This window comes from Chenopodium quinoa, unplaced genomic scaffold, assembly GCF_001683475.1.
Source record: "Chenopodium quinoa cultivar QQ74 unplaced genomic scaffold, ASM168347v1, whole genome shotgun sequence".
Lineage (NCBI taxonomy): Eukaryota > Viridiplantae > Streptophyta > Magnoliopsida > Caryophyllales > Amaranthaceae > Chenopodium > Chenopodium quinoa.
Window position 1 is genome coordinate 2354411 of NW_018745523.1, and position 72089 is coordinate 2426499.

The 72089-nt window shown below is 31.8% G+C and overlaps 6 protein-coding genes and 1 non-coding gene across 8 annotated transcripts; 4 read left to right on the plus strand and 3 right to left on the minus strand.

The window, feature by feature from the left end:
* The first annotated feature begins 587 nt into the window (after window positions 1–587).
* Window positions 588–1076, plus strand: LOC110715465. The gene has a single exon (XM_021894046.1). The coding sequence runs from the start codon at window positions 588–590 to the stop codon at window positions 1074–1076; it is 489 nt and encodes a 162-aa protein (XP_021749738.1).
* A 13295-nt stretch (window positions 1077–14371) lies between these two features.
* LOC110715466 lies at window positions 14372–15013 on the plus strand. The gene has a single exon (XM_021894047.1). The coding sequence runs from the start codon at window positions 14372–14374 to the stop codon at window positions 15011–15013; it is 642 nt and encodes a 213-aa protein (XP_021749739.1).
* A 5182-nt stretch (window positions 15014–20195) lies between these two features.
* Window positions 20196–20279, minus strand: TRNAL-CAA. The gene has a single exon. It is a non-coding gene; the product is annotated as a tRNA-Leu (tRNA).
* A 13862-nt stretch (window positions 20280–34141) lies between these two features.
* Window positions 34142–40613, plus strand: LOC110715493 (casein kinase 1-like protein HD16). 2 transcript variants are annotated; one of them, XM_021894072.1, is made up of 16 exons: window positions 34142–35415; window positions 36043–36171; window positions 36252–36325; window positions 36419–36488; window positions 36583–36638; window positions 36724–36795; window positions 37300–37394; window positions 37498–37561; window positions 37702–37831; window positions 37904–38122; window positions 38214–38359; window positions 38763–38937; window positions 39436–39526; window positions 39640–39797; window positions 39894–40082; window positions 40165–40613. In XM_021894072.1, exons 1-16 carry the CDS (start codon window positions 35347–35349, stop codon window positions 40222–40224), a joined length of 1797 nt encoding a protein of 598 aa, XP_021749764.1. In that variant the 5' UTR covers window positions 34142–35346; the 3' UTR covers window positions 40225–40613. The 2 variants fall into 2 exon arrangements, with proteins under 2 accessions (XP_021749764.1, XP_021749766.1); XM_021894074.1 differs by having other exon boundaries at window positions 36419–36471.
* A 376-nt stretch (window positions 40614–40989) lies between these two features.
* Window positions 40990–48931, minus strand: LOC110715514 (protein SAWADEE HOMEODOMAIN HOMOLOG 1-like). The gene is made up of 9 exons (XM_021894094.1): window positions 48661–48931; window positions 45994–46079; window positions 45826–45871; window positions 45605–45710; window positions 45402–45465; window positions 43620–43671; window positions 41997–42140; window positions 41334–41453; window positions 40990–41245 (listed from the first exon to the last, which is right to left on the minus strand). The coding sequence occupies exons 1-9, from the start codon at window positions 48724–48726 to the stop codon at window positions 41204–41206; spliced, it is 726 nt and encodes a 241-aa protein (XP_021749786.1). The 5' UTR covers window positions 48727–48931; the 3' UTR covers window positions 40990–41203.
* Window positions 48932–50439: 1508 nt separating this feature from the next.
* LOC110715586 (uncharacterized endoplasmic reticulum membrane protein YGL010W-like) lies at window positions 50440–53234 on the plus strand. Its single transcript, XM_021894175.1, has 4 exons — window positions 50440–50947; window positions 52579–52641; window positions 52731–52802; window positions 52926–53234. Exons 1-4 carry the CDS (start codon window positions 50648–50650, stop codon window positions 53040–53042), a joined length of 552 nt encoding a protein of 183 aa, XP_021749867.1. The 5' UTR covers window positions 50440–50647; the 3' UTR covers window positions 53043–53234.
* Window positions 53235–54146: 912 nt separating this feature from the next.
* Window positions 54147–57081, minus strand: LOC110715411 (1-aminocyclopropane-1-carboxylate oxidase-like). Its single transcript, XM_021893993.1, has 3 exons — window positions 56366–57081; window positions 54921–55272; window positions 54147–54428 (listed from the first exon to the last, which is right to left on the minus strand). The coding sequence occupies exons 1-3, from the start codon at window positions 56920–56922 to the stop codon at window positions 54180–54182; spliced, it is 1158 nt and encodes a 385-aa protein (XP_021749685.1). The 5' UTR covers window positions 56923–57081; the 3' UTR covers window positions 54147–54179.
* Window positions 57082–72089: the final 15008 nt, after the last annotated feature.

The following is a 72089-nucleotide window of genomic DNA, read 5'->3' on the forward strand; positions in this document are numbered from 1 at the left end:
TTTACTTATGTATAAATTACCAATTGAAGACGCTTAAATCTCCTACTAATATAATGGAGTACAACACTCAATAAAACAAAATTTGAAAGTGATTGTAAACTTTTTAGAGAACTAAGTTGATAACAATATTCAATCATAAATTTAATTTGGGAGGGCAAACCACCATTTTTTTTAAATTCCCTTTTAAAAGTAGGAGTGACCACTTAAAAAATTTAAACCGCAATTGATTTTAAAAAATAAAAAAAAAAAAACTATTCCTCTACTTTAACCCTTTACGTAGCTTCATCTACTTCTACTCCCTATAAATACACCCACTTCTCTTTCTATTTTACCATATTCTTTAAACACTTTAATAATCATTCCTCTCACAAATACACTTGTTCTCTCTTTTTTCTCAATCAAAAATCTCTCAATCTCACAAATCAAACATCAAAATCCAATCTCAAATTAAACCCAAGTTAAAAAAGATGGAGCAAAATCTACCAATAATCACAAAAAAGCTATGGAATAAGGTAAAAATAGCCTTTTTCATGCTTAAAAAAGGTATCACCACCAAGAAGAAATTTCTCCTAGACATAAATTTAATGATGAAACGAGGCAAAATCGCTAGTAAACTTGCCATTAAAAACATTTTATTCCATCACTACCACCATCACCACCACCGCGACACCTTCCCCTCTAGGGACGGCGTATTTGAACCATCCCACCTTCAATCTAGCCCTACCGACTACTCTCAAGAGTCCGACGTTAGCTGCACCAACACCCCCTTGAACCCCAACCACAACCTCGCCAACAATAAAAAAGGCGGTCAATATCAACACCATCGTAACAACAGCTTCTATTACACACCCCTAAGGACTTTTGATGGTACGGATAGTTTTGAAGCTATTTACAAGGTGCTAGAGGCCGTGTCACCTCTACCTAGCAAAGAAAAACGCGGTGTCCGACAGCTAAGGATTACGGATTCACCATTTCCTTTGCAAAGTGAGGAGGGTTATGATCGTCGTGTGGATCAAGCTGCCGAGGATTTCATTAAGAGGTTCTACTCCCGGATTGAAAAGCAAGTTTACGATTAATTAACATAACAATGTTGTACGAGTATTTGGATGAATATGGCTCTTCTACTTCAATTAATATGTTGCCGAACTCTATGGTTGAACTATTAGTTGTTGTATAGTACATGGAAGTTGTACTAATAATAGATGCAAAATTGCACAAATGTAGATTTAGATGTGTTAATGTCCAAGTTTTTTATATAGGGCACGAGATATTCTAGATCTTTGGAGTAAGCTAGCTAAATTATTATTATGTCATTTTTTTTTTCTTGTAATTATGGCATATATGTATAATATTGATAAAATAATGTTTTCTAATAGAAAATGAGGTTTTTTTTTTTTTGGAATTTACTTAGTTTATTGATAAATTGCACACAATCAAATAAATTTACTTAGGACATAAGATTGAGTTAAAAAATTATTGATTATTGTAATGAAATAAATCATCCTAAAAAAAAAAAAAAAAAAAAAAAAAAAAAAAAAAAAAAAAAAAAATCACCTTTCACTACCAAGTTAGTTAAGGGCCAAAAGCATCAAACATGAAAAAGACACCATGGACCACAAGCACTAGCCAATATTTTAATCATTGTACATCTTTTATGCTTTATTGCTTTATGCATGAATTCAAATTAACTACTCCATTCTATTGTGAAATAATTGACACATTTAAAGTTAGCACATATGACAATTTACTAGTCTAATTTGACCTTAAATATATACTTGTATCATTAATATAATCGTGAAAAAAATTAAACACATTGATATTATTATGAAACTTTATGTTAATACATATTTAACAATATATTTCATATAAAATTTATTTTTTATACGCTACTAAAAAGGGCTATCGATGTTAAATATATGAATAAAGAAAAAAGGCTAACATGTCATTATTTAGGAACCAAAAGAGTATAACCTTATTTGAAAATTTATTTAATGCTATTTATTTATTGGATCTTGTGTGATTTTTCTCATATAAAAATATATAATAATAAAAATAATTTTTTAAAGGAAAAATTGATTCTAATAATCCCACATTTGGTCAGTTCGCTATTAATAATCCCACCTTTAGATTATTATTTAATAATCTCACCTTTATAGGTGATCTTCTTGTATTGGTCCTTAACCTGTTGGTGACCGGTTTTGAAAGGTTAGGATGCCACGTGTTATTGTTTAATTGGTTGAAAAATAAAAAAAAAACTGAAAAAAAAAAAACAAAACTGAAAAATGAAAAAAACGAAACCCACCACCTATCCCCACCCACCCCCACCGTGAACCCTAACCATAGCCTAGCCCCACCTTAAACCGGTCGGCCGCCACCATAAACCCCCGAAAACGGCCGGCCGGAACCCCCCATTACCGAGTCCACCCCCGATTACCAAAATCAACCCCTCGAATACCACCCTTGAAACAACCATAACCACTACAACCACCATCCTATTAACCCCACCCAGCCACCGAAACCCCCCTCTAACCGCCTAAAACACCCTCTAACCTTCAACAACCACCGAAAAGCCCTTAAATCTTACCCTAATTCAACCTCAAGCCATCCCTTGAAATTGATTCATTGAATTTTTTTTTATTCATTGAAGTTAAGGGTTCATTTCGATGGTTTTCGTGGGTGTGGGGGTTGGAATCGAGTCGGTTTTTGCTAGGTAAGGGTGGGAATGGAGGTTTCGGCGGTGGATATGGGGTTCGGCGATGGAGGAGAGGACGCCGGAGGTTGGGGTTAGGGTGGTCGTTGGGGTTGGCTGGATTTTAAAATTAGGCTTTCTTTTTTTTTTGACCAATTATTTTTTTTTTTTTACAGGAATTTTTTTGACCAATTATTAAGTGACATGTGTCACTCAAATTAAAATTAAAAAATTATTTACCTAAAGTTCAGGTTACCGGTCATAAGGGACCAATAGAAGAAGATCCCCTATAGGGTGGGATTATTAGATAATAATCTAAACGTGGGATTATTAACAGCAAATCGGTTAAAGGTGGGATTATTAGAAGTAATTTTTCCTTTTTTAAAAATAAATCTCATTTTGATATATAATAATGTACATGTAAATTACTCCATGTTCTATGATTGATTGTTGTTTTACTTCCTCCTTATTTTTTAGTTGCATCACTTTTGTAATTGCGGACTTCTAAACAATATATGGAGTACATAAAGATACAGAGAAAGATTAAAGAGAGTCCATGTGATAAGAGAGAAATAAAGAGAATAACAAATTTTTATATGTGGCTGGTCACACCATGTGGATGGGGTTTTTCGAGTTCTCCGATTAAGGGTTACTAGAGTTTTTTTGGTATGTTGTTACTTGAGGGGTTACTCGGTCAGGGGTTACTTGAAGGTTTACTCGGTCAAGGGTAACTCGAGTCATTCAGTCAGGGGTTACTCGAGTTATTCGGTCAAAGAGTTACTTATACTGAGTAACCCCGGCCACACAGAAAAATCCTCCAAAGAAAATTTATTACTCCGTAACTAAAAGAGTAAGTGATGCATCTAAATTAAAACTTCTAATTTTAAAAAGTGATGCATTTAATAAAAACGGATGAAATACATAATAAAATAAAATAAAATAAATAATTAGAGGGGGACCAAGAAGGTGCAACTAGCTCCGATTTCCTATCAAAATTAAAGCAATTGAATCTGCATATATAGCTTTGTTTTGAATACACTTTTATGTTGGAAAGTGATAGTAGCTTAACAATCACAATGCACACTGTACTTGAAATAGTACTACTACATACTCGTATTAGTCGTATAGTTCTAATTCTTTATTATTACCATAGTAAGAGAATCATACCACATAAGTACAAAGGTACATATTCAACGAACATATTCAAGGTATTAGTAAGAAAGAACATGGAAGGATCCTTTCTCGATCTTCTTCAATGTTAAGGGTCTATGTTGTTCACAATATTATTTAAACACATTTCAAACAAAGTACAACAAGATACAAAGTTAATTTAAGTCCTTACATACTAGTATACTTCTTCCATTCTATTAATATTGCAACAATGGACTTTTTGCACTATTTATAACTCTTGTTTGACCATATAATATAATTTATATGTTAAGCAAAATATAGGCATGTGGGATCTTGTTGAATTCATCTCATAAAATACTTTCTTAATATCAACTTTTTATAATTTTTACTCTTACACAATTATAAATTTTTAGCATATAAAATGTGATTTGGGATGCGTAATTTCCTCCTTGTTGCAATATTAACAGAATGGATGAAGTATTATTTAACAGCTATAATTAGTCCTAATAGGATAAGTTAGACTAAGATTAAATGGGTTAAGTTTTTTTTTTTTTTTGAATAAAGATTGTTTCAAAAAAAATAGAGTTAGAATAAGATTAAACGGGTTAAGTTTTTTTTTTTTTTTTTTTAATAAAGAAAGTTTCAAAAAAAAAAAGTTATACAAAATCTAGAAAGAGATTAAATCTAATACTCGTAAATGCATGACAATTGAATCAATAAAAACATCATTTCAGCAAAGCTACGATCGTTGTTTCAAATTGTACATTCTTCATACCCTCTTTCATATCTCTGTGATTTACAGGCTTCTTCGACAAGGAGGTCTATTGAACTGTAGTAGACGTGAAGAAAATATTCATCTGATGATTAATCTGAGTGTAATCAAATGATTAACCTCTTTTTCAATCTCGCACAAATCTTTACCTATGAAATAACTTGTCATATAATAAACTCAAAAAACAAAAACAAAATTGGAACAGAACCCACCATAGGGGCACTTACTACACTCAAACTTACTATCGAAGTACTTAATACCTTCAAAGATTGTAGATTTATTGAATTCAATAACAAAAACATACATAAATTAAAGGGAAAGGGTTGGAAATAGCCAAATTTGCGGAGAAATTTGACTATTTCCGACCTATGAAACACTTTTTTTAAGAGCCCTAGAGATTAAGAAAAAAAATAGAGAGGAGACGACTAGGGTTTTTGTAACCTATAAATATTACTAGCAAGAGATAATAGGTTAAGTTTAAGTTCAACTTAGTGAAAAGCAATGGAATAATGTTATGCAGCTCCAACACATCCCTTAGATACTAATCTATCTACTTTTAATTTAATAATAAAAATTAGAGAAAAATTCAAAAGGGTTGGGTCAAAATCGATTCCTAGATATCCTAAAATCGAGAGGGAAGCTCTAACCACTTTATCTATCCCTACTCTCAAAGAAAAACTTATATTGACTACCTAGAGCCAAGGGGTGATTTAACTTATCCAAAATAAATATTAAAAGTAGGCAAAATCTAATTAATTAAAGGACATTTTGTGAGAAACTACCTAATAAAGCCTAAATTTTGTGAGAAACTACCTAATAAAAAAAATGTTGTAAGAAACTACCTAATAAAAGATAAATGTTGTAATATACTACCTTTGACCGAAATTCCACAGTTGACTTAATTTTAGGATGTTGATCCACCTTAGAACACCTCCAAAACCACCGTTAGGGTTATTTTTGAGGTGATTGGAGGATATTTCGAGTTGGTGAGGGTAGATTAGTGCTTTGGGATAGTGGTTTTTAGGGTTAGAGGTGGTGGTTTTGGGGTTGAAAGGTGCTTTAGATGTGGTGGAGACAATTTCAAGCAAGTTGTGTTAATTTTGGGAATGAAAGCGGTGGTTTTGGTAGTGTTTTGAGGCCGATCAACGGTGAAAATTCGGTATAGGTAGTATTTTACAACATTTTACCTTTACTTATGTAGTTTTTTACATCATTTTACCTTTATTAGGTAGTTTATTACAACATTTTTTTTATCAGGTAGTTTCTTGCAAAATATGGACTTTATTAGGTATTTTTTGACAAAAAACCCTTTATTAAACAACTAGTGTGTAGCATGGGTGTTGCACTTGATTGCCACTTTAATTAAACCTTGTGATTATTTATATTTAATATTTATGAGGATATATTGCCAATAACTACCATTTAAACGACTATTTTTCTCATAACAACAATCTTTTGAATTTTAAAAAAAATCACAAAACACAAAACTGTAAGAAGCCTTACCACATATTATTTTCCAACAAGAATCTCCGATTCAGGGAGCAAACTTTTATAAAATTTCAATCAATTACGATAGAGAAAACAAGGAAATTTGGTAGCTGAACACAATTATTACAGGTATATTGTCTTTAATATCGCATTGTAGTTGATTTAATTTCTCAATTGAATCCTAAATTAGTGTTTATGGTCAAAAAGTTAATTTATGGATTTATAAGGGAAAATACAAGTTAATCTGCCAAATAAACGAATTTTTGTTAATCTGATGGCATTTTTGTAAATATATTGAAAAAGCAGGGTCATTTATTCAGTACTTTTGGTGAGCTGTCTCATTACTCTTTGCTTTTTACTTTTACTGTTTGCTGAGAAAATTACACATGTACCCCTCAACTAATACATGAAAAGGCGCATATACCCCTCCACTGGTACTTGAAAAGACAATTATACCCCCATATAAACAAAATTTGTTTATCTGGGGAATTAACTGGGTATCTCTCGTTTTATAATTTTGGTGGATTTGGGGCAATTGAAGCTAAGTATATTACCAAATTTAGGGTAAATGTAGAGTAATGTTGTCATTTAATATGGATTTTGGAGGGAAATTTTAAAAAATAGGCCCCCTAAAATGGAGATTTTTGTCATGTAGTAGTGCTATCCAAAGTATCTGTTTTTTATTGTAGTTTTTTTTTAAAAAAAATATGGTAAAGTAGTTGTTTTTAAAAGTGATCATTTAAAAGGTAATTGTTGTCAAAATTATACTTCATCCATTTCTTTTTAATTGACACGTTTCTTTAGTCACGTTTGTCAATGCACAAATTAAATCATTAACATCTTTAACTACCGGCAACCAAAATTTATAAAAAATTGATATTTTGAAAATATACATTGTGACGAATCTAACAAGGTTCCAGTTGACTATATTTTTCCCAAAAGGGGGTGTGTAAATAGTGTTAAAGTCAAAACGTGTCAACTAATTAAAAACGGATGTAGTAATAATAATTTTAATATCATAAAACTTAGAATTTGAAATAAAAAAAATAAAAAATAAAAAAAAATAAACTGTTACTAATATTTATAATATCATAAAACTTAGTATTTTCCAAATTAAAAAAAAAAAAAAAAAAAAAAAAAAAAAAAAAACATTTTTCCAACACTACTATAAGTTATCTCAAAACCCATCAAATAGATAGCAAAAAAGCAAAGCTTTGTATCTCTTCTTGCTACCACACACCTCAATCTAATCCAACGGTCTACTTCACCAATAATTTTAATTTTTTTTGACACACACCAATAATTTTAATTATTTCTTCAAAGTTGGTACATTATTATGGTGGGAACCCTAAAAACTAAAGTATCAAAGTGCACATTTTCCATCATAATTCTTATATATGTGACAGTATATTCATGATTGAAGTATATTATACAACATTGCTATCCATATATCAATCAAACTTCAAAAGCAAGAGCATATATTTATCAATCATATACGTTACTAGATATTGTATGTATCTTTACATAACTTATCATTTACTCTCTTAGGATTCGTCAATAAATAAAAGCAATTGCTCAACTTTTTATGATTAAATTGCCACTTGTCAAAATCGTAGCTCAAAAAAATACTCAACTTTGATGGATTTTGATGGGTTAAATGCTTAAGGATTAAGAACACCACGAATCCACGAAGCTTAAAGTTTGTATATGATCGAGAACCAGAAATAGTAGCTTTATACGTGCATGTAGCTATGTACACTACTTTTAAAAGATATACTTAATTCATATATCTCAATAATATCATCACTTAATTTTAGTACGCCATAGAATTTATAATTTTTTAAGAATGTTCCTCAAACCTTACTTCGTCCTAGACACCTTTTTTTTAAAAAAGGGTTTTTTTACATTATAACCCTATAAATTTCCGTTTTCTACAATGTACCCCTTTTTGAAAAATCTACATTGTAACCTCAAAATACATTTAGCTTCTATACAGTAACCTTGTCGTTAACAAATTCCGTTAGTGGGACCCACTCACCACATAATAATTTTTTTTATCGATTTGCGTGTTGAAAATGGTTCCGTTAAAGGTTTTGGGGGTTATTTTGGTTCTAAAGGGACCATATGGAGCTCAGATTTAGCAAAAAAATAACACAAATGCCTCGTATGGCATATTAAGAAATGTCTCAAAATGCGTGTTTATGTATTTAATACGCAAAACGAGCATTTGCGTCATTTTTTTGTCAAATCTGAGCTCAATTTGGACCCTTAAGTGGTGAGTGGGCCCAACTAACGGAATTTGTTAACGGCAATATAACGGCAAGGTTACCGTATAGAAGCTAAATGTATTTTGAGATTACAATGTAGATTTCTCAAAAAGGGGGGCACAGGACCAAAATAACCCCAAAAACCTTAAAAGAAACCATTTTCAACACGCAAATCGATAAAAAAATATTATTAAGTGGTGAGTGGGCCCCACTAACGGAATTTGTTAACAGCAATATAACGACAAGGTTACCGTATAGAAGCTAAATGTATTTTGAGGTTGCAATGTAGATTTCTCAAAAAAGGGGGCACATCGTAGAAAACGGAAAGTTAGAGGGTTATAATATAGAAAAACCCTTAAAAAAAGTTGATTATATGGCAAGGAATTTAACCTAGTACCGTTATCTAATATGAACTATATATCTAACTTAACACCTAATTATACACTTTAAAATCAAAATGTATGGCCTTAGCTCGCTACTTGTGAAATCTAGCTAATGAGACTTGGCAAATGGGTCATTCGGGTCGGGTATGAGTCGGGTTATTTCGAGTCGGGTCAAGTTCGGGTCAAAAATTTATCGGATCGGGTTAGTTCGGGTTTTGAGTTGATTTCGGGTCAACTGATAATCGGGTCGAGTTTCCGACAACATTTCGGATCAAGTTAGGGTCGAGTCAGTTCGGGTCGGGTCAATTTTCAGGTCGGGTCGGTTCGGGCCGGGTCAATCTTCGGGTCCAATTTTCGAGTCAACTTTGGGTCGGGTCATATTCAGGTCGATGCATTGGGTTAAATTCAACTTTGTATATATATTTATATATTTTTTGACGAGAAACTCATTATATTTATTAAGGCTACTTTTTTCATGGAATACAGTAATTGTTTGACTTTAGACTACTTTGTAATTTCATTTGGTATTGAACATTATGTTATGTAAGCATTATTATTGTACTATTTTTTTTCTAGACTTGTGAGAATTGTGACTTTTATTTCAAGCTTTAGGGTCTATTCTCTTCAAATTATTTTCAGTTCAGTTCCAATAAATTAAATTCAGTTTTACACATTACAAATTAATAACTTATAGAGATAAAAGGCCGAAGAAATCGAGAAAAGTAATGCTCAAATTACTTACAGTGTTACACATTACAAATTAATAAAAAAAAATTAAGTCAGTTTATTGATTGCAATTTTTTTCTATTTCGGTTTACTCAGGTTAAGTCTTTAGCTTAAATAGATTATGGTCATTTAAGGTATAAAATAATTTTGGTTCAGGTCACTTTAGGTTTCGAGTCTATTTGGGTCAATTAATTCAAGTTAAAGGTCGGGTCACTTTGGGTATCGGGTCACCGTTTTCGGGTCATGGGTCGAGTTTTGGTTCGAGTCACTTTAGGTTTCGAGTCTATTTGGGTCGATTAATTCAAGTTAAAGGTTGGGTCACTTTGGGTATCGGGTCAACTTCGGGTCACCGTTTTCGGGTCATGGGTCGAGTCATTCGTTCGGTTCATCGGGTCTGGGTCAGGATTGCCAGGTCTATATATATACACATATATATGTGTGTGTGTGTATATATATATATATATATATATATATATATATATATATATATATATATATACGTACTCGTATGTTCTAAATTTTAAATATGATGTTCCAAAATTTTAACTTCTATGTTCTAAATTTTAAAACGTGTGTTTTAAGATTTTCAATTATATCTTCCAAATTTTAAAGCGTATGTTCTATTTTTTTACTCGTATGTTCTAAATTCTTTACTCACACTTTCTATATTCTATATTAATTTGTTCTAAATTTTTATTCACATGTTCATAATCTTAAATCAGATGTCTAAATTTTACTCATATGTTTAAAATTTCATAAAGCAAATTTTATAAATTTTTAATCACTTGTTCTAATTCTTAAATCAGATGTTCTAAACATATTACTCACATAAATGTTCTAAATTATTACTCATATGTTCAAAATTTTAATTTAAGTCACATGTTCTAAATTTTAGCTCGCATGTTCTAAATTTTAACTCACATGTTCTAAAATTTTACTCACATGTTCTAAATTTTAAATCAGTTCTCATATAAGTATGAATTCTCACATATGGACCTATTCTCACCGGATCCCTCCCCTATATATATATATATATATATATATATATATATATATATATAAATTAAGATGTGTAATTATTGAAAGAAAATGTTATTTGGGATGTCGGAGATGTATCAAGGTGTATTTAATATAATAATCGTCATATTATATACTCCCTCTGTTTTTAAATACTTGTTCCACTTTTCTTTTTCAATCGTTTTTAAATACTTGCTACATTTCCTTATTTGAAAAGCTTTTACAATTTTTAGTTAATTTCTCTCAAGAAGTGAACCCAACAATATTAATTACATATTCTCTTTCCTTCAATTCTCTCCACTACTTTTGATTTTTACGTACAAATTTTTATTCATTTACCAACCCCACTACTTTCATATTTTATTACTTTCTCCAATTTCTCCTAAAACTTCGCGCATGGAGAAATGAAGCAAGTATTTAAAAACGGATGGATTACATGGACATATATATATGTGTCATGATGCCACGTGTACACAGTACACATAAAGAGTAGCCATACAACATGCATGAAAGTAATCCTCATAATATAATTAGTGCTTAGTTCCTTAGCTTGGGTACCTAGATTACATTTTAAATAAAATTAAATGTATAACCTTAGCTTGACTTTAAGTTTGTCATGTATATTACTAGTAAATTTCTTGAATTTTATATAAATGTTTCCCAAAATTATTTCATTGAAAAGAACAATTATATATACATAGCATATATCAACTCTTTTGCAAGGAATAGCTTTCTAGAAAAGGGCTTCTTCCTAAACAGAAATAAATAAATAAAAAGGTGCCAACAGCTCATAGAAACTACTCATAAACTATACAACGTAACCAACTTAAGTAACATTGATCATCTAAAGGCAAGTTTTCTTTGGCATACATTAACAATTTTAAATTGACCAATTTAACTTAAAATATACTAATTAATTTACTTTTGTTTAAACTATAGATGAAGATTGAATACTATTCTTTGATTGTGCTACTGCCATATATAGTAAGTGAGAGTCCCTGAGAGATAAGCAAAGTAATGTAGTTGTAAGCTTTATTCTAGAAACGAGTTAATTTAATAACTTTTGTAAATATTGTAAATTTGTAATCCATCTGCTCCCTTATCTTGTGAGCTGGCTAACAAAAATGAAGTGTATGAATTGCCAACTTATTTTTTATGTATAGTACAACTATCATTTGACATGCTTTTTTATGTACACAATCTATAAGTAAGCTAAATACGAAGTATTTTGTGGAGATGGTAAGGAACTCATCTCTTAAGGTCACAAGTTCAAGGTCTAATCTTACCACCTACATGGCTACATGCATATGCTTAAGAGTATAGGGTGTCTCTTTATCTTTAATTGTCATCCATAAATGGCATGTTCCACCATCTATCTGTAGCTGAGAACTAAGAAATACTCTCGATATAACTTTAAACATTCAAATTGCTCCAAATTAATTGAGCATTCGCATTTAGAGCCAACAAAACAAATCCAATTCGGATTACATACCCGTACCGAAATACCCAACCATCACCCGATTTGCTCCTAAAACCCGAAGTGACCCAACTTGAAGTGAAGTTCACCCCCATTTGACCTAACCCAAAAGTTAACCAAACCTTACTTGAACTTACCCGACCCAATTTTTAATCCCAATTGATGCCTTTTTAAAAGAAAATGGGAGAGTATACAAGTTGTAGGACTAATAATTCAAACTCATATCAACATTCATAAAAGTAAATGCTCATTCAATTCCAAAGTATTTCTGTTGGACTTAATGATTTTGATGATGACGCAACCTCACTTACTTACAAACTAATAAGTGCTTGATTGTTTAAGTGTGTGTTCAGTTGCAAAGACCAGGAGAATTAAGTATCTTGTAAAAATACCATGAGGAACAACAAGGCCAGAAGCAGAGCTATCCATTAAGAAGAGTTCCTTACAGGAACTGGTGCTTCAGAAATGAAGACTTGAGAAGAGAAGGTTCCCCTCAGGGAACAGAAGTTTCAGAGAAGAGAAGTTCCTCCCAAGGAACAAGAAGCCTCGGAGTAGAAGCTTCATCAGAGAACATGAAGACTAAATATATTTTTATATTTTATGATTTGTGTAAGTATAAGAAGTTAATTACACCCGAAAATTATGTGTGGAATTGGTCTTAGGAAAAAATATGGTGCATGCTAGAAATTAGGAAATTGGTTAAGTGGTTAAATTGAATATCTTTTCTTAACTAAAAAGATTTTATTTATTTTCTGATTTTCGAAAATATCTTGTGCAAAAAGATTTTATTTATTTTCTTATTTTTGAAAATATCTTTTGAAAAATAAAATCACCATGTTTCCCTTATCTTGCGGCCTACTCTCCCATGTTCTTCTTCAGTCATGGTTTTGCACATTGAGGAGTTCATGGTTCCTTAATTTAAGGGACATGATCTTCTTAGTGGGTATGAGTAGTGGCGTAATGAAATTGCTGCACAAAGAGGATTTTCCAAGACGTTGTTGATCTATAAATAGCTATTGATTTCTGTTGGAAAAACTCACCCTTGCTCACATAAGTTTTCAAGCTTTAAATCGAGTTAAGAGTCCAATTCCACACAAGTTTATTAGAGTGTTCTTAATGTTCTTATACTAGAGTTTTTATTTATCTTTCGAGTTGTAATTTGGGGAATGGAAAAGTTTGAGTGAACTTTTGTGTATGAGAAAGAGAAGAGAAAGAGAAAAGAGAAGAGAGAAAGAGAAGAGAAGAGTAACAAGTTGGGTGACTTGTTCCTCGGGGTTTCAGGTTCGTAGAGGAACTTGAGTTTGAGTCTTTAGTTTGTAATAGGACCATTTGCCCTATTCTAGTGAAGATTCTTTTCCCAAAATCCCAAGTGGTCGTGGTTTTTTCTCCTTGTTAGGGCCAAGAAGATTAACACGTAAAAATCTCTCTTGCATTTTTTAGTTCCCTTAGTTAATCTTTCTGTTCCTTTAGCTTATTAATCTTAATTCCGCAAAAAGTTTGGCTAAAGTCTCATACTACAATTCAACCCCCCCTTCTTGTAGTATTCATTGAAACAACAATTTCCCCCAATTTAAATTTTGCACTATTTACATACATTATTTTGACCTCAATTTATCCTTTATACTTAAGATTAAATATAGGCATGTGAACACTTATTTGAATCGTCTAAATGTATAGTTTTCTAATATCTACTTTATATAAATATACTTTTTGATAATTAAAATTGTCATGATTATAATATTGCACTGACACAAAATGTGTAATTATTTACGAAGTACTACCTTCGTTAAATATTATGTGCAACTTTGGAATATTTTCACAAATAATACCTCAAAGTTGCATATAACAATTAACGGATGTATTTTGGAACGATCAAGTAGTTCTTTCCTTAATCTTAATGGGCCATCTTTCTCCTTACGTTAACATTGGGCTTCCTTACCGTACCCAACCCAACTAGCTAGGAAATCTAACAACTTTATTACTATCTCTTAGAGTGTGTACCACACGCATCTATTTCAACACCAATAATTTAATGTAACAAGTCCAAATTATACAATAAATTCAACAAAGTAAGAAATAGAAAAGCAAGCAAACTTGAAATTTCATGCGCACACCCACTCTCATCTAAAGTAAATGCACTACAATATATTTTCTAATATTATATTACCAACTATAACTTTACTAACTCTTTCAAATCAACCTTTTTTTTCTTCCTTTTTATTTGTCAATATTTTTTCTTCCTTTATTGGGCTATATATAGGACTCACCTCATTTCCTTTCAATTCTCATAACAAAATCAAAGCCTTGTCTTCTCAATTATATTTTTCTCTCCTCAAAAAAAAAAAAAACACTCTCTTGCTCTTTACATTCACACAAAAAAAAATACAAAAACAAAACAATTACATACCTTAAAGCTTAAAAATGGAGCCAAATATTTCAAATTTATCAAAGAAATTATGGAAAATAGTGAAGGTGGCTATCTTCATGATAAAGAAAGGTTTATGCATAAAGAAATTACTCATGGATCTCAACTTGATGATGAAGCGCGGTAAGCTTGCTAGTAAAAACCTTGCAAACCTAATGCTCCACCACCACCATCACCACCACGACGATGACTACATCTCCAAAGTCGGGTTAGCTACACCCAACAACAACCCTAACGACGACACCACTTGTGTGTACGAGTTTAGTTGTAGTGACACCCCTTTATACCGCCATTACTTCACCAACAAGTTAAAGAAAATCAATCGTCACCAAAATAAAAATGTAAAAAATCCCTTATACATGCCTTCTCCTTATTATCAAGAAGATGGTGAAAATGTTAACCTAGAGGATGTTAGCAACATGGTCGATATGATGTTACACAATGAACAAGTTTCGGTCCCTTCACCGGGTTTTACTAGTCGTCTAGGGTTTGGACGTAGCCCTAGGGTCCGGCAGCTAAGGGTAACGGATTCACCGTTTCCGGTGCATAATTCGGAGGAGGACAAGCATGTGGATCAGGCTGCTGAGGCTTTTATCACCAAGTTCTATTCTCAGCTCAAGCAACAAAAATACAATTAAAAATATTTGTTCCAAGGTTTTTTTTTTTAATTATATAAGTTGTAATAAAAAGGTAAAGCTTATTAAGCTACGTTTTTGTAGGAAGTGTTACAATAGTTTAAATTAGGGTTTTATTTTTTTATTAAGACAAAATGATAAATATACTATGTATTTAATGGAAAATGTATGACATTGTTTACAATAATAAAAGTATTATTATTAAATGTAACGTTGCACGAGCAATATTATTCCTTAGTGCATAAGTTTTGAGAATTATTTATATGATTTGAATTATTATTATATTATAAGTTGTGGCTATAGTTTGTACTAGTTGCCTAGTTGGTACAGTAGTACTTTCAATTCCTCCTAATTTTCTTTTAATTTAGGCATATTTTGATTTTTGGTAGCTAGATATTCTATTTCGATACTAATACGGCTATATACTTTTATTTTGTGCCTTTGAAAAATTAAGTATAAAGTGATATATATTTAAATATGGTTGGCTATGTTATTTGCTCCTTCAATTTGGGAAAGGTCTCAATCGAGACTTTCAACTTGTGCTTTGCGAAACATGGAATCTAATAGAGAGTTCTAGTAAAAGGCTCAAGTTCCCATGTTAATTGACAACTAACAAGATTTATAGAGTATATTCAACATACTCTTATATATTTAGGCCAAATACATGGGAACCTTTGAAAGAATATCTCCAAAGTACTGTTCCGGCGAATACTATATTAACTTTTTATAATTTTAAAAACAAATTATAAAAGAGAGTGCTCATTAGTCAAATCAATGCGAGTAACATAGGATTGAATTAAAGGGTATCAAAATGTAAGTGATTTATTTCATAAAATTTCTTGGATCGTAAGTAGTAATAGTGTATTTAAGTAATACTCTGTATACACGGGATAAGTCGTTAGGTCTTATCTGGACAATAGACAAATATCATCCAAATTTATGCAAACTACCCAATGGAATGACTGATTTTCAACATGCTATAATTTAAGTACAACTTATCATCACATACATTAATTATTTTATATTCAATTCATTTGACATTTAGGTTACAAAATGCCACAGTTTTTCTTAACTATAATGAGTAATAACACCAAACACCTAAACTGTAACCCCCTTACCTAAAAACAGATAAGCATAGCTAAGTTAATTAACAAATTAAAGCAAATAGAAATGGAGTAACAATCATAATATATATTCAAAGTTGTTATAATAATTAAATGCCCTTAGGACTTATCTAAAAACTGATAAAATATGGATTAGAGGGATTTAATTAAGCAATATTGCTTTAATTAAGATGACTAAGCTAATTATTTTTATACTTACAAATAACACAATAGTACTTGTAAAGTTGAATTTATAAATTTGTTGGGTGCAGAGCGTACTTGTAAAGTTAAGCATAGCATAATTAATCTACTAATTTGGTAGTAAAAATATATAATGTTGCTGTCATTGTTATTATTAGTAATAACAAATAAGATTTTAGAAATAAAGTTGGATTATTAAGGATTTGGTTTGCTATAAATATACATTAGAAAGTAGAATACTCTGACGACATAACATAATGTAACATAATTCCATTATGTTATGTATGCTAGTAGGCTAGTAAAGTACAATACAAGTTGTACTACTTGATTATTCTCAATTTATTAATCTTTCAACTTTCTAACCCGAGTCCTTTCTATTGAACTTCATATTAGGTGGAAACAATGGAGTTTTCTAGAGAAAACCCATATCAGGAAGTACCTTTTGGCCTTTTGCATATACAACATTACAACTATACAAGTACTCCATATTACGTACTATCTTCGCTCTTAAATGATGGCTACCTGGCAAACGGGTCATTCGGGCCAGATTCGGGTCGGATCAGGTTGATTCGGGTTTCGGGTCAAATTCGGGTCTGTACTTTGGGTCAAGTTCGGGTCGTATCTATTCGGGTTCGGGTCATTTTTCAGGTCATCTTTCAGGTTACGGGGCAGGTGTAATCCCCCGTATTTTTAAATATTTTATAAATGAAAATTTATTTTATTTATAATATTTATTTGTTATTTTTCATAATTTAATTTTAAAAGTTTCAAATTATTAATCTGGGTCGAAATTTATTTGAACAAATTATTTTATGCACCTTTATTCTACAATTTATGTCCAATCACACAAGCCTAACCCATTTGTTTACTTAATCGAACCATTATTTTTATGAGGCCCAATCTTTCTTTTTACCCTACAATAATTCTCTCCTATAAATACCCCATGAATCTCCAAAAATTTCCCACACAAAAAGGTTAGTCTTATTTTCATCCTCCTTTGTTTCATTATTTTGCTTAATGTTAATTTAATTGTTTTGAGTTTTGATTTTAGTATAAAAATTATATTTTTAGTATCAAACTATATTTTAATGGTATAAAGATTATAAATTTCAGATTATATTTATGTTATAAATTTCATATTTTATGAATTATAAACCTACGGTTTCAATTTATTGAAAATCATGATTTTAGGGTTTTTATGAACAATTGATTTAGGGCTTTTATAGTAATGATGTTTTGAAATTTTGGTGATTATAACTACTGATTAGTTTAACTTAATTCCAGTTTATTTTGAAAACGTAGATTCGTGTTTTAATTTTTAGATTTTCGTTCGTTAATATTAATCCCGTTTTAATCCCGATCAGATTCTGAACTCATCCGATTTTGATGAAAAAGTAGTGTTTTCCATGTGGAAACAACGTTTTAAGAAAGAATCATTACCTTTGGTAGTGTGTACCACCCTCTCGTGGCCAAATTCAGCCTCTAAATATGATTTTCGGGCAGTTTTTTATTTTAACGAAGTTTTTTATACTTAAAATATTATCCTTGAGTTTGATTAATAAAATTAATTATGTTTAAAGTTAATTAAGCATAAATATATGTTTTTATTGAAGTTTTAAGTGTTGGAAATAGTTTCTAAGTATTACTTTTGATGTTTTATAAAGAGGGTTTAATCACCCATTAAAAAGGGAGATTTTTAAGGGTTTTTATATAATTTTCAGATTTTTATTAGACTTTGAACTTGCTGTAATTTCATGTATAAGAGTGTATTTTAAGGTTTTTATGAAGAAAATTTAAAGAACTATATATAAGCCTTTAATTTTAACTAAAGGGAAGGTTTTAAAGTGTTGTTTGATTTGGATTTTGAAGGTTTTAAAGTAAGTTAGTATTGCTGTAAATTTGATTGATTGGGTATTGATTGAGATGTTATTATTTGGCTTAGGAGAGGAGTTTATTGAAGGTGATTTCTAGTTAGTAAAGTGGCATACCAATTCGTTTGCTCAAGGTACGTACAAGTTACGAAACCTTTCTTTTAGGTGCATGCTTAAGGACGACGGATCGAGAACTTAGTATCATGTATAGGGATGATTGAGTTAAATTGTTTGGTTATACATTGTGAATTTCGTATGACGTGCACTATTTTATATTGCAAGTATTATTTGTGCTCTAATTATGCAAGGTGCGCTTAGAGGCAAAGGCATATGATTGGTGTAATGATTAATTTATTACTCGTTCATGATTATGCAAGCAGGATGAGTAAAGGGAGAATTTAAGTCTTCTAAGACGAGGTTAAGGTTTTGGGGTGCCTTATGCACTCAAGGTGTTTATACACCGAGGTAGTAAAGGAATAAATAATAAATGTTGCTTGCCACTAATAAATCAAGAATTGAAATTGAAAAGTTGTTTTACTTGATTGAATTGATATTGTATTGATTGTATTGTTATGCATATGAGTCATCACCAAGTCTAAACCTGTAAATCACGTAAAGTGCAAGATGGATGAGCAATAAAACTCTAGATTGGTGCACTTCTAGAGTAATGACAATCAGGGTTTGGGGTACGTACATGGGGTATTAGCCGTGTACTTTTCTCGAGGCCGTCTGATCTACGAGTCTCTTATTTAAAATATTTTTCAAAACTAGGAATTAGGTGAGATCTCAAACTAACTACGGTCACGGAGTCGCGCTTGTGGTCGTTGGATGTTTATTGATGTTTCCGAAAGGAGGCATGGGGTTTTTCTTTTATTGATGTTCCAAATGGAGCATGGGTTGGACAACCTTGTCTATTGCGTAATCCAATAAATAAAAATAATGATTTACCTATTATTAATTAATGGAGTCTTAGTAATATAAATAGTTGAGTCGTGTCTTGAGTCTATAATTTAATGATGCATGATGATTGATTACTAGTAGCATGTTATGGATTTCTTAATTTATTTCGCAGCTTGTATGTACTCGGCTTTGCTGATGCGTGCTTTGTGTGTCTTTCTTTGGTCATGCCTTCACCTTTCAATGACCCTGTGACGATCCAATTTTTACACTTGTAATATTGGGGAGCAGAATTACCACAGGTTCTTACATATGCAGCATTCATCAGGGTTGTGGGATCTTGAGTAGAGAGTTGGTTGTTTGCATTTTATTTCTTTTGCAAGTTTGAATTTATTTTAATTTGATTTTATTCGACACTATTTCTTTTGGGTTTGAAATTATTTGAACACTGAATTTAATCACTTACTACTTTTATTGGGTTTTGAATAAGGGTCTTAATGGTTTCAAGTTGTATGACTTAATTTGGTTTCATTCGTTGGTTTTGAAACTTATTTATAACTGATTTAGTTTTTCCGCTGCTATTTTCTGATAAAGCCTTAACATTTGAACACGTGGCGGTAGCACGCCAGTAATTCTCTTGAATATTGTTCAGGGTCCTCACAGGTTTAAAGAGAGAATTATTGGGGTGTTACAACAGGTCGGGATTACCAGGTCTAGCTATCATAATCCATAACAAACTTTTGTGCATTTTAAGTAACTTAAAATTATTTTGGTTATTAACTTAATTTTAAAAAAAGGCAAAAGCTAACGAACACCCCAGGGACGTTGGATAACCTAGGTAAAGTAGAAGGATAAAATTAAAAAATTAACATTAATTACACTAATCAACGAGTGATTTTGTCATGTTTTTCCAATTTAATACCACTTTAAATAATATTTTAAATGTTTATCAAACACCCCGAGAACGTTACGGCTAACATCTTACTTATTCTTACAGTAATTTGTAACTTATACGAGTATCAAACTGTTCTTTGAAACTTTATCTTACCTATTCTTATTTGTATATATATATATAAAAAAAATATATATATATATATATAAATGTACTAAAATTGTCAGAAGTGGGATTTGAACCCACGCCCTCTTTCGAAGACCAGAACTTGAGTCTGACGCCTTAGACCACTCGGCCATCCTGACTGTTGTGTTGTTTTGTTGTACAAAATTTATTTATAACAAACACAAGTGCTACTTATTTAGACTTAAAAGATTTGTTGTCTCCTAGTGTGCTTTATTAATGGGACCTTCCCTTTAAAAGGTTATAGGAAGCTCCAAAATTGATAGATCAAACTAGATTATACAAAAGTTTTTGTAGCACAACGATTGCAATTGCACGGGCAATTTTTAACTTCTCTAAATTTTACCTTTCGTAACTTTAAAAATTATAATATTTCCAGAGAGTTAGTTGAGAGCGAATACAAGTTACAAAACTTTTACTTAATTCAATGGTGTTATGTTATCACCATAACCTGAATATATACGTATGTACCATCAATTTTATGAAATCATTTACAACAGATATATAACGGTTATTGTATGTGTAGTAAAATAATGTAGGATCTATTGTTGTACATATAACGGTATAAGATATTTTGTGTAGTAAATACGTATAAGATATTTTGTGTAGTAAAATACTAAAATGTATGATCTATTCAAGCATTACCCAAACAATGTGATTATTTCTAAATAACTTTTAGCAAAATCTTTAAAACAAAATTATATTCATCCTTTCTGTTATTTATAGTCAGAATTCATAGCTTAGAGAAGTAGTTGCCACAATAATAGCTATAAAGGTTGCCTTTAACCAAGGTTGGAGAAAGGAAAGTGATATTAAAAAGGGTTTTTTTTTTTTTTTTTTTTTTTTCCGAGATGTCATTTTAATTCGACACTTAAGAACGCTGTTTAGTAAAGTGGTCAGTAGATGTAACAAAGTTGAATCAACTTAAATTAAGCGCATCACTCTTATGTAATGAACATGTGGTTAGATGGAAGTTCCCCTTGGTCTTCAGATAAAAGTGGTCAATACATATAACGAAGTTGAATCAGCTTATAGAATGTTCTCTTCAGCTTAATTTCAGTTCATTTCAGTTTAATTCAGCTCTAATCAGTTCAGTTTATAATTTCCTTCTCTCATAAAATATTCATTTCAGTTCAATTCAGTTCAACTCCAATAAGTTCAATTCTATTCAGTAAATCAAAACAGACCCTAAATGCATCACTCTTACATAATATGACGTTTGGTTAGATGGAAGCTCCCCTTGGTCTCCATTCTCCAATGTAATCATATTGGACTTGACCTCCACATATATTGTGAATAATGAATTACTAATAAAAGGGCTAACTTTTCTTTGTCATTTACAAAGAATCTTTAGCAACGTTCCTAAATCCAGACCAAAAGCTCACCAATGCCGCACTTAAAGCACCCACAGAAATAGAGTAGTTTCACACTTTTGCTAGCTGGTAAACATACCAAAATAACAATTATAAATTTTATAACTTTGAGAAAAAGCAAGTTCTAGTTTAGTAGAAATTTTGAACTTTTGACAAATTAGAGAGAAGAGAAAATAATTGGAATAGAATTGCTTGAGTTTCCCATTGATCTTGGCACACAATATATAATAGTTACAATCTTCCTAACCTAGAACATAAGATATCCTAGAATCTTAGGAAATTAACTATAATACAAAAGATAATCTTTCCCAAATAATATCTTCCCAAATATAAGATATGATATATTCCAATACGCCCCTCAAGTTGGAGCATGCGGATTCGAAATGCCCAACTTGGAAAGAAGATAATCAAATTGAGACTTGCCAAGAGCTTTTGTAAAGATATCCGCTAATTGTTCCTTTGTAGAAACATGTGACGGAACATGTGACGAAGAAATTAGACCTTCATTAATAGCATCCGAATAAAGTGACAATCTACCTCAATGTGCTTTGTTCGTTCATGGAAAACTGGATTCTGTGCGATGTGAAAAGCAGACTGACTATCGCAGAATAATTTGATCGCCTTCGGATGTTGTACACCCATACTTAATAACAAGGCCTTAAGCCATTTGAGCTCACACGTGGCACCTGACATGCACCTATACTCGGCTTCAGAAGAAGAGAAAGAAACTGTCGGTTGCTTTTTCATTTTCCATGAGATCGGAGATTTTCCAAGAAACACCAGCCATCTAGTGAGAGAACGCCGAGTCAAAGGACATGCAACCCAATCAGAGTCACACCACCCCTCCAAAGTCAAGTCACTCGCAGAACTCAAGAGAATACCCTGCCTAGAGTGCCTTTTAAATATCGCACCACTCTCAAAGCAACATCCCAATGCTCAGTACGAGGGGCCTGCATAAATTGGGACAATATATGTACGGAATACGCAAGATCAGGTCGTGTGACAACCAAATATATTAGTCGCCCTACGAGCCTCCGATACGACTCAGGATCTGGTAGAAAATCACCAGTAGCCAAACCCAATCTGTGATTCTGCTCCATCGGAAAGCCACTAGGCTTAGCACCCAACAATCCTACTTCAGAAATTATATCCAACGTATATTTATGTTGACATAGAAACAAACCTGCAGAGCTACGAACAACTCCAATGCCTAAAAAATATTTCAAAGGACCAAGGTCCTTCATCTTGAAACAATAACTGAGATAGGCTTTAAAAACAGTAAGCGCAGCGGAATCATTCCCAGAAATAATGAGATCATCAACATAAACTAAGACATTAATTTGAACATTAGCCTTAGTGAATGTAAATAAAGAATAATCAGAGTAAGATTGATTAAAGTCGTACTGTTTCAAAGCATTGGTGAGTTTGGCAAACCTCTGGGAGCTTGTTTTAAGCCGTATAAAGACTTGCCAATCTGCACACCAAGTTAGGGTTCAAACTTTCAAACCCGGGAGGAAGTTTCATATATACTTCCTCAGCAAGATCCCCATGTAAAAAGGCATTGTGGACATCCATCTGATGAATCTCCCAATTCTTAGAGGCAGCAATAGCAAGAAAAGTACGAACTGTTGTCATTTTGGCGACCGGAGCAAAAGTCTCATCATAATCAATACCTGCTTTATGATGATTGGCAAATACGACCAAACGAGATTTGAGGCTTTCTACCTCACCGTTAGACAAAAATTTGGTTTTATACACCCATTGACTCCCTAGGGCTCTCTTGCCAGGGGGAAGAGGCTCCAAGGTCCATGTCCCATTGTCTTCCAGAGCTCTAACTTCTTCTTGCATAGACTTGCGCCACCCATCATACTTCATGGCTTCTTTGAAAGATGTTGGGTCCTTACTTTGTACAACAACTGCAATAAATTTCTGATAATTGACAGAAAAATTGGTACAATTTATATAATGTGCTAAGGGATACGGAGTACCTGGAGTCTGATTGGAAGGACGAGTCGGGCTCTTAGCAACAACCGTGTGTGTAATATAATCTCGAAGAAGAACTGAAGGATATTTGTCGCGGAAACCACGACCCATTTCACTAGTGGTGCTGGAATTTTCGGGAGAAGGAGACTGCCCAAGACGAGAAGCAACCTCGGCATAAGATATCCTAAGCTAGAATCTTAGGAAATTAACTATAATACAAAAGATAATCTTTCCCAAATAATATCTTCCCAAATATAAGATATGATATATTCCAATAACTTTCCACTCTTCTTTTTGACATCCAGAATTCTTGTTCCATTGTTACACAAGTAGCACTCTTTGAATTAGTATATGCTACGTATTTCATATCATTTTTCAATTCAATCATAACAATTATTTATTTTTATTGAAGTTAATAAAAAAATCCTCACCTATACCAAACAAACGAACATTAAACATACCTAATGTATTGTTAATGAATACGACCGTGTTAAGCTTAGATGTTGTTAATCTTTATTACAGTCGCTATAACACTCTACTTAAGTTTGAAAATGTTGAATTAAAAGTTTGATATGCTATCAGCCGCCATGGTAAAGAAGATTTCCGCTGTCATAATCATCAAATAAATATAAAAAGACGCTAATTAAATATCAACTTACTTTACTTAGTAATTATTTAACTCATATTTTGGAGATTAATTAAATTATTAGATAGTGAATTTTCTTTCCAGTCTAGACTATACTATACGTTATTACATGCCACATCAACATCTAGATCCATACATTTTGTACGTATTTGAGATAATTAAGAAAAATAATAATTTTTAAATACAAAATGGATTTGCTTTATTAGGGTTGTGGGCAAAGATTGGTGAAGATCTTGCTTAACTTATGAGATGTAATTAGCTTTTTGTCTAATGATTTTTTATACGTAAAAAAAATCCACTGATTAAAGTTGCATTAGGCACTAATTAATAGAAAAGGCCGAGAAATTAGGCAAAATTGGACTTTTTTTTTGGGTGCTCCTTTAGAGTGACAAGTTGAGGGGACATATGTCTCACTTTTGAACTAAAAATCTTGGGTTTGATGTCTTGTTAATCTTGCGACAACTACGTACTCATTTTATTGTTAATCATACTTCATACAGTACTTAACGCTACAATCATAGTTTAACATCAATGGTGTCTTGAATTGACAAAAAGTGGCAAAGATGGAGATCATATCTACGAAGTTTATCAAATTGCAAGTTTGAATATTACTTCTTTTGTAATTTGCAATGTCCTGGTATAGTATTAATAATAGTAATAATAATAATAATAATAATAATAGTTTATGCACCAAACTTTGTTCTCAAGTTATGTTTACATTTAAGTGGAATTTTTTTTAAGATTTAATCTCTAAAATAAAATAAAAGTTACTTTGTATAAATATAAACAAACTTCTATAACTAATACTAAAGTAGCAACTGCTGATGTCATTATTTTCAAAATTGTACACGTGGCGATATTTCATGAAAAAATTTCCTGCACAAATGCTATTTTTTTTTTTGAAACAAAATGCTTATTAATTTTAAATAGGTAATAGCTACTTCTTTTATTTAGGTAATTAATTTAAAATTGGTACCTATTATTTTGGTAATTTATGTTGATATTAGGTTTTTTTTTTTCAGAAATATTAGGTTGTTGGAGTCTTTATAGAAGTTGTTAGCATAATTGAGGTCAATTAAAGTGAACTTATGAACATTTTGAACTCAAAAAATATAACAACAAAATTTACAAAAATCCCAAAAAAATTCCCGTGAAACTTGTGCTTGGGTGCTAATAACCTATTGAAACAATACAAGTTCTACCATTTCTTTTTTTTTTTTTTTAGGGTAACCATTCTTATATTTTTAAGCTCACAAGTTTTAACTTTTTTGCTTTTCTTATTGCATTTTGTAAATGTTTTGAAATACAAGGTTATTGGAATTGGTGGGTGATCCCCAAATCTCATTAGATAAATCAAAGGTATATATAATAATTTATACTTTCTCCATTCCTACAAGATTTTCTCATTTGATTTTTCACGGTTTTCAAGATGTGTTTTAAAACACCATATCTCTATTTTTATACGAATAAAACTTATACAACTTTATACAATGTGACGAATATAACAAAATTCCACGTAAACATATAATTTCTTATAGATTAATGGAAATTTATGATCAAAATTTTCACCCAAATATTGACAATGAGACTATTTCCTAACTCCAACATAATAAAATAAAATTATAAGACATTATTTTAATAGTATATTTTTGTACAAAACTACAAAATTTATTAGTCTTGCAAGCCTGTTTTCAACCGTTGACCTAACTTTACTTCCCTCTTTTCTTGTTCTTTTTCCCAACTCAAAAGGCTTTTGCCTATATTTTGACCGTTGCTACCAATACTTGGTTGCTAAGGCAAAGAGTTGTTACTCCTATTTGCAAGAGAAACTAATTATGTACACAAACAAGGAGAAATTCATTTCGTTTTTCTTTCGAAATTGGAGAAGTTTTTCGCTTTTTGGGCCGGCCCATTGAACCCTAACTCCTTTTTTCCGGCTGTTTTTATAATTTAGTGTTTGGACTTTGTTCCTTTTCAAGTTTTCATGAAGTTTGCCTTCTTTGCTAAGAGCATTTCATTATAGAAGTACTTTTTCACATTACGAACACATGCTATTAATGTGATTTATCAAACCATGTACGTGCAAGAGAATCGATATGTACATATGCAAGTGATTTTGCAAACATTGTTCATTGTTCTACACCAAACGACACTACCCTCGCAAGATAGTGCATATTTGAGAATAACAGAGAATATATCTTTGAATACTCGAGAATAACTGTTTTAGTAGCGAGGTCATCATAAACAAGCTGGGGACCTTGAACTAATTGTTAAAATTGACTTGGCTTAAATATTATAATTTCTGCATACTAAGGGCCTATTCTGATTTACTGAAAACAACTAGACTGAACTGATTGGACTGAAGTGATTTGAACTGAATAGAGCTGAAATGAATTGCTTATGAGATAAGGAAATTAGGAACTAAATTGAACTTAACTGAATTGAGAACTGATTGGAGTTGAACTAAATTGAAATTAAGCTGAATAGAACAGACCCTGAGTTATTAAAAGTAACTAAACCATAAAGATTAGAGTAATGTGACTAAAACACATGATAAACATCGAATTTTAATTTAAAACCTTTTTAGATTAGTGGTATTGTGTTATTACTTGTTAGTCACTTTACGCAACTTTATCTATGGCCTTATTTACTACTTTCTCCGTTTTTTTACTTGATCGACTTTGACTTTTATACTGTTCACTACCTCTCCTTTGAGTCACTTTGATCATCTTTTGTGAATGATATATAAGGGGAAAAAAAACATACTTATGTGGGATCTTTTTAAATCCATCTCAACAAATATTATCATAATATATAACTTTTATAATTTTCACTTATTGATCGTTAAAGTTTTGCATTCGCAAGCGTGATAAATAAAAAAAAATAAATCCAAATCAAGTAAAAAAGAACAAAGCAAGTTATATTACTAGTCCTAGAAAATGTACCATAAATAGAGTATAATCTAATAATGTATTCTATTCGTCAACTATTTTCATATGATTACAGCATTTCTTAAAACAATGAAACTTAACTACGAAACGCAACATAAACTTTGAAATTACGGATTGGTTTCATATACGACTTCTATAGCATTCTATGTCAGTGTGCTTAGAACTACCTACCAAATACGTTAATGATTACTCTTTAATCTTTATAAATTAAAGCTTAGTGAAGTTAACCTTTTTCTTTTTTACAATAATGCAATCATTAAGGTTAAGTCAAACTATCTTTCCGCAACATTATTCACTTCCTCCAATTGTAATTCGACATTTATGTGATTTCCTTTTTATATATAATCATTTGAAACTCACGAAACTCATTAAACCAAAAGTTTAGTTAACCATGTAAATACTCCATGAACATAACCATTTTTTTTTTTTTTTTGACAAGACTCCATAAACCAACTTTAATAATCATATACACATTTAAATTAAAAGCTTAGCTTTTATCTTCAACATGTTTTATAAGTGAGTAAAATTTTCATTTTTTAACTTCAGATGAAAGTGATGTGCACCTAGCCACCTAGGCTATCTAGCTATGTTTACTTCACCTTTGTTTTTTTACTTGTTTCCGATCAAATCAAATAAAAAAATAAGTTCAAATTAGATTATTTAAAATTAAAAAAAAAAAAAAGTTCTGACATAATTATTTATGCTATTTTTATCGCTAAATTAAATTGCTTTATAATTTCATAGTAAAAATAATCATAAAAATTACATATTAATAAAATGCACATTATTACAATTTACAAATCTAACAAGACCCTAATTGATTTTTTTTTCCTAGCTTACATATAATGTCAAAGTTTAGTCGAATTAGATCATAAGATTAAATCATGAAACAAAAATTCAGATCAAATCAACTTAGCAAAAATAAGGTGAACTAAGCATAACTATACTATTTATATACTTATTAATTATTTTTTAGTAGTAGTAGTAGTAGTTTCACAATAAATTGTTAATATATATATATATTGTCAATTGAAATAAACATTAAGGAACAAAGGGAGGATTTTATGTGGTTTCCTATCTAATTAATTAATTAGGATAGTTCAATAGTAATGCACTAGATTATCAATAAGCAGATAATCATTTGAGGTAGCCTAATGAAGAACTAATCAAACTTCTAAACTATATTTTGATGTTAGAAATTTAGTCTTCATCTTATCGTAGATTGAATTGGAATATATTGAATAAAAGAGAATTAGTCATGACAAAAATAAAAGAAAATAGTACATACACAATTATATATTATAGCACAATGATGGAAGGACACATACATGATATATAAATAAGAGAAGAGAATATAATACATAATAATAATCAACATTATATTATTGCAATTTGAAAAAATCCTACCTAGCTATCCCCAACTATGAGAAAAAAAATCACCTCTACCACTTCTATTAGCTTAGAATATAACATATGCAACCATTTTCATGTAATTATTAGTAAGACTCATGTCAACACCCATGACATTATTGTTTGATCAATCTTATTTGCTTTGTAAACAAAAACACATTTAGAGATGAAATAGCGGAAAACATTAGATCTCTCATACGTTAAATTACAACATAAATTCGTTACCTCATGCGTCGTCATTTAATTATTATATATCATGCTGTCGGTTTGTATATTATTTCCTTTCTAATTTCTAAAGCGTGTCCAACCTTATGAGACGACAAATGATACCATGCATATTTTAACTTAATTACAAATTTACAATACATAAAAAGAAGAGGAAAAATGGAGATATCTATTTGATTTGAATATCAGAATATGTGATCGATAACTTACATTACACTATTTTACTAGTATATTGATTTATATTGGATTTGGATTTGTGGAGGTAATGACACTAAAACAAGCAAAGGCACCACAATAATGAGGGCACAAATTATGATTTTGGTTACTTCTATTTATTTTCCTAAGCACAATGAGTCTTAGTTACTTTTTTTTTTTTTTTTGAAGGATCTTAGTTATTTAGAAGGCTGCTATTAGTCTATTACTACTTGGAACTTAGAAGTGGGGAGCCAAAGTGAATGCATAACTTTCAAACTTTAAAAGCAACTTTGCCAAAAGATGGGTTCCTTTGGGCCAATAGACTAGTACAAACATCTACAATAGACCTAGATAGATTCTAAAGCACAAACCTTACCACTACCAAGATTTGTTTTTTAGATTTCTCTTACTAGTATTTGATTTCTCGTCAATAATTTGAAATAGAAAACTACTTGTACTGTTGTACATAGCTTAGCTAAAATTATGTTATTCGAATAATTCATCTGAATTGAACTTACTACTCAAACTTAACAGTCTGTCTGAAAAATCTAGCTAATTGATTTTCTTTATTAACTTCAAAATTTCACATGTTTTTCAAAAAAAAAAAAAAAAACATCGTGTAATAAAGATTGTTAACTTTGACCATTAAATTCTATAATCATCTATTTATTACTAAAAACAAAACATTTATATACACGGCAGGAGTAGGTACTTTGTAAGATGAATTGGGCTAGCAATAATTAAGGTTCGGACTAAATATATTTTCATGGAAAATGGTCAAATATTGAATACCTTGAGCTGCATGGCCATTAAATTAAGTGTGTAGGTGTTTTATCAAGTATTTTAGTTGCCTTCCTCGGGAAAAAAATTAGTTGGTTCCCAAGTTTAAAGGGTTGGGATAATATTCAATACTTGAAATTAAATTTTGTGTATATCATTCGTTTTTATATATAATTCTCTCTAAAAAAATAGTAGACGTACATTATGGAGTATAAATTAACCTCGAGCTCTATCAATAACCGACATATATGATTGTTGAAAAACACATGATGAAATATTTTTTTATTGAAATAGTTGAATGTGATTTAAAAGTTTAAATTAGTAACCTATCAAAGTACCATGATACGATACAACTTTTATTAAAGTCAACAATTCTACTGCATGTAATAAAAATAGAAATAGAGAATGTGACATAGTAACAGAAAATAACATATATTTAGGCTTTTTCTCTGTAATAAAACCTAGCAAGATATAAGAAGTTGCATCGTGTCCACAAACAAACCACAATTTCGCACCAAAAAATAAAAAATCAAAATAAAACTTTTTAAAAAAATCTCACAAATGCAGCCAAACAGAGTTTAAGCATTATTAAAGCATTGAGAGGACCTAAAGCTTTTTTTCATGAAAAAAGATGCTTTAATCGTTTTCATACTTTTAGACGAAACTAATGATTTATTTCATGTAACGTTTATATCAAAGGAAAAAATTAAATAAAATAAAAAGAAGAAGAACTTTAGGTATCTTAACCAAAGAACTTGGAAATAATTGTAGTAAGGGGCCTATAAAATGAATAGTAAATACCCTATGACAACTATGTATAATCGTATATCATTGCAACATCAATTTCGTGTGTCAAGGTGGAAATCACACATTCATGTCTATATCGGAATAATTATTGGAACTTATTAGTGGCTTTTTACAAAGGTAGCAACAATTTGAAAGACATCTAATATGGGTTTGTTTGGCGTCGTTTTTTGTTTCAGTTTTCAGATTTTTGAAAACAAAAAACCAAAAACAGGAAACAAGAAAAAAGTGTTTCCAAATTTCTTGTTGTCAGTTTTCAAAATTATCATGTTTTTAATAAATTTGACTAACTTTTGATTCATTATATTACATATATCATATGATTTTCGAAAACAAAAAACAGAAAACCACAGCGATGCCAAACGAACCTTAATCATTAGATTATGTTGTGGATTGAATATGTGAATGAAAGTAGAGATTATAAGATTTTTAAGTAGTTTGTTTTTGTTTGATACATGGTGTATGGGTAGATATGTTTTTAGATTGGGGTGAAGTAGTGTGTGCTCTATAAACCTATATATCGTGAGTAAGTTAGGTTGAGGGTCTACGTACTTTGTAAGATTTTAGGGTTGATAATATACATGTATCTTGATTTTTTCAATGGAATGTATGAATCGATATGATATGATGAAAAATTAAGAAATATATCTAGAAACACATATGAACAATGTATCATGAATTTTTTTTAAGTCCTTTGGAATATAGGTTAACCTTTCTAGACAAACTCTCATATTTATTGAGCTATTGTAATGATGAAGGAGTTTTTCACAATCAAGATAAAAAGATAGGGCAAAAGCTATACAGGAATATTGTCTAGTATGACTATATGAGTATTGAGTTCCTAAAATTTCAACCATAGAAGTGATACCCTATTGTCCCGATATGACCCTTAAAGATCTATCTTCCAGTCGGTATTTTGTTTGGCATTCAATGTGCATGTATATTTGTCAATTAATATCTTTAGTTTCGTCCCAAGTAGTTAATTAATTTTATACAATGTACTACGTAATTCGATATATATGTAATTTACTAAAGGTAGACAAAGTTATAACAATTATACATATATCACATGAAATTTTTTTTAATAGAGAGAGAAGATGAAAAGAGAGAGAGATTGGCGTTCCAAAATGATATTGTACAAAACTTACATGCATGTTATATGATAGAGTATAAAATATATTCATGAGCCTTAACTATAAGCTTAAGCTTTTGGTTGAGTTGATCCACTAACATGGTATCAGAGCCAGCATGATACAAAGGTCATGGGTTCGAAACTCATCCACCCCTCCTTCAAAGTGGAATTAATTAACACCAGATATGGGCGGGCCTGTGTTACATACCTGCATCCACATTTCAAGCCCAAATGGCCTTTCATGTGAGGGGAGTGATAGAGTATAAAATATATTTATGAACCTCAACCATAAGCTTAAGCTTTTGGTTGAGTTAGTCCTCTAACATTATAAACTCTGGATAGCAACCTTGTAGGACCAATTTCAATTTAGTACAACTCTATTATGTTCCAACGTATTAAAAGTTCGTATTAGTTTTTCGTTTTTTTTTGTTCGTGTGTGTTTTGTTTTGTTTTTGGGTTAAACTTAGTTACTCACATACTGACATACATGAAAATTTATAATTGAATTCTATAATTAGTGAGTGTTTTGAATGTGAGAAACTAAGAATCATGAGTTTTACTTACATTGGGCCATTGGAGTTTGGGCCACGCAGACACCCTCTCAATCATTTAAGCTTCTGATTGGGCCCTATGGAAGTCCAAACTTAAAGCTGAAGCCCATAAAAAAGTTCAACCTAGTGTATGTTGGAACATTTTTAGATTGTTAATTTTGAAACCAAAGTACCAAATGATAGATTTGTGAAGTTTTATTACACAATTCAGCAGCTTTTAAGTTTTAACTATATAATGATTGTGTTCATCAATAAATAAAAACTATATATATGATGTAGGTTTTTTTTTATTATTTTATTTTATTTTTATTTTATTTTTATTATTTTATTTTTTTATTTTTTTTACATGGATTATGCTAAATCATTACAAGATAATTACTTGAGTAATATTCTAAGGATGATAATATTGAATTATTGATGGTTCTGCTAAATCCTATTAATCAAGCTATTTCTATGATAAGTAAGTTCCTTCATGAAAGAGGATTTGGCATATGCATATATGGAAGGATCAAGGTTAAGATCGCAAGAAAGGTGGTGCTTTCTCTCGTAAAATATTCAATTCAGTTCAGATCAATCCAGTTCCAATAAGTTAAGTTAAGTTCAGTTCAGCCAATTAGAACAGGCCCTAAATCAAGTGAATACTCAAGAGTAGAATTGTAATGTACATGCTTAAGAATAGGCACAAAACAAGGTGGAACATGATCCAAAAACAATAAAGGAATGAATATGATTAAGAATGTGGTTAAGTATGTGTTAAAATATGTGGAGGAATTTGACAAAAAAAGAGAAAAACAATTGAAAAGAGATGTAATATTAAATGTTGCCTCCGTTAAATGTTATGTGCAATTTTAGGTCTTTAGGGTATTATTTATAAGATATAAAATATTCTAAAGTTGTAAATAACATTTAACGGAGCTTGTACAATAGTAATGATGGAATCAAATTCAAACCATGCTAAGTTTAACGGATTAAATATCAACCATTAAACCACATATACTAAAAGCTTTGCATGAATGCTATATTAAACAATAACTTTAAAAGTTAAAGCAGTGTTTTCTATGTGTTTATGATCAATTGAAAGTCCAATGTTGAATTGGTACTCTGAAATATTAACCAAGAGTTTGTAATCATTGGGTCAAAAAACAAACACACCGGCTAAGGTAAAATAATAAATAAATATATAAATAAAAATTAGTCCTCACTTGTGTCAAAAAAAAAAAAAAAAAAAGTCCTCACTACTTTAAATTTGGTTATTCTCACTACTTTTAGTTTCCTTCTCCAAAAATATATTCCTCATATGTCACAATCCTAGCGTAGAAATCCTCCACTCAATTACAATTTTTTTACAAGAATGAAACAACCATTTAATTTTATGTCAATTTCACTTTCCAGATATTTCAATAACCAAAATATCTTCACATGAATTGAAGACAAAACTTTAGGGCTTGTTTGACCGTTTTTAATTTTTTTAAAAAAAAAAAACAAAAAACAAGGAATAAGAAAAATATATTTCCATTTTTTTGTTGTCAGTTTTTAAAATCATCATGATATAAATAAGTTTGACTAATTGTTAATTTATTATATGACATATCATATAACAAATATATAAAGCTAAACTTTTAGCCAGGTCACGAGGCATCGACACTTAGCGTTTCAACTTTTCGCCAAGTGCGTTGGATATATTTAAATAGACGATTAAAAAGTTAGTTTAAAATTCTATTTTGATATAATTTTAGGATAAATTGTTATTTTAGAGTTTTATTTTCAATAAAATATCAATATTTCAGAGGTACAAATTGAATTATAATTTTGTTAAAAAAATTTCGATTAAATATAGCAAATCGTCATAAAAGCACATCAATTCCTAACTAAATTTGTATCAATGATAAAATTAAAAATTTGACATATAAATTAAAATTTTATCTTCAATAAACAACCCGGGCATCGCACGGGGTACAAAACTAGTATCATATGATTTTAAAAAACAAAAAACCAAAAAATAAAAAACCACTGTGATGCCAAACGATCCCTTATATTACTCCGTATTAATTAACAAGAGATTTATATTAATGAAGTATCAACTCTACATTTTGTACAACATAGTCACAATGTAAGAATTTTCTCATATTCAAAATGATTCTTATTTGAAAAATTTTGAACTTAGGATAAGTCCTTCAAATCAGCTTATCATGATCCTTGTTCAAGATCCCCTCAAAAAAAAAATGATCCTTGTTCAAGAAACTTCATTTAAGATAGGAGTATCTAAAAATCCAAATAATTATGTGGAATACTTAGGGCCTGTTCTAATAGACCGAAATCAGATGAACTGAACTGAATTGAAATGAATATTTTATAAGAGAAGAGAATTAGGGGCTGAACTGAACTGAGCTGAAATGAAAATAAACGTATGAAAACAGATCCTTAGTAAATAAATATACGGAGTAAGATTTAAAAAAAAATTACCATCTTCGGATCTTCCCTCTACATTTATCTAATTACCTTGCATTTCCTTCCCCTATAAACTTCTACATTCCTTCCCCTATACACTTTCCTCTAAACAATTTATTTTTCCCGCCTTAATCTAAATCCCGCCCTTCATCAACGGTCCATATCTTCCAATACAATTCACGAAAAGTACGTTTTTTTATAATTTTCGAGCTAAATTATAACTTTTTTACCGCTTCTTTTTTATTTTTATTATCTGCCCAACCTTTGTTCTCTCTTTCACTTCTAAAAAAAATCCCCAATTTATCAAAAACCCTAAATTTTTTCTTCAATTTCTGCTTCTAAATCCACCATCTTGCTACTCAAAATCCAAAATAACAGCGATTTTCGGCTTGTAACGTCGGAATTTTCGCTGGCATTTCATTTTTCCGATAGTGTCGCCGGCGGATCATCGGAGTTTTCTGTTTCCCGGCGAGTTTGGTGGTTTTGGTTGTCATATTTCAACTTCATTTGTAAGTTGAAGTTTTTCCGGCGACGATTTGTGGAAGAGACCCGGCGGTGATTGGAGCACCGGTGTTATCTGCGGCGGTGATTTTCATCGCCGGCGGTAGTCGAAGTACAGGTGTCAGTTGCGGTGGTTGTCGTTGTTCTAGTTGGTGGTAGTTCAGTTCAGGGTTAGGTTTTAGGAGAGAGAATGTTTGATAGTGAGGGAAGTGATGATTTTGAATGCGATGATTGTTGTATGGATGTTGTGCCTAAAGAGGTATAAATTTCTCTTTTTCTTTTTATTTTTTCGGTTTTTTTTTAAATTTGGCGTATTTTTTTTGGACAGTTCCATATGACGATTCATGTTAGCCGGCCCCAAATCATTTTGGGTTTAAGGCTTTATTGTTGTTGTTGCGTAATTTGAAGCTAAATTTGTTTTGTGTATATCTATGAAATGGTTTGCTTGATTGATACTTCTTAGTTTGAAGGAGGGGTGGTTGGAATGGAATTTAGAATGTTGCAAATGATTTCGGGTTATGATCAACGTTTTGTGTGTTTTAAACCATAGATGATAATGATATACGGAGTATCTGTTATGATTTCAATAAGATTTCGAAGTAATTTAAAGCAGAAGTTATGTATTTTAGTGAAATATATGTGCTTGGTAATTAAAGTAGGTTTCTTATCACTAATTGGAATTTCAGGCAGCATATTTGGTTTGATAGGCCATATTTAGTTTGTGGATTTTGGTAATATATGCAAACTATTGCAATTAATATATTTAATTTGTTTTGTGTATAAGACTATTTTCAGTTGATTTTGAAGGCTGCCCTATGTTGAACAGATTATAGTTGTGGGTTTTGAATTTTAAGGTATCTTTATGTGGTTTCTGCATTTTGTACAGGTTCAGGTTGGTGGCTCCCCGAAATACAAGGTTGAAAAAAAGCTGGGAAAGGGGGGATTTGGTCAAGTTTATGTTGGTCGCCGAGTGTCTTCTATTGCAGATATGCACAAAGGCCCTGATGCTGTGGAGGTACGCTGTCTATTTCGTTACATTATGTTCTTCTTTATGTGCTATCAACTTGTTACAGTAATACTAAAGTTGGGTTGTAGGTAGCCTTGAAGTTTGAACGCAAATATAGCAAAGGATGTCTTAATGGTCCTCCGGCTGAGTGGCAGGTGTACAAGTATGCATTGTATCTTCCTGTGGTTTTCTTTTGTAGTTTAATATCTGTTCTTTCTTCAGCGTCTGAATTTGTTATGCTTTATTTGTTTGACAGTAAATTGAGTGGAAGCCATGGTGTACCACGAGTACATTACAAGGGATCTCAAGGTGACTACTACATCATGGTGTGTATTTTACTTCTACTTGTAAGGTTACATCTTGTGTTTGCATTGTACTTTCAAGGTTAGTAATGGTTTCTTTTTTTTATGGTATTATCAGGTCATGGATATGCTTGGACCTAGTCTATGGGATACTTGGAATAATAAGAGCCAAACGTGAGACCTTACTATCATGTTTCATTTATACTACATATTAACTTGTGTTTGTTAAAATATATATTGACTTGCTGGGTTGGATCAGAGTGTCAACTTCAATGGCTGCATGCATTGCGGTTGAAGCAATTTCTATATTGAAAAACATTCACAGTAAAGGGTGAGAATTTTAGCAACTTATTTATTTGGGTTTATGTGCTTCATATACAATGCTTTTACTTCTCTGTTAAACTGTGGTATGATCAGAGTTTTATTTCTCAATGTAGTGGATGAAGTTTGATCATCTATTTTTTATTTTTTTTCTATAATTTATATATACCTTCTTTTTCTCAATCTTGCATATGTTTCTTGCTCATAAATACCCCCTCTCTCTTATTTGTTTCTGTGTTTTTTCCACGCATTGATTTTGATTTCATGGGTATTAAATTAACAAGAATTTGTGGAAGCCTATTTCTTTTGCATACTCTTATATGCACCATAAATGGTGAAAGTTCAAATTGGATTTAAGTATGTGGTTCTTCATTACAGTATACAGGCTGCTTCATATTTCAGTCTTGGAACTTGTCTTAATGATATTCCTTGGCGGCTTGATTAAGTAATGATTTTCAAGGTGATCATGGACCATGGTGCTTTGTTCTGAGTTTTCATCTTCTTTGACTGGCAGTTATGTCCATGGAGATGTGAAGCCTGAGAATTTTCTGCTGGGTTCTCCAGGGACACCTGATGAGAAGAAGTTATTTCTGGCAGATCTTGGATTAGGTTTGCTATTAGTTATGAATCATGTGGATCTATGTTCATCTTCTATCTTTTTTTTTTGTTCATTTTGTTTGTGTTTGACACTTGGGAGTTCTATCTGTTGTAGCAACAAAATGGCAAATTTCTAGAGGTCTACATGTTGGGTATGACCAGAGGCCAGATGCATTTAGGTTGGAAAACTTGTTTTTTTTTTAAAAAAACTTGTTTTTTTTTTAAATAAATAAATAAATAAATAAAATTCTGTATTCAAGTTAATAGCTCACTCAATTTCCACTCTCTGCAATTTCATTGTCCTATTTAAACCTTACAGGGGAACTGTCCGATATGCTAGTGTCCATGCTCATTTGGGGAGAACTAGCAGCAGAAGAGATGATCTAGAATCTCTGGCTTATACCCTTATTTTCCTCATCCGCGGTTCTCTCCCATGGCAAGGTTTTCAGGTCTGTATGTCAGAGGAATATGATGTATTTAGCTATTCCCAGGCCGCTCTTAATCAGTTAATTTCATCACAGGGAAACAATAAGAATTTTCTCGTCTGCAAGAAGAAAATGGCAACATCTCTGGAAGGGATTTGTACTTCATGTCCAAAGCCATTCCAAGAATTTCTTGAGCATGTGGTAAATTTGAAGTTTGATGAGGACCCCAATTATGCAAAATATATTTCTCTCTTTGACAAGATTGTTGATTCCAAACCTGATGCAAGGCCAATAAATATTGATGGTGCACAAAAGGTATCTTTTTTACCCTTGGCATTGAGTTTGTCATCCAACGGCGTGATCAGATTGTTTAAGTTATATTGTAATGTTTATTTTGTGGTTTCAGTGTCAGGCTGGTCAAAAAAGAGGTCGGTTTACTATTGACAATGAGGATGAGGATGAAGATGAACAGGTCAAAAAGAAAGTTCGGTTGGGGAAGCCTGCAGTGCAGTGGATCAGTGTTTATGATCCTCGACGCCCTCTGAAGCAAAGGTATGTTTTAGCACTTTCCATGCGTGTGCTAATCATTTGAAGAATGTTGAAATCATATGATATTATTGCTTTTCTTGCCTCAGTCATTGAATTTGTGCAAGCTTTATTGACACTATCAGTTTGGTTACATGGAATCAGATGTTATCTTAGAAGATTGATATTTCGTTTGTCTTCATTGGACCTTATTTATTTCACGCGCAATAGCATTTAGTTTTCTGTGACTGCTGTAATTTTCTGTAACTATTTGAATGTTTTGTCATTTTTGTATGCAATATGAATCTAATTCGTGCACACATGCTAACTTGGACACACACTCCTAATTTTTGTTTGTCCCTTCTCTTGTGCATGTTTATTTGTGTGTCTTTTTAGAGGGTGAGCTTTTCATTGTCATATTATATTGTAGGTATCACTATAATGTTGCAGATGCGAGGGTCGACTCCCATATTGAGAAAGGATATAATGATGGTATTTTTATCACTAGTTTGACATCAAGTGATAATCTGTGGGCCCTTATCATGGATTCTGGTAGTGGATTTAGCGCTCAAGTTTATTCACGCTCTCCAGTTTTCTTCAACAAGGTACATGCATAATTGTTGCCTTTAAAAAGGACCTACTAGAATGCTAAATGGAAGGATCTATAACTGAATTGATGTCATTGAAAGGATGTATAAAATTGGTTCATTACATTGTATAGTATAACTGTATTAGTGGCGCTTTATGATGTACCAACTCTACTTCTTTATATCCCCTGGGAAAAGATAATCCCTTATATGAACCTTGACTGTGGACAATATTCTACGATGAATACATTGATACTTCATGGTGCAAGAACATATCTCCATGTATTCATATTCCTGCATCATGCTATGTACCTTTTACTCAGTTGTTGAACCTATTTGAATGCATTTCATTTTGCTATTTACCTTGTAGGGTATCTGCTTAGTTAGTAACGTAATTTTTCTGAATCTGCCATAGAAGATATGGCTTGAATTAACTTATATTGGCATCTTCTAGCCACTCTTTAATATTTTGCGACTTCTGTGTTGCTGATGGATCTGTTTTTACCCCCTTCAAAGGATTGGATAATGGAGATGTGGGAGAAGAATTATTTTATTTCTGCAGCTGCAGGAACGGGATCTGGACAGTCATTGATTGTTATGTCAAAAGGTTTAGACCTACTGCTCTTAATTCTAGAATATGTTTGTTTGTTTGTTTGTTTGTTTGTTTGTTTGTTTGTTTGTTTGTGCCTCTGATGTTATCTGTCTCATTGCGGAATCTAGGAACCCAATTCTCACAGCAATCATATAAAGTCAGCGATTTATTTCCATACAAGTGGATTGCTAAGAAGTGGAGGGAAGGCTTCTATATTACCTCCATGGCAACTGCTGGAAGTAGATGGGGAATTGTAATGTCTCGCTGTTCATTATATACAAGACAGGTGTTTGTCGTATTTCAGCTATGTGCTTTATGTGTTACTGAGTTGTTTGAGTACCATCTCTTGTGGTGTTATCCTTAGGCTTTGTATTTTATCCAGGTTGTCGAATTAGATTTTCTCTACCCAAGTGAAGGTATACACAAGAGATGGGAAGAAGGGTATCGTATCACGGCTGCTGCAGGAACTCCAGACCAGTCTGCTTTTGCTCTTAGTATTCCTAAACGAATAAGGAGGGATCAGTCTCAAGAGACTCTTCGAACATCCACTTTCCCTTCCACCCATGTTAAGGTAAGGTTTAACGCATTTGCCATCGTCAACTTATTCAGGCCATGGAAAATTGAATCCTCTTTTTTTCTTCGGATTTTGGCAGGAAAAGTGGGACAAAAACTTGTACATCTCTACCCTTTGTTATGGTAGGACAGTTTCGTGAGGCTGCAGTGATAAGGATCCTTATTAAATTGATGCTAACCGCCTAACGAATCAATTAAGAGTAGACATTTTGATGGGTAACACAATCACAATCAAGTTAATTCAAGAATATAGAGATTATCGCGAGCCCTCAGAAGGGTTCTCATTTTGTACAGGTTCTCCAAGTAGCTAGTTATCTGTATGTATGAAACAACAAATTGGTAAAGTTATCCTTTTGTAGGCCGTTCTCCATCTCTTTGCAAAAGGTGATTGTATATTTAGTATCTATTGCATGTTCTATTGATCCGTAAAATTGTTCATGACATGCATAATTGCTTATCATGCACTTAAATCAAGTGTTATTCAAGAGTTAATAAATTCTTGTGAGCCTGTGAAAGGGTTCTTTTTGTAGAGGTCTCGTAGTAGCTAGTTATCTGTAAGACTACATTGTACCATAGAGCAAATTGGTGAAGTTGTCGTGGACCATTTTCCGTCTCTTTGCAAAAGATGATGGTATATTTTTCTGTATACTTTCATTCTTACCTAATACCATCTTGAGGGAAAAACATGAAGAAAACACAAGCTTGGGAGATGAGATTGTGTTTCAATGGAGATTATAGGCTTTAAGGTTGTTTTTCATATGTCGCACTAAATTAATTGATAGCTACCAAACGGGCCATTAAAGGATCAACGGAGACAAAGCATCCATGAAAGGTTTCATATAATTTGATGATGCTAACGCGTTCATATATAGGCATTCCAAATAGCTATTAATTGAACCACCTGATTGATTAAACAGTAAGCATTCTCCATAAGATTAAAATCATTAAGCTTGTTTTCCGGTTTGATTATATCACAAAGGATATTAATTCTACTTTATACAGCGAATGGTGTTACCAGTTGAAGCACCAAATAGCAACCTGCCCCTATTGTTACATGGAAAATGTTGATGTCTCAATTGTAATTTCTAGTTCTGGCACAGCTAATTTCAATGCAGACTTTTACTTTGGCCTGCAGCATATCTTGCTCAGCTGGACCTTTTCCTGCCATAAGAGAGACGGAACTTAATACTTCCGAGTATAATACATGCCACAAAAAATTCAATATTATGTTGTTGAGGCATTCACTTACCTCAGTCTTATCATCATCAAATCGAACCACAAAGATGCATCGACATCCCTTTATGTCATGCAACATCCGTTGGATTTCCATGACATGTGCATCAACATATACAGCATAATCCAGTCTTTCCTACAAGAATCCATTAGGAAAAAAGATAGAAAAAAAAAAGTTATTGGTAAATGAACACATTGCAGAGTACTTGAAGGCATATGATTTTAGTGCGCAGAAATTGATCGTTATCAAAATAAAGTTTGCGACTTTTAAGTTTGAAATTGCAGTCGTTGTAAGCAAAGATTCTAATCAGTCCACATTTGTAAGTACTATGAAAATAATTTTAAATCCTAATAATTACTGGTTGATTAAGCCATCTAATGTGATTGGGTTGAGAGGTTGACTGCACATACCAATGATTTAATCTCCAGCAGTCGTCGTTGACAAAGAACCTCTATCACTCTAAAGAAGATCTAATTACTAAATTAAACTCTAAAAAGGATTCCCTCTATAACTATTTATCACCCAATATCTTTTGTTGGTTTCAACTTTCAACTAACTAATGCAATATTACTTTGTGATATCTTAGAATGGAAGGAATATTTCAAACATGTACAAATGATTAAAAATTTCCTCTTTCAAGGGGACGAGAAAGTAGGGACAACAGCACAACAATAATACCTGATAGCACAGCACAAGGTCGCCAACCTTAATTTTATGGCACTCTGAAGGTTCTAGAGGGATTGAACGTTCACGCACTCCAATTTTTACATTCACCCATTCATCATGGGAGACCCCAAAACCCGCAAATCTGACACGAGCTTCCTGTTTTAGATGATAAAACATTAGTATCTGTGCTGCTTTAAAAAATTTCACTTGCATAGATGAATAATGAGTAAACAAGAGATGGGCAGGGAAGTAAACATAATACAAGTCACATTTTCAATTCATTCCAACTAGAAGAAACTATCAGCAATTTACTCCCTCTGTTATTTTAAATTCAAATTACTGTAGGTACAAATTTTAAGAAAATATTGAAGAACGTGAGTGGGTGTTAGATAAAGTAGGATAAATAAGACAGAGATTGTAAAAATTTGGGTGTAAGAAAAAAAAATGAATAAAGAGAGAACGTATGGATAAGGTGTAATTATTGTGAGGTTCAAGGGTTAACACGGTAGAGAGGGAAGGCCAAAACTAGAATAAAGCAAAGTGAGTAGAACAAATAATCACGGACAAAAATGGATAGAACAAAAAGAACAGAGTTTGGCTTCATCAATCAAATGTTCCTTATTACACTATAAACAACATTTCATGAGTTGTCCTCCAAAATTAATCTGCTAGTTACCAAGGGAAAATTGACTGAAGTTCATTCGATTTACCAGCAACAATTGTAAAATCAGCATCAAACAAACAATATCATTTCTTTATATTTGGTCTAACTACCCTGTGGCCAGCATCTAATCTTTCGTATGATGAACACAATCTTGACAGGTTGACATACAAGCTATCGCATCTCACATTCAATAGCACCCAGGGGCCAGGGCCAAGATGAGAAAGATACATCAGACAATCAGCATATTGTAAATCAGACACTTATTTCTGAAGCCAATAACAAATAGCACAGCACAGTTATGCATCCAAACTGATAAAAAAAAAGAAAAAAAAAAAGAGCTAGTGTGGAAAAAGAAAAGAAGTGTAGGCAGGCTACATAGGATGAGCCAGGATGCATTAGGATCAACCCTCGAGAATAGGGGATACCTACCTGGTATCTTTCTTTTTATTGCATTTGAATTTTTAAAAAAAGAACGAAAAAAGAATCAGCCAGGAAAAAAAGAATAAGCATAGGCAAGTCTCTCAATTTTATACCAGTAGATGGACCATGGATGTATACACTGGTTACTATGTTTTTGGAAGTTAAAACGACTAAAAGTTTGAAGCTCCTTTAAGAAGAAACCATTAAAGAGAGACAATGAACATTGTATACCTACATGGTATAACATGTAAAATCATTAGAACAGAGCAATTAATTTACATTTTTCCATTAAAGATTTAAAGGTTCATGAAAAAGCCTCCACTTTTCCAATGTTTTTCCCATGATATGTAACCATCATCCAGATGGTCTAGTGTTTCCCTCTGATGATGTAGAGCATATCTTAGCGAAAGTAACACATCGAGCCAAATTCAAAGGAAAAAACCAAAAAATAAATGAAGGGGGAAAGGGAGGATAAAAAACAATGACAAAAAAATCCATGTAAAGGGCATGTTTATAATCCAAATGAGAGAAGCAGTACACTAGGAGCTTACAAGTTCGCCAGAACATAGAACTCTGTAGTTGAGAAATGTACCAACATCATACCTGGCATAGTGGCATGTAATGAACTGATTAGCATGTACTTTTATTTCTTTCTTTTTTCCATAACAGATTTTACCAGTTTGGTTAATCATCATATAACAAAAGAATGACAAGCTTTTTTTACCAAAAAGCTAATTTGATAAAACAAAGGCTTAGAAATTTAGTGATGGGTGATAACTGTTTAGTATGTCGGCTCTCTCCCCCTCTCTCTAAAATATTTTTCAAGATCTAAATTGTGCAGTATCAGATAACGTTGGCCATGAAGCACCAACAAGAAATATTTGATTTATTTACAAGCAGCGCGTAGCTGTGAAGATGCTGAAATTGTTAAACAGGAAAGAAGGGACAGAAAATAATATAATGAAAAAGAGCAATTAACCAAACATAACTTCAAAAGTCAAAATACGTACTCCTTATATGAATTTATGAGTACATAGGTCTTTCAATTCTTACTTTGAATTTTAATACAGGAACCCAGGCTAACTACTTAAGGGACTGTTAGAGAACAGGGAAGAGAGAGAAGGTTCAAAGCATTTGGAAATTAGGAGAATAAAGATAGTGCCTGTGAGCAGGACATAAAAATTGCACCATATTTTTGTGATATATTCATTAACTTGTGTTAAATTTCTCTTTCTTAATTTTTTTTTTTTATTTTTTTTTTCTAGGGTTCTGTATTGTGCCCTTTTGTTATGTATCTATTAACTTATGGTAAATGCTCGGTAGCTTTGTCTACAAAGAAGAAGGATTGCATGTAAACAAAACTTGATCAGGCTTGAGGAGATGTGATGTATCAATAACAGAGTTTGGCTTATGTGAAATTTTGCATGCTCAGTTCATTCGAATTCAACTATTACAATCCCCAAAAATGAAAGCTTCAGCTATGCCTGTAATCAAGAAATATTTCATATTTTGATATTGACACTTGAACAGCTTCTATAAATAGACATACACCATATCTGGAACTAGAAAATAAACATTTTTCCAATATCATCCCACCACTATTCTCATTCAATCTCAAATCACCAAGAAACAGTAAAAAGTAAATATTTTCAAATAAATGAAAAACTTTGTTACAATTAATGAATTTCAAACAGGTTTTTACTCAGCAAAACAGCATTAGGGTTCCACCATGAATTAGCAATACTTCTTCTATTCCTGAACGATTGTTACAGGAAAATAAGATAGTGAAAAACAATGATTAGATGTCACAAAAATAAAGTATTAAGACATTAATTCAACATCGGAAAGAAGAATATTTACGTTGGGAGTAGGTTAATATTTTTGTAAAGAAGAATAGTTGCTTTAGGAGTAGATAAATATTTTAGTAAATGGTAATAGTTGCTTTGGGAGTAGGTAGTTGTGAGGGAAACTGTGTACAAAAAAAAAAAAAAAAAAAAAAAAATCTAGAAAATGATTGAAACATAACCGAAAAAAAAATAAAAGAAAAAGAACACCCAAAATGGCCAACGTAACCAATTTTTAGGAACGGAGGGAGTAGTATTTAGTAAGAATAATTGAAAGCATGTCATAAAGACACAGTATCCATGTCATTTGCAAACTTTAGTAGACACCGAGATAATTTAAGTGCTCAGAAAGCCAGCATCAACATGTATTTTGCAGAGTTTAGTTAAACCAAACCTAAGGTCCTCAAGTAAAGACTAGAAAAATGTAGTGTCTTACATAAAAGAAAAACAAAAATATTTTTAAGGGTTACATGAATGTTCACTGCTCACCATGCATTATCTCTTGAAGATTTAGCCTCAAAAGCCAAGTCTGCAAGTTCTGAAGCTGTTCCACCTGTGTACAGTTCATGATTATTTGAAAAGATATTAATGAATTGACAATATTAAGCCTAGATATAGATTGCACACAATTTATAGTACTTACAAGTATTTACATCTATTATCCTGTTTTATGTTAAATACAGTTATTTTACCTTTAAGTACCATTGAAGTCTCAGGTGCTTTACTTGACAACGTTGACATAGGTGTATTTATAACTGAAAATGTACCCTTCTGTTTATCTTGGAACCAATTATGCACCTGCAAAAGTGTCATGGTAGCGGTGTAGCACAGAACAAGGCAAATTCATAAGATTGAAATATGCATTAAGTTAATAATGGAATAAAGAAAATAAGAATAATAGTTGGAATTCTGCCTGTTGCCAACTTATGGATGGTTTTCCGATGCGACAAGTAGAGGAACTGCAGATGTAAAGAACAAACAAGAAGGTAATCAATCCTTATAGCCCCTATAAGGAAAAGTTTTATTACAGCTTCAATGCTGAGTTGAAAGCGCAATACAGGATTGAAGCTTGCCCAACTACCTGAAACTTGTTGCAAGGTCTTGATAAAATTCTTGAGTCAACGCCTCTTTTCTAACTTGCCTGAATAAATTCTCCATCTCTGCAATCTGCAAAGTGATAGCAATGATTAATCTTATACACTCCAAGTACTTGTGAAATCATGGACAACACCTTGGGATGGAGGCAGTATTTGAATATTGAATAACAAAAAAATATGCAAAATAAATTTGCATGAACAGCTCAATGCTGATTTGACCCATTCTCATGCTGTTTTGACCTATTCATTTTATTGACGATATACAACTTGTTGTCAAAGGATCCAAGAGAGATCAAAGACATTGAATGCATCGGTATCTTTTGTAACAAAATGCTGAGCAATTCACCATAAAAGGTTTTATGTAATGATTCAGTGAGAGTCCTGTGCTGATTATCCAGGTGCAATTTTGTGAAGCAGTTCATGCAGTGTTTAGCAGGTTACGTTGAAGGTGAAGTAAAAACAATGAATATAGTGGGATTTCAAGACTAAAATCAAATCAAATTTCCACACAACAAGGCAGACTAATGAGCAATTTAAGGAAACCAAATAAGTTACAGTCTTAGATAAAGCACATTGGCCTACAGTTGCAAAAGTGCTCTAGACACATTAGCAATGGATGCAAAATACTGCAGGTAGTGGACAGAGAGAAAATCTTAAACCACCCTAATAAACTAAAGCTAAAACATGATATGTTTTGCTCTCCTTTATTCCCAACCTGAATAATGGTCTCACTTTCCATGTTGGGTTTACCAAATGAATTTGACCTTTATCTAGATCTAATTTTGCCGATGTTATTGAACCTATCAGCCAACCTTTCGCCATATCTACAGAATGACAATTATTATGCTATAGATGGGATAGCCAAGATGATTAGAAATCCATACAACAGATTTAGGCTTCTAGCACCTACAAGATATAACTAAAGTTCAATAATGGCAACCTTATCCCATTTCATTAGCTCAATGGCTGGCTGTAGAAAGGCCAACACTACAGGAATTACTCTGGTTTCTTTACATTTTCCTTATAAACTCGTGTAATACTATAATTATCATAATCATGATGCTGGAGTTTTGCAATAGTTCCCATATCATAACTCTATGTGCCACCAAATCATATCTAAATATCCACCATTCTCTCATGTAACATCACATATGCCAAACTCTAAGGCTAACAGTTGCAATAGGTAGGTGTTTTCTGTTTGAAATCTTGCCATGCAAATCTAATATACATATATAAAGGGGAGTTTTTTCCCGAGTTTTTAGAGAGCCACGTAGTATCTAATTTTCTCAGCGCGCCATGTAGGATTATAAATCTTAGTAGTAGCCAATTAAATAAGAGATTAGTAATTTCTTTTAGAATTAAATAATTTAAATGTCATGTAAGCAAAATTGGCAAATGAGATTTTTAAGTTTAAATTAATTAAATATTATATATTAACTTTTAATATTAGGAATTTTATTAAAATATATAACAAATTTTAGGCTCAAAAAAAAAAAAAAAAAAAAAAAAACATTATTTAAAATATATCAAACAAACCGTGCATCGCATGGGCTTCATCTAGTTTTGCATAAGAGTGAATTAGAGAAGATGCTCAAAGTAATAATAGGCAACACCCTAGCTATAACACACTTAATCATTCCATATTGTTTGGTACCACGTTCATTAAATACAGAAATTACCAAAATGCCCTTAGTTAAACCCTAAACAGGAAAATTCAATCATCATGCGAAGCACGCATCCCGAGAAACCCTAATATAGCCCAACTGGGCCGATCGGCTAGAAACCCTAATCCTAACCCTAATCAAGTTAGTTAATCCTCTCCTATAAATGCTAATCTTCACAGATTAGCGAGGTAATTTTTTTATTCTTTCTCCACACTCTCTCTCTACAAATTCTCTCTCTAAACACAGTTTTGACTTTCGTTGTTTTGCAGGACTCGGTTACACCAGACGAGCAGGCTCCCCTTTAACTCCGATCCGAAATTCTTTTGCAGAAACACATATTAATTGCAACATTTCCTTTTAAAGGAAGTTTTTATCTTTCTCCTCGTCACATAATGTCCTAAAATCTTACGCCTTTCCTTATGTTGCAATTAAATTGAAACGGATGAAGTTTAAGTTGCTACACCATATTTGTCTTACCTTCCTAATCAGTTCATTATATGTGGGGTTCCTTATAAAATACAAAAACATGGGAATTTCCAAAGTTTCACCCAAATCATGATATCAGCAATGCGAGCAATCCACCCCTACCCTCCCCCCCCCCCCCCCAAAAAAAAAAAAAAAAAAAGCAATACAAACTCATATGAATGCATTTTTTTTTCACAGAATAAAATATAATAATTCATCATTGCATCATATGACTCTCAACAATCAATACCCACAAAAAAAATAATTACAAACAGATAGCAAATTAGCCAAAAAAAAAAAAACAAAAAACAAAAATAAAATACCAATTTCACAGAATTGTAGCAAAATGAAATGGGTTTGTTCAACCCAGAAAGTAATTAGCTAAATTACTCAAGATAATGAAAATCAAAAGTTGCAAATGGTGAAAAAAGAGAGAAATTGATGAAAAACAAACACGAGTGAAAGAGAATTGCTAATGATGGAATAAAGAGAGCGTTAGGAAAAAAAAAAAAAAAAAAAAACCTCAGATTCAGAGAAAACAGAGGTAGTCGCCAATAATTCCTGCAGCCAAGGTGCCTCCATAGCCATAATCAACAAGAACCTTCTTCCAATTTCACTCTCTTAGTGGACTGGAGAATGTAAAGACCACTACTGTTTTATTCTTGTATTCCTTTGTGACTTTTGAGAGAGAAAACAATTTCTACCCAATTTCACATTATGATTTATGAGTAAATTGAGGGTATTTTGGGGATTTTAGAGTAATAATAGGAGAACAATTTTTGTTTTTGCAAATCAACATGTAATTTTTTTTTTTTTTTTTTTTTTTATTACAAGAAGTTCTATCAAAGAAACCTAACAAAGCACCCAAAAAAAAAAAAGGACCAAAAAGAAAATGACGTTGTCTAGCGCATACAACCAACCAATGAACAAGAGTAATCCAATTTTGAGGGACTTTACCAATGCGATAGGCAAGAAAACCTTGTAGAGCCATTTGAATACCCCATAGAAGCCAAACACATGATACATCACCAGATTTTGTGCAACACAGCATGGAAGACAAAACTGCATAGTTATTGTACTTAAGAAGGCATAAAAATCCTTTCCGACAAGCTAAGCGGAGAGCCTATAAGCAAGTCTGCAATTATGTCTAAAAAGCATAAACAGATTGATTTGTCAAAATAATCATAATGTAGTAAAATTTGTTGAAAGAACGAAATATAGATTAATTTGCGTGTATTAATTAAGCTGAATCCTTTACAATCCAAAACATAATATATGTGAAAATCAATTTTATCATGACATTAAAAGGGGATTTGTTTAGGGGGATAACTAGGGATAAAAATAAGATGTTAGGAATAAAATTGTTTAGAGAATAAGACTAGAAGGGGGGTTGACTAGAAAATGATTTGAAAAAGATCAAATTACCCTTATTAATATAATTTAAAGAATGAGGACAAAGGAGAGAAAAAAGAAGTTTGCAAGGGAAAAAATATAATTTTATTACTAATTTCTAATTTATTTCCTATACATACCAAACACGAGATAACATTTTAACCGAATTGACACCCCTAGATAACAATTATTATCCTTATCCTATTTACTTATTTTTTTATGTCTTTATCTTCCCTCATTCCTCTTTTCTCTATCCCTCGTACGAAACACCTCATAAATGCATTCGGATGAGTTTGGGCATTCACTATATATTGTTGACTTATAACACATTCAATTATGTGATCAAATTTTCAAACTACATTATTATCATGGTACAAGGTCGCCTAATAGTTGTCAACACCACCTTGTATCTTGCCATACATTTATACTGTATTTTGCGTATTGATTCCGTGTTCATATTACCAAATTCTCTAGTCAACTTCAAGCTTCAAGGGAGCTTATTTTATGTTTTCCGAGTCGATTTTAGGTTACTATTTCTTTTCAATTGATCGAGCTAGGTGGTCAACTTTAAAATCAATTGTTAGAAAGTCCCCCACCCTAACAATTTGATGCTAGTCTTGTTGAAAATGAATTGATAACAATCTATATTGTAATAAACTTTGGAAGCTTGGACAACCGAATTAATTTTCCTACATGACCAACAATAAATCACTTGTTTTATTATTCCGTAGTTTCTAATAGTGGAGTAAATAACCGAAAACAAGTTCATTTGTAAAATCCATTGCCAATTCTATGCGAAAATTCTATTTTTTCTCAATAAATGCAAAAAGAATAGAATATCTAGTGGCAATTATGTAATTAAATCTTAAAAAAATACAGTCAAATGGATGAATATGCTTTCACTATACCTTTTACTGAAATTTGATTAAATTCAATTTGAAATTGTTAAATATCAATTCAAAATTGCTTAACAAAATTTAAAATATCATTTGATCGTTAATCAAGTAGATTTACTTGTAAACCTCTTTCTAATCTTCCATTTCCCAGTTTTCATCCTAAAGTTTCCATCTTTGAAAAAAAAAATCTGAAAATCTGGGCAAAATTCTAGCATAGAAAAATGGGGTTGTTTGATCTTGAGAAAAACTTTGCATTTTATGGCGCATATCACAGCAACCCAATTAATATATTGATTCATATGTTATTTGTTTGGCCTCTATTCTTCACAGCCCTAATGCTATTTTACTATGTACCCATTTTTTATTTACCTAATTTTGCATCATTTTTCACTATAATTTATGCTGTATTTTATGTGGGTTTGGATAAAAAAGCTGGCTCTTTGGCTGCTCTTCTCTGCTTCCTCTGTTGGCTTGGAGCTTCTGCTTTTGCTAAATATCTTGGCTTTTCTTTGACTTGGAAGGTAATTTTCTACATTTTAAACTTTGTTATGGCTATTTTTGATGGATTTTTGTTAGGTTTTATGGGTTTTAATTGATGGGTAACATTGGGTTGACTTTTAATTTTTTTTCTTGGTTGATTAATGCTTTTGTTAAGTGATGATTGTAAATTGTCTTGGTTTAGTAAATTGTCTTGGTTTGTAACTGTTAGGTGTAAGTAGCATTGGCGTTGACCGGGTTGTGAACTTAGGAAATCATGTTTTCTGTTGTGAGATTAGGCTCAGTTTAATTAGGTGTATCTAATATCCATATTAATGCATTGGTTAATTGGTCATTTGGCAACAAGGTGGCTGAGATTTGAATTCGTGTCGAGCTCTTAAGGAGATTCTATGCTATGCCATTCTTGATTCAATGTTATAAAAAATTACATTTGTGATTCAGTCTTATGGATCCATGATAACAGTCCAGACCCTCAATCCCATTTTCAATGGTGTTCATATTTCTATGTCTAAAATTGGGTTTAGACAGGTTCTAATCTGTTTATATTTTATATGGTAAAACGAATCTGGTTCTCATCATGTCAATAGTGCAACCAAAAAGTTTTGTTCCTGGTAAATCCTGAATTCGTATGACCTTTCATTCCACCTGAGATTCGCCGATATCTTGCTCATATCAATGGACGTGTACCAGGACTCCTTGCTTGTGTCTAGTCCAGCAGTTTGTTCAAGGGGCATCTAATGTGTCGTTCTGCATCTAAGTCTTGTTACAACCAGTGATTGACACTTTGGACATCGCGCTCTATAACTTTGCAAGTATTGGTATCATACTTGAATCAAGCACATAACCTATTATTAGATTATGAAATGAACTTTAGATTTGGAGAGTATTTTACAAAGCCTGGCCTGCTTGTGCCGGGGTGGTGGTAGTTTTGCACCTCCATTAAAGATCTGTTTCAAACTGCTTTGAGGATGCCTTGCTGTCCCTGTTGCTTTTTTAAGCTGGAATTTAACCTTCTTTTCTGTAAGAGATTACATTAGTTGATTGAACCATGTAAGTATCTTGTGGACTTGTGCTCATCTGTTGATTTAATCAAATCAAACATCATCCAAACATAATGTAGCTGTTTTCTCAACTCACCACACTGCTAAACAATGCCTGCAGCATATATACTACTTTCGCTTCCTTCCTTGCTTAGTGATTCCTATGTTAGCTCTTCACCTACTCGCGTCTTCCAAGTTGCATCCTTATCTTTTCAGCTACTTAAATCAATTCTTGTGCTATTTTTATTTTTTTTCATCTTTTTAATGAATGCTTGCTAAAGTCGCATCACAGAAATACAGCAAGAGCAGTTGAGCACACAATACATAGATACCGGAGTATTTGTTTTCTGGTTGAGGCAGTATTCTTTCTTGGGCATAGTATTTTGCTTTCTCCTTGAACCACAATCTCTTCATATTTCTAGGTTGCCTGGTGGCTACTTAGTTATCACTCCTTAGTCGTAAATCTTGATGTGCTTTGATATTAGGTGATGGTGGCTGTGATTGATATGTTACTGCTTCAATTTATGATGCACAGGATGTAGACGTGTAGTTTTATATTTCTCAGTTTTTGGGATTTAGCTTTGTATGTTCACCTTGCCAATTTCAATATTCAGGTTGTTTTGGCAGCTCAGTTGTTTGGTTGGACTGCTCAGTTCCTCGGTCATGGTGTATTTGAGGTGATATGAACCCTGATATCCTGATCTTATAATTATTGAACTGGCAAATTTTCGCTTCTTAGTTCTTACCATGCTCGAGTTCCTGACAGAAACGAGCACCTGCTCTTTTGGATAATCTCTTACAAGCCTTCTTGATGGGTCCTTTTTTCGTGCTACTAGAGGTTAACATCCTCACAGCCCCTTTTAGTCTGCAAGATTGTATTTGCTTGCTTGCTGTAGCTTTTCTTCCTAGTAATCGACTTACATACAGATCAGGATTGTTTGCTGATTTTAATTTGTCACAGGCTCTTCAACAATTCTTTGGATATGAACCATATCCGGGATTTCAGGCAAAGGTGACTGATATGGTGGGAGCTGAAATTAAAGCATGGCAAGAGAAGAAACAGAAGAAATCATCCTAAAGCTCATGAATTCACATTTATCTCTTCACATGATGTTCAGCTAATTGTCTTTATACACTAGTATATACTCTTAACTGTAAGTAAATATAAAATTCAGCTAGGAAATTCAGAATTGAACAAACGTATGTGAAACATGACATGAAACACGAATGTCTGCTGCAATCAACAAAGATGATAAAATTGTTACTGCTACTTGTTTTTTTAGTTGAATGAAAGTTCTTGAGCATATAATTGACAGGAGCTTATACTTGACATAGAGTAGCCTTTAACATGGTCCAAGAATCTAGTGCCCGAAAATTTAAAAGGACAGCAATCATCAGTGATGGGAGTGTTATGAACAAAGGGGAAAGCTGCAGGAGGCATAGAGGAAGGCGCACATCCGAGTGGAATTTGACATATCCGTGCAGCCTAGTTCAGTGGGGATCAGAAGCTGGCAGAAGCAAGTTTGTGAAAGAGAAGAACCAGTGTCACATTCATACGAACCCAATCATGTTCATGTGAAGAAAAGATGTAGGTGCATTCCGAGTGGAACTTGATATTCATTGCTTGCCTTTTTCATTAGTTTTCTTGATCCCACTGTTCTAAGTTACTTGAGGACTTGAGTCATGTAATGCTTAGGCTTTACAGTCCATTTCGTGGCATTTACACCCCCATTTAATTTGAATTTATATACAAAGCGCATGCCAAAGTGTGACGTGCTTTGTATATTGTAAGGAAAGCATCATGCCCTTGTTTATGAAAATAATCCAATAATCATATATTACCTTCGTATTTTTAGTTGACACGGATCTTTCATCACACTTGCCAACCCACAATTTTGAATCAACATTATTGTACAAGTATAAATAGTGGATATTAGAAAATTTACCTAGAGACGATTCAAACACAATACACATGAATATATGTTTTATCGTAGTTATAAATCATAAAGTTAAAGCTAATCAAAGTGTAGTTTGTGAATAATGCTAAAGTCAAAGTGTGACAACTGCATGTATATTGTACTACCACCAAACTCTACACAAGCTTGTCAATCCATATGATGAATTCTTTCCAATACATAATCACAAAATTACAACACAAAAGGTGAGTAATTAGAGTAAAAAATCATTAAAAAATCACAATGAACAAAGGAAGAAATCATGGATGTGATAATTTGCAGTAAAAATTGATCAAAAGTTGACATGCAATTGTAAAAACTATAGCAAAAAGAGCTTGTTGTCGTAGAGAAATAATCCTTTCTTTTTTCTCTTGGTGATTAAATTCATTGGCAATTTTCGTATTTAAATTAGGAGGAGAGCAAAAGAAAGCCAGTGAAATACAATCTTTATTTTGAAATGTATATATTGGTCTTCCTATCACTTGTTTGTATCGTCCACCACTCCAAGCCTGTCATAATATACACCCAAATTAATACAAAAATTAGTGTATACCTTAGATAAAACAATTGTATAGTACTAATTATGATTAATCTAATTGCAGGGAAATGATTAATTAAGAACACAAAAAAGTTAGACAGCTCAAAAGGGTACTAATTAATCTAAGCAATGCAACATCCTTGAGTCATGATTATGTATCAAGGGACACGAGGGGCCTTCCATGTCAAAAATTGTTGGTCATTATGACCAATACAACGGGTGTAATCTAAACTCGTAGTAGTAAATACACAACAACCATAGTCAATTAGCCACCCCCGAATTGTATAAAAGTTACTCCATAATTGACTATATGTGATTATGGTGATGACACGGTCTGTTATATACAATACACTCGTTGTATACAAGTTTTCCGTGCAGTCAATTCTTTTCCCGTTTCATATTTGAATTAATGTACTATAACACAATAAAGATTATAGGCTAAAGTATTGGTTGTGTGATATACCTGTAGTTGATCCCCAGCTGTGACAATCAAGGCTTTTTTAAGTGGTGTGAAAGAAATCCAGCCTTTCTTAGAATAAACATGAAACTCAGAAGATCCATCACAAACATGCAATGATAATGCATGGGAATAATCTGACCCTTTGATCATCATCCTTATGACGTCATAACGGAGGGAGCTAAGGCATTGATCAGCTGACACGTCATGAGGATGCTTGTAGATGTGGCATACACAATCATTCAAATTACTAGTATGCCCTTCACCATTTGGTGTATTGGGGTAGTTCTCATTTAGGATCAACATTATGTCCTTAGCAATCTTCTCAATTGATGATGCTAGGGTCTCCATTTTGTCACTGCAATGTATATACATCATTCAGTTTGTCAATCCATTGGCTCCAGATATGAAGGGAATAGTGAAACGAGTTTTAATCTATAATTATGCAAATATTCATTTACAATTTGGATTTTTACTTTAAAATTTCAAGTTTACGAGTAGTACAATAATAAATATGTGCTGATTATATAGGAAGGGGGGGGGGGGAGGGGATTTCACCCCACGCGTGCACATACACAAACACAATGTAATTAGTGGATCTATATCATATGAATCATGTCTAGTGACTTTGATTTCAATATTGCATGAAAACTCATTATTGCTTCAGTAATTATTTTAATGATTTAGTAGCGTATGTTAAATACAATGACGATCATTCTAGATATTATAATGTAATGTATAGAGTAACAAAATAATATATTATATACTACTACGTATTAAGTACAATTTTCTTAATTTTCTTTTCAAAAATTAGCAATTTGTAGTATTCAACTATTGTACTTTGTAGTGCTTAAATATTTATAACTAAACAATCTCATTCCTATACTATACTTCCTCTGTTCTTTTTTACTTGACCTTTTTCTTTTATCACAATTGCCGATATAAAAATATAACGATCAATAACTTTAATTCTCGATAAGTAAAAATTATAAAAGTAATATTTATGATAGTACTTGTTGAGACGAATTTTAAAATATCTTACATGAATATGTTTTTCTTTAAATATTATTCACAAAACCCGGTCAAAGGAGGAGTGGTGAATAGTGTAAAAGTCAAAGTGGGTCAAGTAAAAAAAACGGAGGGAGTATGAAATTATTAACCTTAAATGATCTCAACTATTGAGAACCTCAATTTCTGAAATTTGTGACTAAATGAAAACTTGATTTGTCAAATTTATGTACAATATTTTTTTTGACGTCGTATTCATGTTCAATTATCTAACAGTGGTGATTTTAATTTCTTTTGTCTCTTAATGTCATTAATTTTGTCATTGTTGACATAAATTGTTAAATAAATAAAATAAACAACTTGAATTATCAAAAAATAAATAAATAAACTTGAAAACAGAAAAAACAAAGAATGAAAAAAAAAATACACTGACCGTTAAATACCTGAATTTTGAAAACTTATTTGGCCAAATTCCCTCCATATTTAACTTAAAACCAAATCCCATGCCCCAAACAAATTCCTCACCCATCTCATTCACAACCTCTTCTTGCTCCCCACTCACTTGATCCTCAAACCCGAACTCCATCTCCGTCGATCTCACCGCCATTCTCTTCTTCTCCGGTGACATTCTAAACACCCGTCCCGCCCGCCTAACCGCCGTCTTTATCAACTCCGGCGAAATCCCATGATTGATCACCTGAAAACACCCAGTTTCCGACAAAGAATCTCGGATCTTCAAAACTAAATCATCTTTCGCAGAATTCAATGCCTGAAAATCAATATCTAGAATATCCCTGAATGGCTTTTGTCTTGGGAAGATTCGATCAGGGAGGATAAGGTCCGGGACCCGAAGGCTGTGCTCAAGGAACTCTGTTAAGACCTCATCGTTCGCCACGGAGGAAGCACGGCGGCTCGAGCCGATTGGGGATGGCGGCGGGGCTCGAAAATCGAAGGTGTTTGTTTCTTTTTCTTGGTGATTTTCAGGGGAAATTGTTGGCATTTTTTTTAATTAAATCAACAATGAAAAAGCTAGAAGAAGCTAGAGCTAGTGATATTTTTTTTCTTTTTTTTTTTTTTGTGTGAAAATAGGCTTGTGTTTAATCACTATATAAAATCTACATGAAATTCTTTTTTTTTTTTTTTAAATTTTATTTTATGAGTTACTATATATATATATATATATATTTTTTTTTTTTATTTTTTTTTTATTTTTTTTTTTTTTTTGGTGTGAATATAGGCTTGTGTTTAATCACTATATACTCAATAAAATCTTAATGAAATTCTATTTTTTATGTTTAATATCATGAGTTACTATAGACAGCAATGGTGGGATTGTCTGAAACATTAATCAATAAATATATAATCATGTTTATATATATAAACTGGTTTACTTTTATATTGTTAGGAAATTTTAATTTGTGGAAAATGAAATTATGCTTTAGTTATTCATAGTAACTTTACAGCTTGCTTAGCTTTGTTATGATTTTGGTGGGGTATAAAAGGATTAATTTGGAGGACTAATAAGATGAGAAAGAAAAAGGTTGATTTAAGGGGGACAAAGGTTTCAATCAGAGTTAGCGCCAAACAAGTGCAGTATACTTTTATACTTTCAATCTATGAATATAGTATAGTAAGAGATGGACCTGTAAGTACACTGTTGTTCATCAAAAGGGTGTTGCAATGTCGGATCTCAGATGCAATATCAAATCGGTCGCACCGGACCACCGGTGGCAATCGTCGACGACGTTATTTATCAAGGTTGAATTGTTTGATTGGTGTAAAAATAGGATTCTTTGCCAAATTGGTACTCCTCAGATCAATAGAAGTTCCAGTTGTGTTAAAATGTTATAATAAGGGTTTGTTATCTTCATATTATTTTCAATTCAGTTCTTAATTTCTTTCTCTCATAAAATCTGCAATTTAGGTCCTCAATAAAGTGTCTAATGTATGAAATATAAGTATGGATGGTTAAACGAGTGTATATTTATTATTCTATTATTACTTAGGGATTCCAACACGCGGTATGATTAGTTCTTTTTGAAGAATTATTATTGTGGCGTTTATGTCTTATACTTGTTTGCATGATATTTTTTTAGATATAATAATGTGCATATGTATGATAAATGTGTTGGGTCACTAGGTGTAATGTTTGAGACTTTAGTAGAGCTATTTTGATTTAGCAAGAGAACGGTGAAAAAAATATCGAAATCTAGATTTATATATACATATAGAGACAAATTAAATAAATTAAACAAAACATCACACAAATTTATTTTTTTTTTTTTTTTTTTTTTGGATTCAAAACATCACACAATTTTTATTATTTATTTATTTATTTATTTTTTGGTGAAAAAAAATTACACAATTATAATACTATGTAATTCTTGTACTCCATATATATTGATAAAATTTTATAATACTTTGTGTTAAATACTATATTGAAACCCATTGTAGCCCACTTGCAGTGGCGGATCGGATCTTGAAACATTTTCTTTCGTGGGCCAATTATTTCTAGCATATAATTATACGTTTATTATTGACTTACTCTATACTTATTATCAATACATCAAAATTCCCCAATTTAAGCATTGAAACAATTAAAAACAAGTTGTCAATTGATATATATTAGTGAAGAAATAAAGAATGAGATACCGAAAGCAAAAGGGTACTCTATACTTTCAAGTGAGCAATATATTAAACTTAATAGCCGTCCTGTCTCCTAAAATTACAAATTTGCTTTTGAGTGTTTAAAGTCTCAAACTAATCAAAATATCAAAGAAATGTAATTGAAAAAAAAAAAACCGAAAATTGTAAAAAAAAAAAATGGAAAAAAAAAATGAAACAATACGGAGTACTATAGTTCATAAGTTCATAACAATAACATCAATGATTTAATGCAAAACAAATTAAAACAAAACTTGATGTTGTTCAAGGTGCAACTACTTATCAAGAAAATAATAGGCATAGTAATTAGTAAGAGAGGGAAAGTGTTTAATGATTGTCAGTGATTATTGGGATATGGGTATTGGGTAGTTATAGTAGGGGTAGTAGATTATTAGTACTCATTATATAATTTGTATTTAGCCTTCCTAAAAAAATAAAAACAATCAATTTATTATTGGGCCTTTACCTACTACTGTACTAGTGTACAATTTTTTTCCCAAAAATCTTTCAGAGCCTCAATTAACATCCGCCCCTGCCCACCTGTGAGTGTTCCACATTGGGGAAAAAAGAGAGGTAGTTCCACTTTATAAGGTAGAGGTAGAGATGGCAACGGGTCGGACTCGGAGCGGATTATGCTAAATCCGACTCCGACCCGACAGGAAGTCGAGGTTAAATCCGACATCCGACTCCGACTTCAATATCCGACCTCCGACTCCAACTCTGATCCGACCCGACTCCGAGTTTTTTTTTTTCCATTATTCAATATACTTTGAGATGTTGGGCTATTTGGACCTTTACAACTCACACCTAATGCCACCATGACCCACACAAAAATCCAATATCTATTGGAGTTGGAGTCAGATAATCCGTTAAAGTCGGACATTTGTCGGAGTCGGATTTTTTTCACGGAGTTTTTGTAGGATCCGACTTCGACACTCCTCCAACTCGGATTCGGATTATTTTAACGGAGTCGAACTCGGATTACTTTTTTCTCGGACTCAGAGCGGATATTTTACCTCGGATCGGGGCGGAGTAGGGTCGGATCCGGACTAGATTGTCATCCCTAGGTAGAGGAGTTACTCCGACTATTGCCAATTGGTTTTAGTGTGGAAGCTCCAAAGCCTAGTTTGTGGACCAAATTCTCCTCCTCCTTGATTTCATATTGTTTTGAAATTTAACATACTAAATATAAAAAACAAACAGAAATGGAGAATGTTAAAGATGACTTTAAATATTAAAATAAACACAACTTTTTATTTATAAAGCATTAATCAATTTAGGGGATTCGAGAGACAATTTTAATGCTTTTGAAATCAATTGGAGACAAATATATAAATGAAAATTTTTTAGGGATATAAATATCTACACATTACTCATAAAAGTTTTGTTTATTTTTTATAAAGGTAGGCAAGGATTATATGGAATAAGTTTTTTTTTTTTTTTTTTTGGTAAGACAATGAAGAAATTTAGATGTTGTGTCGTAGCAAGATTCACAACCTTTAAGACAATTTTTTATTATGGTCAAGTTGCTTTGTTCCTAGAGTACTGAAATTTGGCTAAGGCACATAACCCTAGCATGGCGGAACATGGAATTGGGTCATACATGACTGCACAGCCCAACCTTTTAAAAATTTAGACAAAATACGACATGTAATTTGTGGGTTAAGCTCAATTAGTCTAAGGTGCACCCTAGATAGGTGTAACAACACAGCCCAAAAACCCAATTACACATAACCCAATTAAGAAAAGCGCTAAAACTAGAAAAACATGAAAACTGCAATACACACACCCACACCCAATACACTCACCCACACCCAATAAATGTAATGTCACTTCCAAACTCAAAACTCTTCATCTTCTATATGATTTTCTCTCTCCTCTTTTTCACTTTCTCTCTCCTCTATTTCATTTTATCTCACTAAAAAACTGCAAAAACATCAATGGACATTAGAGAGAGATGCAAAATCAAAATGATCCTCCCTAAAAAAAAGGCAATTTTATGTAAATTCACTCAATTTTGTTTGAATTTATATGATTATCACTTAATTTCGTTTGAATATTGTTCGATACTCTATTGTTCGAAATTTTTTATTGGAATTGTCCAAAAAAAAATTAGTGAAATCAAACAGATACCTTATGTTCACATTTTGAAATGCATATGTTCATATTTTGAATTCTTATGTTCATATACTGAATCCTTTTGTAAACTTTCTGAAATGCATATATTCACTTTCTAAATCCATGTGTTCATATTTCTTATGTATAGTTCACCTTCTGAAATGCTTAATTATGTTCATACGCATTAAATAATGGACCAATGCATATGTTCATATTTTGAATACGTATGATACATATGTTTCATAATCATATTTATTTTTTATTTCTTCAATTTTTTTATGTTCATAATTGAATGTCTTATATTCATAATAATATTTTATATGTTCATAATGTAAATATTCATAGTAAATATTTATTGTTCATAAATATACTGATTAAGTCTGTTTATGCCTATGTTCTCTTTCTTAATATCATATGTTCATATTTTTTACGCATATTTAAAGAACCTATGCATATGTTCATATTTTGCATGATTATGTTCATTGATAAAAAAAAATGAAGAAAATCAGATGAAACACATATGAAATTGATCAAAGCTAAAAAAAAAAATCAATTCATATGAATTCAAAAAATCAGATAAACAACCAATTCCATATTGTAAGGAACAGATTCAATCGTTAAATCAAAACAAAACGAGAAAAATAGAAGGAAAAAAAATAAAGGAAAAAGGAATTAAAGGAAGGAGAAAAAACAGAGTATAATTTGTGAATTCAAAGATTCATATAAACCTTAATCAATCGAAATTAAAGCACAAAATCGAAGTTCACAAAAAAATTCATACTTAATAACTACTTTCATGTTGTAAGAAACAAATTCAATAAAAAAAAAGGTGTAAAAAAAGGGGGAAAAACAGAGGAGAGAGAAAATAAAAAACGAAAGAGAAAAATAGAGGAGAAGAAAGCTAATGTTCATTTTTTCAAAAGCTAATGTTCATATTGTGCTGTTGTTACACCTATTTCTAGGTGCATAGCATGAGTGTGCACCTAAGAATATGTTGGTTAAGCTAGATCATTTTTTTGCTTTCATATTGATCCTAAGCCCATCATCTAATGGGCTACATAGAGGAGCCCAATTTTGGCCCGTTTATCAACTTTCAAAAATGGGCTGCCCCACAAACTTGGGCTTTTTTTTTTTAGGAAAATTAGAAACAAAATAATTAATCACTCCAGTCAGAATGTATCAAAGCTAAAATTATTTTGGCTATTCAAGTAGACTTAAAAATTTGAATCGGTCCATCCAACATGATCTGAGATCAAGTATAATTTAAATTGATATGCATCTCATAATAAGCAAATTGGCTGTAAACACTTAATTGACTAGACTTGTATTTTAATCGAAAGCTTCCTCATACGAATATGACCTGATTCAATTGGATCCAATTCACATTAAACTCGCAAATATGACTCAAAATGAATGATCCTATTTTAACCAAAAACACGAGTTTTCAATATTTACTCTTTAAACCTAATATACATATACACACAGTCACAAACTATTGTTAGGTTACTGTTGTGTTAATTATTAAATCTAGTTGGCCTTCTTTTTTCCGTATCTTGTTAGTGTTAACATAAAAAAAAATTAAAAAAAAAATAATATCCAACTCTGTTGTTTTAAATTTTAATGGAGTAATGATACTCCATCTATATAAATCATCTTTCTGAAATTTTTTTAAAAGGATTATCAATTATCATCAACATTTAACAACACCTTGTTTGTCAATAACCTAATTGAGAAATTGGCAAAAAAAACAACGAAAAAAATCGTAAGAAGAACGGTGGAATATTCTTTTCATAGTACATCCCAATATTTCCATCATATCAAAAGGGTACATTGTACCTAGTATTATTAACTAACATTATGAGCAAATCTAAGGATTGGAAGAATTTTCAACCTATAATTTGGATCATATCAATTAGATAAGAATTTAAGCCCAAGACTTTTCAAAAGGAAAATTAAAAAAAAATTAACTGTACATCATCACCATGAAGAATATGACACTAATAGCAGTAGAAAATTATGACATTACTACGACTGTAATACTAGTAGTACGTAGTAGGGATCTATCAGTTAATTGAGTCCAATAATATCAACATGCAAAAGATTGAAACGTAAGTGTAAACAGTTGCTCTAAAATAAGTATCTATTTGACTCATGTTTGAATGTTTTTAATGCTTGTTCATTAATATATTCATTACTGTGAAAAGGAATTGGAACATTTATGATTTACTAGTATCTTATTTTATGTACACCATTTGCTATCATTTACTATTGAAGTAATGATTCAATATAATTAATTTTAAGTTGGTGATATGTTGAATTCAGGAGGTGGAAAGATGGGATATACCAATATAAATGAAATATACTTCCTCCATTTTTTATTTTTTTTTATTATAGTTGCAACAGTTTGACTTTTACATTATTTATATGCATCACTTTTACTAGATTTGATGATTTATATCCAAGTAAAAATATAATCATGTGGTATCTTGTTAGATTTGTCTCCATTTACACTATTTTAATATCAAATGTTTATAATAATTATACATTGATAGTTAAAGATATTAACGATTGAAATCATACAAAGTGTTATACTTAAAAAAAAAAAAAAAAAAAAAAAAAAAAAAAAAAGAAGAATATTTTATCCAACTTGGGGTGAAATTGACATACTACTTATAAAAATTGAATATCGGATATAATTCAAATATTATGATTATCATCTCACTGTATGAAATAATTTTGCTTTTCTGATCTTAATATTCTTTCTATTATAGGCAAAATCTTAATATTCACATGCTATTTTGCTTTACAAGTGGTTGAAGGTCTAATGGTGTATTTGTCTTCCTCATTATTAATATATTATGAGTGTATACAAAATGGAGTTAGTAGTCTATGGTGAGAATATGTTACTAATTCATTTATGCCTAACACTTATCATTAAGTTTAACATTAAAGAGCTAAATGCTTGAAAGTGAGAGAAAGGTTAAGGGATTCTCACCCTCAAATACTTTTGAAGGATTTGATCTTATGACATCAAGGTTGCAAGATGAACCCTTATCATTATTTTCTATACTATTGATTATCAAATCCTCTTATATTCTTATATGAAAATTGAAATACTCAGGACCTGTTCTCTTCAGATTATTTTCAGTTTAATTCAGTTCATCTCCAATAAGTTCAGTTTAATTCATCTCAATATAGTTCAGTTCAGTTTTTAATTTCCTTCTATCGTAAAATATTCAGTTCACTTCAGCTCCAATAAGTTTAATTTAGTTCAGCTCATTTCAGTAATCAGAACAGGCTCTAGAGTTTCCAAAAAAAAAAATACTTTTATAGATACATTAGACGGAGAAAAATCAAGTTTGTAGTTCTTTCTCCTTTGATTAATTGCAAATCAATTGGCTGTACTCCAAAGTGAGTGGGCCTTAAAGTTGCAATATAAGGCTAAAGCCTGTAGGCCAGTAGTATTTAATGATGCAATTGGATTAAGGTCACTTTTTTTTTTTTTTTTTTTTTTTTTTTTTTTTTTTTTTTTTTTTTGAGGAGAGGATTAAGGTCACTTTGAAGCTTTAATTTGCTATTGGTATTTAATACTATTAATTCATTGATGTGAGCTACGAAGATGAGTTTCTCTCTCTTAAATCCCTATCTATGTGAAGTTGTGAACTGTTAGATGTTGTGTTACATCAAATTACAAGTATTATAAATAAATGCCTTGACTCATGAGCTGTATTTCTAACTTCTAAGAGTTACTCCGTAGTAGGGAAGGGGCAATCATTCAAATCATAAACAATGCAATATTATTACTCCGTGTATTACTCGTATTATACTTTGGCTATTTCCTTTTTTTTAACAAGCAAAGCTTTTTTAATGTTAAGGATTAAGCCCTTAAACCTTGAAATTAAGGGTTTAATTTCAACTAGAAATACTTTAAGGGTAGAGATTTTTCTTACCCTTTTGATTCTCAAAGAGTCAAAGCCCTAGACTCCCAGGCAGGCAAACTCAGTCGCGTTGACTTGTAAGCAATTGAGAGGTTTCTAATTCATCTTAACTACCTTAACAAAAATACATAATGCAATGTAAAGTAATGTATTGTAGTCTGTAGTAGGAGTGAGCGTAGCAGGGTACCCTGTAAAAATATCAAGACCCGGAATCGGAACCTGTTGCAACAGGTTCCTAAAAATAGGAACCGGAAGCGGAACCTGTTGCAACAGGTTCCTAAGAATTGAGAACCGGAACCGGAACCTGCAGGTTCCGGTTCCTAAACAGGGTACCCTGTCTATCAAAGTAAGTTTAATAGTTACTTGATAAATTGTGACAAATTTATTTTTTTTAAAAATAGATGATCACAATAAAAGCTTACAACTTTAGTATAGTACTTCAAATATAACAAACCAACACTAATTGTCTAGAATTATTAATACCATATAGGTTCCAATTTCATGTACCCTATAGGGAACCTGTACTAACAAGGTACCCTACAGGTTCTAGATCCAAAATTTTATTACCCGGAACCGGAACCTGTTGCAACAGGTTCCTAATTTTATTACCTGGAACCGGAACCTGATCAACAGGTTCCGGGTTTGGAACCTGCGGTTCCGAACAGGTTCCGATTCCATATCAGGGTACCCTGAATTTTTGCTCACCCCTAGTCTGTAGTAGTGTAAATTATAGTTGAGTAAAGTGTTTAAATTTAGAAACTTAATAAACCACAAATGAAGTGGCTATCCTAAGAGCTGTGCAGTGCCTAGTTTATCTTCCAGATAAACAAAATAGGGTATAATTGTCTTTTCAAGTACCAGTGGAGGGGAACATGCGTCTTTTCATATACTAGTTAAGCTGTTAAGGGGTACATGTGTAATTTCCTAAATACAAGTTGCAAACAGTAATTAGACAGCTCGCCAAAAGTATTGAATAAATGATCACGCTTTTTTGATATATTTACAGAAATTGCCACCAGAATTCGTTAATCTGGCAGATAAACTTGTATTTGTCCTATCCTAAAGGTAGGATGGGGAGAGATAAGGTAACCCAACTAACTCAAATATAAATTTTAGCTCTGTAGTTGATAACTCAAAAGGTTTACACAAAGAATGTATGATAATCGGATCCTTGATATTCGAAGGTGGGAGGAAGTACCTTTGAACTGTATCAGTCAATTTAGGGGTGTCCATAATTCATATTAAAATCGAAATCCAATCCAATCCAAATTTAATAATCAATTCGGATCGATCGGATCCAAATTTCAGATCGGATTGAGATTTTTTAAAAAAAAATTGAATTTTTGGATTGAATTAGATTAACCCTAATTGGATCTACACCAAATCGAAAACGAACCAAAATTTTAGAATATGAAGCATGTATGTATAATATGGAAGTTGCCACTCAACTCCAATCTCCGTCAATTTATCTTCAACCTCCCTACACTATCATTTTATTCAACCTCTCCCTAGTCAACCCGACCCTGAGCTAGATCAATCTTCCCTTCTACATACCTTCAACCCCTTTTCCTCGACAACTCAACCCAATTAATTATCACTCGTATATAAAATACCGTAGCCATCTCATTTTACATGCATCTCTATACTCAAATCGTTACTCATAAGAGGTGAAATAAAGGACATACTCAAGGAGTATGTACGATGAAATTGACCTAAGGAAGTCATATCTTATTATCATGTTCTTGTCAAATTCATGACATAGACTTAGCTACTATAGATTCCAATTACAAAAACATACATTCAATGACGACCCAATAGGGCCAAAACTGAATTACGAACATAAATAAAGGTTGGGCTCATTCATGTATCTTTTAGAAATATATAATAATGTTACTAGGTAACCTAATTAATTGAGTACATATAATCAACAATTATGTATGACTTCAATACTGCATATGTGATAATGCGTCAAAAGTGTGCCGCCGTTCTTCTCTTGGTCAACCCTCTTTTAGTAAATTGTTCTAATAGTAGGTGACCTTGACTTTAATTAGTCTAAAACAGTCACCATAAACACGTGCTTCTTTTTCTATTAGGACGTTTCGTGAAACTACTTTGTATATTAAGTATATTGTATGAAATAGTATTATAGTTATGTTTTTTTTAAAAAAAAATGCATGATGCCGTTAGCATTAGGTCTTCTATTTCATATAGTATAACATAAGCTTGAATTTGTCTTTAAAAAAAATAAGCTTGAATTATATATATGATCAACAAATTAATTAAATCTAATAAGAGAAAAGGTAATAGAAGCTCCAACAAATATGTTCGCAAACTTGGCATACAGAGGAAACAAGACCAAGTCCCTAATTAAAGGCTTTGAAAAAAAAAAAAAAATTACAAGTAGCGAGTTAGTCAAATAAAAAAGTATAAATAGTAAAATATGTTACGGAGTAATATATAACATGTTGCCTTTAGAAGAGAACGGAGAATTATAATACACTATTAGATCTAATTTGTCTCGAAGGGACTTATATATTTACTCTTTTGTCTGGAAGGACCTTATATGTTCAAAGTGGTCTTAAAGGACCTTATATGTATGTTTTGTTGTCCAAAGGGACCTTGACGTCATATTCCGGTGCTTGACTTTTTTATTCCGGTGTTGACTAGTCACGTGATTAACCCTCCCACTTATTTTTTCACCTTTTCCCTCCAATTCACGTGATAGGTAGGTGCCGAAGTTGGAGAGAATGTGAATCGGAGGGAAAAGGTAAAAAAAAAAAAAAAATAAGAGGAAGGGTGATTTTTTTAAAGTCACGTGACTGGTCAACGCCGAAGTAAAAAAGTCAAACATCGAAATCCGGCATTAAGGTCCCTCTGGACAACAAAACATACTTATAAGGTCTTTTTAGACCACTTTGAACATATAAGGTCATTCCAGATAAAAGAGTGAAAATATAAGTCCCTTCCAGACAAATTTTCCTTTGATCTAATCTACATTAGCAAATTACATGCTTATGAAGGGATGATGTGAGCACTCTAAACATGCATTACTCATCGGCGATCCCCCTCACCTTTCTATACTATTGATGATTTTTTTTTTTAATTGTAAGATCTTAGATTTCATATAACTACTGTATCTATTGATGAGTAATGATCAAGTCATTTCGTTATTTTTTTCCCCAAATTTGTCGGGAATCCTTTCTTGCCTAACACTGCTTTGCATGCACACAACTTAGCATCTAGAAATTACATGCTTATTTTGGCCCTTAATGCTTGCAAAATAGTTTCTTTAAACCTAAACATATACTCCCCATGCTCGGAGTTTTAGGACAATTGGAGAAAGTAATAAAATATTAAGGTAGTGGGGTGGTGGAAGAATAAAAAAACTGTAAAAAGGAAAGTAGTGAAGAGAATAGAGGAGAGAGTATGAAATTAATAAAATATGATTTATGTTGGATTCACTAGGTGAGATAAATGAATTAAATTTTGTAAACGTTTTCCAAATAAGGAAATGGAGCAAGTATTTTAAAACAGCCAAAAATAGAAAGTGAAACAAGGGCATGTTCTGATTTACTGAACAGAACTGAACTGAATTATTTGTGTGAAAAGGAAATTAGGAACTGAATTGAATTGAAATTAAGCTGAAAAGAACATATTTGAAATATTTAAAAACAAGGGGAGTATACAATTATTCATATGTACTTGGACAGGGAAATTTTATCAAAGGAAAGAAGAATAGGATAAGGGTGTTATTTTTGTACTTCATGAAGAAAGGGAGAATGGGGGTTATGAAAGGGGGGGGGGGGGTTTGATTTGTGGCAATGAGACATGCAAACAAGTGGTTGTATTACATAAAGAGTATATTTGCATAAGATTAAGGCCCTGTTCAGTTCGTCTTATATTTTTTTATCTGAACTAATCTGATTTGGTTTGGTCTGGTTTGATTTGATCTGATCTGATCTAAATATCAGATTTGACCAAACTTTGACCTTTAATATACGATAATCTATACGGAATAAATATATCAAGTAAGGTCTTGTTAGATTTGTAATAATATGTACTTTATTAATACATGATTTTTAGAATTTTTCTCATTACGAAATTAAAGATATATTTAGCGATAAAAAACTGCACATAAAACGATGATCTGATCTAAACTTTTTTTTTTTTTCTGATCTGATCTGATCTAAACTTATTTTTCTGAAATAAGTAAAAATAAAAGTAAACTAAACCAAGGCCTTAGTATATAGACTTGTAGTGGTTGTTCAGTTGGATATAGAGGATGTTCTACTAGTTAACTTAATTGGGTTTCGCCATACTGGGGAAAAGACCTCAAAAACTCTGATCCACCGTTAATTATAGAGTTATAAGTTTATAACGTCTTCGATTTATAAGCTATATAAGTAGGGGTGTCAATTCGGATGATCGGATCGGGTCTGATATGGTTGGGTTAATTTTAAAGTTAAGTCATACTAAATTGTTATGTTCACGTGAGTCCAAATCTGAATCGGATATTTTTCGAATTGGGTCAGTTCGGATGTGATTTTGACACCTCTATATATAAGTGTTCAGTTGGTTGGACGTAGAGGAAATAAATTTTCCAAATAGCTAAAATAATACTACCTCCGGTCCAAATTACTCGCAATTTTGGAATATTTTATATCTCACAAATAATACCCCAAAGTTGCGAGTAATTTGGACAGGAGGTAGTATATATTTCAGAGTTTTTTATTTTTATTTTTCACAAGGCACTCCGAATAAAAACAAATTATACTAACATGATTTAATTTGATCTCACACTTAAATTACCATTATCATCACTTTATCTAACAACTAAGTTACAGAAAATATGTTATGGAGACTACGAGTTAGCATCTACATTGCTTTTCCAACAAACATCTACAGTAAATTTGACAAAGTTATGGACGCCAAGTAGTCCGTTGCATCATTATATGGTGGTAGAAATAGAATGTGGTACAATGGTCAAACATAGACTTAATATAGGTGAAAATAATTGGACCCTAATTAACTGCTTTTATTGTTAATACAAATATTTTCTTTATACGTACAAGATTTAACAACCTTATGTTTGGTTGATAATATTATAAAAATAAGTACAAGTGGTTGGTTTAATTAAGCTTGATATATTTGACCATTGATCACGGTCGTTGATATTTTCATGGCTAGAATGAAGGTTAAAATTAAACAAGAGATTATTGAAAGGCCCCTACAATATCGTTTTTAACCGGCCATATTATATGATAGGATATAATTTGGGACCATATAGTTGCAATTTATAGCCGCCAAGTTTGTCTACTTATATTTGTTGTTAAGGCTTTGGAACACAATTATGTACACTCCTATAGTCATACTTTAAGCTTAATTATGACTATGATTTTAACTACAGTATTTGAACTTAAGCTTAATTATGACTATGATTTTAACTACAGTATTTGAACTTAACATGCATAACTTTTCGAACTTATTTGGATATGTGTTGAAGAATAGATCTCTCATGTATCATCATATATAACTAATATAAGTATCTCATATTAATTGAAAAAAGAGAGTTAAGCACGCATGCACTTTATTATATTAAGGTGATACTCCTTCTATTGTCATATGGTTTTGGGATGAAACCTCATTTGGACTTGTGAAGTTGACTCTCTTTCTCTCTTGGCTTGGTGACATATGCGGCCCAGACCTGTATTTAAAAATATGTAATCATATGCAAGTACCAATTATATGTTTAAATTACCATAGAATTTTCACATGAGGATACTACCATAGTAATTTGAAATAAGATCATAGGTATTGATCCTTCTAAAACTTCTTAATATGCGCTCTCACCATGTGATGAATTGAGGGTGTTGGATGCACATGCACAACTCAAATTCTACCATAGTATACGTGGAGGTTAGTGATCTATCTATGAATCTATCAAATCTTGTTACTTCTAGAACAATATATACATATTCATCTTTAAGTAATGATATATACAATCAAAATTAATTGATGCTTCATTTTATCTCGAAAACTAATTTATCACTACTCATCGATAAATGCACCAGAATGTCAACTGCAAAGTTTCTCAAGGAGAATGTACCAAGTGTTTTTTTTTTAAAACATGTCACAATCACCACCAAGTGATTGACTATTATGAATTATCAAAAGAGAGTATCTTAGATTTTACACAAGAAGAAGGAAATACATACATAAAAACATACACTATATAGAACAATAGAAGAAATAATCAACGCAAATTTGAAATTTGAAAAAAAGTCAGCCACAAGAGTCAAGGGTGGGTGGAAACAAGTTACGTAGACAATACAAATGACACGAGCAAAGATACATGCATTAGTCTTCTGTTCACATGCATTAAGTTCTACTAGCTAGTCAGCGTAAATACCATTTTTTTTTTTCTGAATTTTGTTTGCTAAAAAGTGTTAAATTAAAATTTTGTAGCCAAGGTGTTTGAAAGTAACGTCTTCTCGTCTACTTTGATTTAAATTGATACACCTATAATTATTTATGTAGTTTAATTTTTTTTAATCAACTTTTATTTTTTTAATTTAATTTAACTAATTTACCTACTATGAGCACTATCTAATATCTACTAGATAGTCATAAGCTCCAGTTATTCTTGTTCAATCTCATTTTTAATGCAATTAATTGTGGATTGAGCTAAAAAATTATTTATTAATAATTATATGGAATTTGGAGGTATACCAATTAGTTATTTATTAATGATTGAAAGCAAGATGACAAATTCTATTGGAGACAGGATTGGATATTTGGTTGCATGCATGATTTTCTTTGAAAAAATGGGTCAAAGCAACTGTGACTCTATAAGGATATAACACTAAACTTGAGTTTATTATAGATTATTTGATTCCAATAGATTTTACCCAAGTTTTAGGGAAATTTTGATGTTTATGTTTGACTTTATAAATGTCCTAAGGAGTAAGGATTACCTCCTATAATAATATATAATAAGTTAATAAGAAAACTAATAAATTGTCAATATTATCAATGAAATTGATAGGTGAAGTTGGATAACATATTAAGAGTAGAAGATTAAAAATGAAAGATTTAGGGTCTGTTTTAATTTATTGAACTTAAGCTGAAGAAAACATGTCCTTAGAATTAATATGCTCCTTGTTTATTAATAAGAACAATAAACTAACAGACATGTGACTTTGTCATACTAAATTTTTACTCTTATATTGTACTCCATAGTCCATACCACTTTAGATATGTGTTTTACGATGCTTAATTAAATAATGCAGCCTAAGATATTTATATATACTCTATATATCATAATTGTTGTTTACACCTATTTATAATATGGGTAATGTTATATGTAGCCCTAAGGGCTATATATAAGCATTAAATATACTCTTGAAAATTGTATAAAATTAAGAATTCATGACAAAAACACGTGTAA

Bases quoted from the DNA above. Each gene is read 5' to 3' on its own strand.
- LOC110715465 (XM_021894046.1), top strand. From the start codon at position 588: ATGAAACGAGGCAAAATCGCTAGTAAACTTGCCATTAAAAACATTTTA.
- LOC110715466 (XM_021894047.1), top strand. From the start codon at position 14,372: ATGGAGCCAAATATTTCAAATTTATCAAAGAAATTATGGAAAATAGTG.
- LOC110715493 (XM_021894072.1), top strand. From the start codon at position 35,347: ATGTTTGATAGTGAGGGAAGTGATGATTTTGAATGCGATGATTGTTGT. The intron at 36,639-36,723 runs GTGAGACCTTAC...GGGTTGGATCAG, and splicing joins TGGAATAATAAGAGCCAAAC to AGTGTCAACTTCAATGGCTG. The intron at 36,796-37,299 runs GTGAGAATTTTA...TTTGACTGGCAG, and splicing joins AAAAACATTCACAGTAAAGG to TTATGTCCATGGAGATGTGA.
- LOC110715514 (XM_021894094.1), bottom strand. From the start codon at position 48,726: ATGGCTATGGAGGCACCTTGGCTGCAGGAATTATTGGCGACTACCTCT. The intron at 45,872-45,993 runs GTAGTTGGGCAA...TTACATCTGCAG, and splicing joins GACCTTGCAACAAGTTTCAG to TTCCTCTACTTGTCGCATCG. The intron at 42,141-43,619 runs GTAAGCTCCTAG...CATCTAAAACAG, and splicing joins TTCTATGTTCTGGCGAACTT to GAAGCTCGTGTCAGATTTGC.
- LOC110715586 (XM_021894175.1), top strand. From the start codon at position 50,648: ATGGGGTTGTTTGATCTTGAGAAAAACTTTGCATTTTATGGCGCATAT. The intron at 50,948-52,578 runs GTAATTTTCTAC...TTCAATATTCAG, and splicing joins GCTTTTCTTTGACTTGGAAG to GTTGTTTTGGCAGCTCAGTT. The intron at 52,642-52,730 runs GTGATATGAACC...AGTTCCTGACAG, and splicing joins TCGGTCATGGTGTATTTGAG to AAACGAGCACCTGCTCTTTT.
- LOC110715411 (XM_021893993.1), bottom strand. From the start codon at position 56,922: ATGCCAACAATTTCCCCTGAAAATCACCAAGAAAAAGAAACAAACACC. The intron at 55,273-56,365 runs GTATTTAACGGT...TATACATTGCAG, and splicing joins AATAAGTTTTCAAAATTCAG to TGACAAAATGGAGACCCTAG. The intron at 54,429-54,920 runs GTATATCACACA...ATATTATGACAG, and splicing joins CAGCTGGGGATCAACTACAG to GCTTGGAGTGGTGGACGATA.